The sequence below is a fragment of the Anastrepha ludens genome, chromosome 3 (genome assembly GCF_028408465.1).
Source record: "Anastrepha ludens isolate Willacy chromosome 3, idAnaLude1.1, whole genome shotgun sequence".
NCBI lineage: Eukaryota > Metazoa > Arthropoda > Insecta > Diptera > Tephritidae > Anastrepha > Anastrepha ludens.
The window spans coordinates 70,257,229-70,329,317 of NC_071499.1; positions in this window are offsets into that span (position 1 = coordinate 70,257,229).

Genomic DNA, 72,089 nt, shown 5'->3' on the forward strand with positions numbered 1-72,089 from the left:
GGGATAAAGATGATTTTGTGCATCATTTCATCACTATGAATGAGACTTAGGTCTATCACCATGATCACAAATCCAAACAAGAGGCTAAAGAGTAATGTAAACCTGGTGCTTCGGCTCCGAAACGAGTTCGTGCCCAGAAATCGGTCAAAAAGGTGTTAGCATCAATATTTTGGAGTGGGAAGGCAAGTTTCTTTGTGAATTACTTTCAAACTGGTAAAACAATAAATTTTAAATATTATTTTAACATTTAAGACCAGCTGAATGAAAAAATTCGTGCAAAAGGACTCAGTTTGGATAAGAAAAATATAATTTCCATCAATACAATGCACCGTATCCAGGAATTAAAGTTCAAATTCTTACAGCATCCACCGTATTCACTAGATTTGGCCACTAGCGGCTTCCATTTGTTTCCAGACCTAAAAAAGAATCATTCGTGGAAAGCGTTTTCCATCAAATGATGAGGTCATAACAGCTGTGGAAGTGTATTTTGCAGCCCTTCCAGATTCGCACTTCAGGGATGGAATTCATAAATTGGAATCTCGCTAAAACAAGTGTATTGATGTTCAGGGAGCCCGTACTGAATAATAAAGTGTATTTAAACCCATAAAACTGTGTTTTTTTTACTGAACCGCAAAACTTATTGAACAACCTAGTATTATCATTTTTTAACTGCTTGGTTGGTTGGTTGGTTGGTTAAAGTGGTGATTCTTCCAGAATCCAACTAGCGCTTTCGTGCCATTTTGTTGCCACATCCTCGTTGCCAACTTGTTTAACGGTTTTTTACAGCATAACTATATCCAGTCTGTGCGGTTAAGGAACCTTATTAGGTTGTTAACGTCTAAGCCAGATAGTTGTTCGAGATTCTCGAACAGCGGTTGGCCCAGGGTTAACAGTCTGTCCTTCCATAGGGCATGGCATTCACAGAGGAAATGGAAGATTGTCTCCTTTTTCTCCGGTTGTTTACAACTGTGACAGTATGTATTGTGAGGGATACCCATTTTGACTGCTTGTTCTCCGATAGACCAAAAGCCAGTTATGACTGCCGTTAGTCTCCAGGCATCCCGTCGTTTCATTCTTATTAATACCGACGATTGCTTGAGGTTGTAGGTGGGCCATAACGTTCTGCTAATATTGCATTTCGTCTGGACTTTCTACCTACAGTCAGCGATTCGGAGGTATTTTTGGGAAATTGTGCTCTTGACTGCACCTAATGGTGTGAGTACCGATTCTGCAAGAGCGTTATTCATGGCAGATCCCCCTCTTGCCAGTTCATCTGCTTTTTCGTTACCTTCAATGTTCCGATGTCCCGGGACCCAGATTAAGGTAACTTTATGGTTTTCACTCAAGATGGTGAGGCTATTCCTACTTTGTTCCACCACTTTGGAGGTTGTTGTGGGCGAACCCAGTGCCTGGATTGCAGCTTGGCTATCCGAGAGAATAGCGATATTACCCTTAAAAGAGAAATCTGCGATTAGTAGCATGCAAGCTTCCCCAATCGCCAGTACTTCCGCCTGGAAGACACTGCTGATATTAGGGAGACGCACAGATTTCTCAATTTTAAGTCTGTAAGAATATATACCAGCTCCAACACCGCAGCCCATTTTACTTCCATCCGTATAGACTGTAGTGTCGAAGTTGTTTAGAGAGAATCACTTATTCCATTCTTCCTTAGTTGGAAAGAGAGTGGCAAAATTCCTATTGAAAGTTACCGTCGGGCCGATGTAGTCAGTTCTCACCGAGATTAACTGAGTTTGTCGCAATAATAGACTAGCATGACCATAAGTTTTTTCTCTCCAGCGACCCGCTTCGTTTAACCTAAATGCACTCATGGTTGCCGCCTTCTTAATATGTAGGTCTATTGGAATAACGTGTGTCAGTACATTGAGAGCCTCTCTAGGACATGATCTGATTGCACCGACCGTTATTGCACATGCTGATCTTTGTATTCTGTCGAGTAGTTTGGTATTGTACTCTCTACCTAGAGCCTTCCACCAAACTACCGAACCATAGATAGAATAGGTCGTATAACCGTCTTATACAGCCATAATGTATGCTTAGGTTGAAGACCCCATCTTCTTCCAAGCATACGTTTACAGGCATATAAAGCAATTTCTGCCTTCCTTACCCGTTCTTCAACATTTAATTTCCAGCTTATTTTGGAGTCCAGAATTACCCCTAAGTACTTTGCGCTGGGTGATAGTGAGAGAGTTTGTCCGTTAATATTTGGTAAGGTAAAAGGTGGTACCTTATATCTGGTGGTGAAAAGCATAAGCTCTGTTTTACGTGGGTTTAAACCTAGGCCACAGCCTGTGGCCCAAGAGTTAAGCTCGCCTAATGCCCTTTGGATGATCCCACTGATCGTATTAGGACACAGTCCTGACGCCATTAACACCACATCATCAGCGTACGCCACCGCTTTTACCCCACCTCTATTAAGTTTTATTAAGATTTTGCTAATAACGCATAACCAGAGAAGTGGAGACAGTACTCCCCCCTGTGTGGTGCCTCTGTGGACCTTCCTGGATACTGATATTACCCATATTAGCTTTGATGATCCTGGTTTCTAGCATAGAGGTGACCCAATTACTGATGCAATTGTCCACCTCTAAGTCTATCAACGCCCGTTGGATCGCATCTGTACTAACATTGTTAAAGGCACCTTCTATATCCAAGAAGGCCGCCATGGTATAATGTTTGTGCTCTAGAGAGCCCTCTATTGTTCGGATTACCTCGTGAAGCGCTGTCTCCGTAGATTTGCCCTTACGGTACGCATGTTGTGCAGTAGATATACCAGAGCTCTCCAAAGAGCTTCTAAGATATATATCCAAAAGTCTTTCAAAGGTTTTTAACAGGAAAGACGAAAGACTGATTGGCCTATAGTCCTTCGCTGATTCATGTCCCCTCCTGCCTATTTTTGGAATGAAGACTACCTTGACTAGTTTCCAACTATCTGGAATATGACCTATGACTATCTGGAAAATTTCCTCTAGCCATGGTAGGATACAGTCCAAGGTTTCCTGTAACATCTTTGGGATGATCCCATCTGGCCCCGGAGATTTAAAAGGTGAAAAAGATTTAATTGCCCATGCAACTTTCTCCTTTGTAATTATTTCTTTTGCAAGGTGCTGTGGATTATATTGGCTACGCCTGATACTTCCCCTCCCACTTTCGTGGACGCTGCACCCCGGGAAATGCGTGTTTAGCAGAAGTTCTAGCGATTCCTCTGTCGTAGCTGTCCAAGTACCATCAGGTTTCTTGACCCAAGAAGCCATTGAATGGTCTTTGGACAGAACACGGCTAAGCCTGGCAGAATCCCTGGTGGATTCGAATGACGAACAGAATTCGCTCCAGCCCTCTTTCTTGGCGGCCCTAATTGCCTTCTTGTACTGTCTCCGACTCTCTTTGTACAATTGCCAATTTCCTGTCGAGTAGCTGAGGTTAAACGTTGATCTAGATGTTTCCCTTAGTTTTGAGAGCTCACTGCTCCACCAAGGGGGATGGGATTTTTTACTGAATTTTATGGGGCAGGACGTTTTGTAGGCCCTACTAAATGCCTTCTCCAGTGTTGTGACCCTTTCGGTGAGAGTGATTTTGTGGATGGGAATCTCTCCTATCCTTTTATTGACTATGTTTCTGAACCTTTTCCAGTTGGTTCTTAGTGGATTTCTATTCGGTAAGGGCGGATCAACATTAAGATCCAGATCGTACAGGATCCAGCTGTGATCCGAAAAAGACCTTCTATCAGAGACCCTCCAATTGTCTAACCTTACTGAGCTGTTTTCAGACATTAGGGTAACATCGAACACTTCCTCCCGTCCCCTGAAGTACTCCGTACTTGGAAAGGGGAAAGTGGGAGTGTTACCCCTGTTACATACCGACAAGTTAGTGTTAATTATGAAATCATAAAGAGACTCACCTCGGTCGTTTGTTTCAGGGGCTTCCCCATAGAGCATGCCTTGCATTGGCATCGCATCCGAGAAGCAGGGTTTTGTTCGGGTTTTCCTGCACGAGTTTACAAGCCTCCTTAGGCGGTGCTGGTCTTTCATGTGCCATGTATATAGAGGCAAGCGTAATTCTGATTCCGTCAGTGGCTTCCACCTCAACAGCCGTCACATCCTGTGAACTATACAATGCAATTAAAAATGTGTTTAAATGTTTTTTAGCTACAATACATGTTCTGGGATTACCTTCTATCCGTTTATAGTAGATATTGTAGGTTTTCCCAGTGAACCCTTTCACCTCGATTCCAGGGTCCCTGAATTAGTGCGATGTCCACGACCTCCTCCGCCAGGAGAACGGTTAGGTTGTCCGTTGCACACCGTGAGTGCTGCAGATTGATTTGGTCAACCTTTAAACCCATGTTTACTGGTTTCCTTTTTCGGACTCGGTGTCATCTAGCTGCATGCCAGTCAGCAGTTCGTTGGCACCATCGACCTCATCCTGCTCCTCTTCCGGGTTTGCAGGACGGAATATCTTCAGCTGGGTATTCCTGATCCCAAACTGAAGTTTGTTTCCCACTTTCTCCAGTGGTTCCAGACTCTCTTCTGTAATTAGAAGGAGGAATGATCCGCTGTGCCTTTGCAGAGCCTCCGCTTTGATGATGGACCAATCGGTCATCGGCACCGAGCGATTATGCGCCTGAAGGTAGGGGATTAGTTGATTGGCATCAAACTCCATGTTTGGTACCCAGATGCGAGCCCTCGGCCTTCGTGGAATCTCTCTAGCCGGAATTAGCTTGAGTTTCAAGCCTTCCCAGCTGTTCTGGATTTTACCAATCACATTTGTCAAGAAATGCAGTGAGAATTGGTCATCGCATTTAATGACACGGTAGCCGCGGACTACCTCCACCGAGTCGAAACCTGGTGTTTGGCCCTCCGGGTTCGCCATGACATGGTCAACGACTATGCGAGACAACCGTGCCTCAATCTCTGACCATTTGTCAAGCACTGGTTTTTCGCGGTTAGAGGTTTCGTCTACCAATGCCATTTGGAGATGGTCCCGTGCCACCTCACTAAATCGCTTGATAGGTTTGGAGGCAACTGCACCCTGATCCGATATCTTGTGCTTCTTTGTTACCTTCCCAGTTTCGTCATGCGAGCGGTTTCGTTTTTTGGCATCTGTCCTGTTGGCGGCTTGGAATGCCAAGTATTCATCAACCACCTTTTGGCACCTTGCCTTTACCTTCGGTCTCGTTTTTCCGAATCCTGCCAAGGATAGCGAGAGACCTCTGGTAAAGTTTATACCTCGAGGGACCTTTATTGCCACGCTTTTGCCCCATAGCTTCAGCGGATGTTGTTGGTTCATTTATAGTTGTTGGCGTACTGTAGCCTACAGCTTTGCCCTCAACTGTTTCTTGGCTGGAGGCCAAGAGCTCATCCTCTGAGGGTGACCCCGTCATCCTCAGTTCGTCCTTGCTCGTACGTCTTGTCCAAATGTCTGACTGTTTTTTGAGTGCATCCGTCACTTCCTCCTGTCTGTCTGTTTGCTTGTCCTGTAGGTCTGTCCGCATGTTTGGTTTTATATCAGTCCGTGCTGTCGATGCGCCAGTATGTTTTCCCGTCATTTTTTCTGTTTGTTCCGTGTTTGTTTTCCCGTCATCCGAATTTTTGAGTTTTTGTTTTTTCATTTCAACTGGTTCGTACGGGCACCTGCCCCGCCGAGGGAGCTGCGCATGTCGCCATGCGCGGTGACCAAAGAGGATAGTGGGGAAATATCCGGTCGACCATGGCAGCGCCCCATACCATGGCAAGGCCACCGTTATAACCTGAGGCGGCCTGATATCAGGAGGGCTCCGTACGAAGACAGCCTTATTTAGTCCCCCGGCTGCCAAACCCACCCAATAGGCACGGGTCGCATCACACCTTGGGTTGAGGGAGTTTTTTTAACGAAGTTTACGTCTTCGACCTGTGTGGTTCGCGGGAGACCTACTCTCCTACCTTCCATATCTGGGAGGCGTTCCCCTATCCACCACCTGGGGACGCGCCCTATAGGGATAACAGGTTCCCCCAAGGGTTAACTGATTGACTATTCTTATAATTTAAAAGCAACTGGCTGTTTCATACCAGGTTTTTCACGCGCACCATTATAATTTTTTTCTTGAACTTTTTCTTGAAAGCTGCATACGTAGCTTAAGCTAGAAATTTTTGACAAACTGTCTTATTAAAAATGTGGAATACTAAACATCTCACTCAGTGTATTTTACACTTTGCATTAGTCAGCTTCCGTAAGCAGGCATGTCATTCTTAAATTTATTTTTATTTTTCATAATGCGTACACAATTATCACCACGCATTACTTCAACAAAATTCCAGTATACGCATGTTTTCATCTCCAATCAAAAACGGAGTGTACTCATGTCAGTTGTTCTGCTAAATATATTCATGTGTGTGTCATACGTAAGTATGTTTAAGTACACTTACTCTTATTGCCAACACTGATGTCTGTATTTAACTTCATTTTGATTTCACTCTTTTTTCATGAACATAATGCGGTTTTTAGCGCAGTCATTTGCAGCTCATATTCTCCACGCTTAAGTGCTCATATAATATATAAACACATTTTTATCAAACACATATACTTGTATGTACGTTTGTATGTGCACACACATATTCATGGCCAAAGTCGAAGCGATAGCACATGCGAATGGGTATTATACGTAAATTTACTTGGATGTGAGTGTGTGTGTTTTCTGAGCCACACATGAGCAATTTGCGGCTAATATGCACTTTGGCCAATGGCCTCCATTCACTGCCGCACAAACGTGATTGGCATAAAGTGAAACCAAAACCAAATACCAACTCTCAACCTCGCAGTGCTTCAATGGCAACAACACACATTGATGCTACTTGATCATTCCCTGTCCGCCATTATGGGCCACTAAAGTTATTAAACACACACACACACACAAATATATAAGGCCTTCTTACTTTTTATATTGCGCCTATTAAGTGATACTTGCTTATGCATTAAGCCCATAAAATCACATCGCCGCTGTGTTGACCCAGTCGTCTTACTTTGCGAGCACCAGTGCGCTCGTGTATGTAGAATCATTAATGCCATTGATGCTTTGCTGGCACAACTAATTGAAAACTTTAAGCGAACTTAAGTGACATATCCTTTTCCTGTCTTCCGATTTGGCCTGTTGCTGCTAATCAGCTTGTATTCATGCATTTTTTTTCTTCTCATACACATAAATATCATAGAACGTACAGCATCATTTATTTTCGATTGGACGGAGTTGTTTTTTTTTTTTTGAAAAGACGAAGTAATTGAAAAAGTCATTAATACTTCTTGATATCAATAAATTGGCGACATGAAAGTTGGAAATGAGTTGAGCTACAATTTCACTCAAGCAGCTTAATACTAGGAGAGATTATTTCTAGCTGCCATCCCTTCGATAATAAAAATGTGGCAGAATATTAGTTGTAAGTAATTTAATTAAAATATTAATTTGGGAAAAAATAAACCCATCATTTTCTGGGTAGATGGAGGTAGTGTTCGATATCTCGTAAAGTATCGATTAAACAATTTAAAGTTTATACTCGTTGTTAAGGTGATTTCTTTTTCCCCAAACTAATAATAAAGGGTGTTTGTGGCGGAATTAGATTTTACATTTAATGCTTCTTCTTGACCGCTGAGCATATGTGCGGTTAGAAGACCTCGTAAGCTTCATTATTCGTGTGGATTATTAAGTCGCAGTGGATGGATGAATAAAGTGCATTCGCAATTGAAGCGATTTTCAAAATCAATGCGAACAATGTGCCATAGAGGACAACTGATACAACCTAACCTAATATATCCTTGTGGACAACCAAACAATTACTAGGGAGATCCTGGGGCCTCAGCCCTAGTATGGCCCTCTGGATATACACCCAAATGGTTAGACCAACCATACTGTATGGGGCACTAGATGGTGGAGCAAATCTATCCAACAAACAGCGATAACCAAACTGGAAAAAGTGCCAAGGCTTGCTTGCCTATGCATCACAGGGGCTATGAGAACTACCCCAACAGCTGGCATGGAAGCACTCCTTAATATCCCACCACTTCATATAGCAATCCAAGAGGAAGCAGCTACGCAAGCACTCATGCTACACATGAAAGACAATTTCAAATTAGGCAATCTCATCGGTCACCTAAGTATCCTAAATAAAATCAAAAACACCATAAGCATGGCTCAAGTCTCAGACCACATTGGCCCAACCCTCTGTTTCACAAAAGGATACACAGTTACCTTTCCTGAGAGGATCGAGTGGAAAACAAACCCAAAATGGATGAATGATGATTCACAAAAATGGAACACTGATGGATTAAAAACACCTTATGGTGTAGGAGCAGGAGTAGTGGGGCTCAGGATCCACAAATCATTCACTCTCACCTGGGACACCAACATCTTCCAAGCGGAATTATACACAATAATGGAAGCAGCAAACATCATGCAACGTACAAACCACAAGAGAGTAAAGATTAGAATACTCTCAGACAGCTAATCAGTTCTAAAAGCTTTAGATAGCTATACCTACAACTCAAAAACTCTCTTAGAATGCCACAAGGCACTCAATAACCTGGCATCCAAAAACAATGTCTCATTAATTTGGGTACCGGGACATGATGGATATGACGGCAACGAAAAGGCAGACTTTCAAGCCAGAAAAGGGGCAGATGTAAACTTCATCGGACCTAGTCCCACGTTCGGATTCAACAAAAACAGCCTAAAACAAAAAGTAAAATACTGGGCCAAAACTCTATTTAATCAGCATTGGAACAACGTAGAGGGTCTTAGACACTCCAAAAAGTTCCTAAGTTTCAACGCGAAAAGAGCTAACATCGCCCTCACGTTAAACAAAAAGAGCAGGCGCCCTCACGGGTCACTTCACCTGCAACAAACACTTACAGAAATTAGGCATAACTAACACCAGCACCCGCATATTCTGCTGCGAAGATGAGGAATCTATAGAACATCTCATCATCGAATGTCCGGGGTTGACGCATAGAAGGAAAAGGTTTTTAAACAAGTTCATGCTTACAGATGAAGACCTTCAATCACTCTCTCAGAAGGAGCTGGTACAATTCATAAGGATACCAGCATAGACAGCATAGGATGCACAATAGATCAATATGGTCGCAGTGCTAAAGGCCCATACCTTAACCCTTTACTACCATTAACCATTAACCAGCCTAATATAAACTTCTTGGACTTATCATCTTAACGGACGTGGTACGTGGTAAATAATAGAAACTTTTTTTTAATAGCGACAAGCAATGGTAAACTTCCTAGTGTATTTCTGTCATGAAAAGGCTTCTCATAAAATCCATCTATCCTTCTGAGACAGCATAAAACTGTAGATTCCACCCTCTCTTTGCGGAAACATCAAGACGGACACGACAAATAGGAGGAGGACCTCAGCCGAAACCCAACCACCCCGAGTAAGTGTGCCTTTAATAGTCAAAAAGGGTAATAATTTCACGTTTCCGCCCTTACCCGTTTTAGGAAATCTGTTTAAGAGGCACACACTTTCAATAACTCATTGTCAAACTTTTCGTACTGCTCTTGTTACTGCACCTGCATAATTCCACTATGGTTAATACCTAAAAGTAATCTATATATGTATAATATATCACTGTATACTTACATATCGTAGGTCTGCGTATTTTATTTATAGCATGTTGAAGTCTGAAACGCCTTAACTATAAAGGACGCATCGTATTGAATGACAATTTCAAAATTATGTGCCAATATTTTTGACACTTTCGGTGCTAAAGCAGATACTCGAATCGCGTGCACGACAAGCTGTTGGCTTGCAGTGAATATTTTAGAATGGCATACAGCTGAATAAAATATTGCTTGGTTTCATATAAATTGGTGTGCATAAGTATGTACACAGTTAGATGAAATTACCAAGCGGAAAAATTGGAGCAACTAGTGAAGGGATTTCAGCTTCAGCAGAAGTACTCTTTCACTACATATCTAAGAAATATTTAACTAATTTTGCAACAGAGACTTAGATGAGGGCTATCAAAATCATGTGTATTACACAGGTTTACAAATAATGATTTGTTTTCCACCCCAAAATTGGTCCATCCAATTTCTATGTAAAGTCAATCAATCGGTGAGTCCGAAAACCCAGATAACGAAGGTAAGCCAACGAAGGGAATGAATGAAAAACAAAACGTTTCTGAACCTTCCCAATTCCTAAAGAGCAACCCATATAGAATGGATCCCAGATAATGCTGCAATATACGAAATTTGATATAACAAGAGAAAAATGCAAAACCTTCAGCGTGAGAAATCTTTGATCTAGACTTGACAATCATAAGGTCTATATATTTTGAAAAAGATATTTTCGATACAAATATGAACCTAGGTCTTTCTTTTCATACCTTTTTTGGAACTTTGCGTCTACTGAAAGACAAGTGCTGGCATTTACCAGCATTAAGAGGTAAGAAATTATCATCACACCAAGTTTCCAATCTTATTAAATCCTCTTGAAGTCTCATGCACTCTGTTATGACCTCTTTACGACTGTAATATCTAGAGAATACGCTAATATTTGTGAATTGGTTTTTTAGAGCTTTACATACTTAGACTTGCCATAAATTCTGTGACAAATTGTACAATGCATAAGGCGAGAACAAATTCGCAGAAAAGAGATCGATTATTTTTGCCTTTGTTTGTATGCATTGTCTACTCATAAGTTATACTTAGCTTCGTGGCAAATTTCGCTTGTCCGGAATGCAGTGGAGAGCTAAGTAAACTCGCATTGTACTGTTTGCCTTACAAAAGTGTGATAAAAGTGTAAGTGAGACTTACGAATTGCTTAAAAAACTAAATATTTCGCGAATCTTCGTTTCCCGCACGATCAATCGTTTTTCCCAAACATCTGAAATAGCAGACAGAAAACAAAGTGGTCGTCCCCACGTGGTTCGAACCAGTGCAGCCACAAAAGCCGTTCGAGAAAGAGTTCGCAGAAGCCCCCTTAGAAGCAGAAAATCATCTCCAGGGAATTAAATGTATCGACCAGATCCTTGTCAAGACTAATAAGAGATGATTACCACATGAAAGCCTTCCGCCGCTCAACCGGTCAACTTTTGACAACCAGCTTGAAGAAAATTATACTCGACAGATGCAAGCAGCTTCTTCAGTGACACGCGGTCAACGGCCATGAAAATTTAATATTTATAGATGAGAAAATGTTCACTATTGAAGAAGTTTTTAATAAGCAAAACGGCCAAACCTGTGATAAAACTTCTAAAGACGCCAAAAATGTTGTTTTAAGGCTTCAGCGTGGCCACCATCCAGCCTCCGTAATGGTTTGATGGGGGGAGTCTGGTAAAGGCGTTATATCTCTTCGTTTCTGCGAAAAAGGGGTTAAGACCGGGACAAAAGTGTATCAGGAGAATGTTTTAGAAGGCGTGGTGAAGCAGTTGAGTAGTACTTTCTTCAATGGAAAGAAACTTTCCCTCTTTTGGACATGTTTTCCCTGCTTCCATTATGGCAAAGAGCTTCGCATAGAAAGTCGTGGTATCTGTACTTAGTGTTGGGGATTTGTGTGTTCTAGGCCCTACTACTCCTGCTCCTACTCCTTGGAGCGTTTTGGAACCATCTGTGTACCATTTTTGTTAGTCATCATTTAGCCATGTTGGGTTAGTGTTCCACTTTTCCCTTAACGGGAAAGTAGCCGTGCATCTCTTAACAAGATACCACCAAGAAAATGCTTAGGGGGAAGAGCTAGTGCTAAAGAAGGTTTGTTGGCAAAAATTGTGAGGCTACGCCAGGCGAAATCCTTACTGCGAGGATACAACCAAGAGAGATTTAAAAGACTTTTAACCCTCCCGAAGAATAAACTGATAATGATCACGGGAATTCTCACGGGCCAGTGCAGACTGCGGAGTCATCTGCACTTGATCGGGGTATGATCTACTGGCTTCCCAGGCGACTACAATGCACCTTCTTCTTGTATGCAGCGCTATAGCGCAGTTAAGGTTGAGATATCTCGGCTAACTGCAGCCAGAAGAAAGGCACATACGCTATGGGTCTGGATGAAGTACTGTGATGAGTAGAGCGCACAAAAGACTATGAGGTCGGAGTGCAAACCTCATACAAAATCTAATCTAATCTAAATCTTTTAAAATAATGAATCGTAAATTTTTGATTTACAATACTAAAAATGAAAGTGAATTTGTGTGCAAACTAAACAAAAGTTTCAAAAGTATTGGGTAGGGGAATAAATTTCCGCCCTCGTAAAAAAGGTATCATTTTCCACTATTACCTTTTAAAGAAAAGTGCAGCTGAAACGTGTCGTATATTCATCAATATTTACGATAATCACGCTCTATCAAATACAACTTTTAAAGATTCGGATTACCATCTCTTCCGATCAATGCCGTCAGCCCTTACAAGAGCATCGCAAACTGGCTCAATAAGTGGAGCAAGTCAAAAGAACTCGAATTTTTCGTCAGAGAAATCCGTATGCTGCCTGAAAGACGAAGTAAAGTTGTAGCTGCCAATGGCACATACTTTACATAATATCATGCATTGTTTAACCCTGCTACTATGTTAGAAAAAAAATACACATGTTATGTTCGTGTCTTATTTTGACCCCACATATTTTTATTGAGAAAATTCAAATGTATACAGGTCAAAAATATTTTTAAGGCTTGTGATCAATGCAATATGTCGTCTTTAGAGTGGTTGTGTGTCGGTGTGACGGACAAACAGGTTTTTTGCAAGTTATGCACTCAGTAAAGGTCTTTTTTTCCTTTTTCGACGGGCAAAATTTGCACCTTTTCCGTTCACTAGCGCATTTTCGTTTTGGAGAAGGCGAATTCGTAGATGGTGATGCACTGTCTTCTTCTCGAATTCTTCGTACCAACTTCTGCGCGAGGAAGCCGACTACGCCTCTTGATATGTTCTTGAGCTAAAACTTCGCCGAGTTGCTCTAAAAATAGGCGCCTTTTGTGCAATTTATATTTTTGCCATTCAGGATATATTTCGGTCCATATTATAAAAGCGTTTAGAGCGGAAATATCTAATAAATTAGAAAACAGGGCAAGTGGCCACCGATTGGCTTTCCTTTTGCACGAATATGTACGAACCATTTGGTCCAATGTGTCGACTCCACCTTTTGTCGAGTTGTAGTATTCAATTATTTCCGGATTTTTTTTTTGGATTATCTTCGAAAATGTTGCTATTATGGTGCAGGGTGCTAAGCAAATAAATCATTCTGTATTTTTTAGGCACATACAAAACTACAGTTTCTTTTTCATGACAAAAAAATTTACTTGAGTGTATTGGAAGCTTACGCAATTCTTGTGATGTTGCATGAACCGGCAGAAAACGTTTGTTGTTCCTTACTGTGCCAACAATAGTAATTTTCTGCTTTGGCAGTTCTAATGCAAGGTTATGACTCGTAAAAAAATTATCGGTAGTCACATTTCGTCCACGGTATGAAGACACTAAGTCTAGAACAACCCGTTCGCCTTGATTCCTTTCAGCATTGTCTCCTATTTGCCCAAGTATATTTGGAACTGTAAGCCAAATGCGGTGTCAGAATCCGCTGCTATCCACGCTTTCATGTCATATTTCCCAGGTTTACTTGGAATGTATACTTTGAAAGGACATCTACCTCGGAACGGAATAAACTGTTCGTCAATCGTTATGTTAGCACTTGGAACGTAAAGCAGCTGCAAGTTTTGAGTCCATTGCTCATAAAATGTGCGAATAAGAGCAAGTTTATCTCCTCTTTGTTCTGATCTTCTTCTTTGCCTATCGTCAAATGCTAGTACACGAGAAATATTGCTAAATCGCTCCAAAGACATGATTGCTCTCAAAAACGGACGTCCATGAAACTCGTCCCACAAGGAGTTAAGACTTTCACCGTATGACCGGTAGACTCCTAAAAGAATAATATGCCCGTTATACAATTATGATAGGAAAAATATACTGTAAATAAATACCAATAAGTATAAGAAGTCCCAGGTAAGCATCGAACTCAGTAGCATCTATAGCTTGAAAATTTTCGAAAACAGCACTTGCAAATTGCTGTAGTGAATTATATCCCTTCTCATAGCTTCTATAAGGCATACATCAAAAGTATCACGAATTTTTGAAATACGATGAATAACATAAGAAGTCACTCCAGGTTTTCCGTGAAGAATATTTTCACTTGCTGCACGACTTAGACATTGCAAAGAAGGTATTGTTGTCCACTTTATCATCCGACCTTTATCAAAAACTTCTGTGCTATTAGTTACGGTCAATGAAATGAAGGCTTCTGTGCCACTGGAAATGGATTGTTGTGAAGATAAACATTCGTCTTCCTCAAGTACAAAATTAGCATCACAATGATCACTTGCATCGTCTTCAAGGTCACTCAAGAATGCCCCAATGTCATGCTCAGTCATTTGTCCACGCTGACATTATGGCCAAGTAAATACAACAACGATTTTACCGAATTTAGAAAAAAAATGTAGATTATATATACTTACAGTATGTCTAGATTCCATGTTTTATCAAAATCTATTGTCTATAAACATAGATTTACAATAGCAACTGATCACTACAATATTTAGCACAGAACTGAAAGTATTTGGTTTCGTTGTTATTGAATGCAAAAATTATAACTGTAAACGCATTCCAGCATTCACGACAGAGAGGTGTTCCTGGCGATGACTCTGCAACAGGGGATATTACATTATATATTTACTATTTGTTTTACAAATTTGATAGGGGTCATAAAATGACCCGAACATGATATGCGTAAGCATTTGCAATAAACAATTTTCTAAGCCTAAAATGGTGATAAAACTAATTGAATTCAATATATTTCAACAATTGATGCACTGAGTAGTAAGAACTTTCAAATATACATATTCCACCAGTCAGAAATACAGTGATGTTATATGCAATTTGGGTCATAAAAAGACCCTAACGTAGTAGCAGGGTTAATTGTTTAAGTAATTCGTAACTTTTTCTAAGAAAGCACGGAAACCTATTCCCATGCCCAATACTTGAAATATTTGTAAAAGTCACCATTTCTGGCGAAAAAGGCAACTAGCCTCAACCACAAGATGGCGCAAACAGACAACGTAAAGATCAAAATAAAGAATTTTTTTCTGGTAGAAAAGTTATTCAAAAACAAAATTTAATGATTAATTTTGCGCCACCTTGTATTTCCTTGTAGAAAAGTATCTTAATTGTGAATACCGATTCAGGTCTGATGCACTTCCCTGCTGGGTATGTGTACATACGCACATACATAAGTACTTGAGCACACAAAAGTAAATTATAATCAGGCTCGGCAATGCTACAGCTGCTGAACTCTTGTTTAATGAATATTTATGAACTGTAAGTACTCGGTATTTGAATTTCTATATTTACCAGACATGCGAGCACAGAACTGCATGCGATTACCCATACTCGGGCGAAAGGGAATGTAGACACACATATTTTCATTTCGAATTGCCATAGATCTGTATGCCACATGAGCAGATACACCTATACTTTGTCACATATACATATGCACATATGTACAACCTTCATTTACAGTTAGAATATATTGAAGTTTAGCCTAAAATTTATTTGCATATACGAGTATTGGGTATGAGTATGATAGTTAAATGCATACGTAGGTATTTCTATTAGGAACTCCCACACATACATAAGCACAAATGTGAATGCATGGCTTTAAATTTCATAACGGTGTGACTTTTCGACTTACAGCGATAATAATCGCATTAAAATGTGTAAATTTATGAATAATGACTGTTTTTTTTTTTAATTTTACCTAATTTAGTTTTAATTTCAATTATTTTACCTGTGCTGCTGTGAGTAATGTGTTAAAGTGCACTCGTATAAATACGTGAGCAGAGGCATTCATACGCAATGCATTGCCGGATTGCGATATTTGTTTAGGGAAAGTTTGCACAAAAATTCAGATGTTGAATTTAAAATAGTATTTCGACATAAATTTCAATGAAACTTTTCAAGTATTCAACCAGTGGCCCGAATTGTATAAAACATTGCTATATTTTCACTTTCTGTCCCTGAAGAATTGCTCATACAATAAGATTATCAAATTTTGCTTTCATCACTCAAAAATAATGTATTACTGTTAGTAACATAAATAAGTATACAGGAGCGTGATTTATGGAATTGTTTGACGCTACCGCTTTCCTTAATATGTAATCAAAATATTTTACACATGGTAATTGTGTACTGGGAAAAGCTTTCATATGCGCCTTAATTTAGCTGTAAATTTTAGGTACCGTTATTCACGCTTTGCTTTGTCTTTGATGCCAGCGAAATTTATGTCACAAAAGTTAGTATATAGCAAACGATTGTTCAGTTAGCATAACATTTATTTTTATGTATAGATTAAAAAAGTTAAAGCTAGTAAAAGGAAATCATTAAAGTGAGTATAAAAATTTAGGGAAGAACGTTTTGTATTATATTACAATAATTTTTGCGACATTTTCAGTAATGGCACCAAGAGGAAAAGAGCTTTCTGATGATTTAAAAACACTGATTAAAATATATCACAAGGAACATAAACCATTGCGAGAAATCGGTCATTTGATAGATAGGAGATTTGCTATAGTTCAAAAGATTGTGAATAAATATAAAAGTGCGGGAAGCACCACTAATAAAGAGCGTTGTGGGCGCCCGCCGCTCTTAAGTCCCAGAGAAAAAAGCTGAGTCGTACGGAAAATCAGGACAAACCCCAAAATAATTACCCCCAAATTAAAATCTGCAGTTGAAAATTAAACTGGAAAACAATTTAGCACCCAAACTATTCGCCGTGTTTTGCATAGTCCTGGTTATCATGGGCGCAATGTTAGGAAAAAGCCCCTCGTGAGTAGTGTCAATCGGAGTAAACGGATTTCATTCGTAAAAGTTCATGAAAAATATGGCCAAACGTTTTGGAACCAAGTCATATTTTCTGATGAGTGTAAGTTGGATCTGATGGCCGTGAAAAAGTTTGGAGAAAGGTTAACGCGGAATTGAATCAAAACAATATGACCGACACTGTGAAGCATGGAGGGGGCTCTGTGATGGTTTGGGGATGTATGGCTGCGAACGGGCTTGGAAACTTGGTATTTACTTAAATATTTTGAAAAATATTTTAAAAGAAAGCGCTACAAAATTGGGCATTGCAGCAACGTTTTTCTTCTAGCAGGATAATGACCTCAAGCACACATCCAACATTGTACGAGAGAGGCTGTCATACAATGTGCGAAAACAACTGAAAGCACAGCCACAGTCCCCGGATACCAACCCAATCGAAACATTTATGGGAACATTTAAAGCGGAAAATACGTAAGCATTCGATTAGAAATAAGGAACAACTGAAAAACGTCCTTCAACAGGAATGGAATAAAATACCACCAGCTCTAACTGAAAACTTGGTGAAGTCAATGTATTCACGACTTAAAGCGATTGTAAAGTCTTATGGTTATCCTACCAAATACTAGGATTTGATTTTAATTATGTTTTTGATTTCACAAATTAATAATATGATGAACTGTATACTAACTTTTGAGTTTTGCATTTTTATAAAGTTTAATATAAAAAGCTATAATTTTGTTCCTTTTTAAAATTTTGTCATTATTTGGATTAAATATGATTTTTGTATTTCATTCGTGTAAGTAAAACACAATTTTGTTAGAACTTAGGTTGTTTGAAGGAATCGATTGGGGGAAAATTGAAAGCGTATCCGGTGTATACTTACTTCTGTTACTAACTGTATATTTAAACAGGAATACCTACCCATAAAACGCCAGAACTTTTATTGGAAAATGCATTACAGAGTTACCTAAAAGTAGTCCTAGTCACTTTAGGTTTAGGTAATTTCTGATTAATTCGGAATGTTCAAAACTTAACCATTTTTGAGATATTGGATTTTAGAGAATATTAAAAAAAATTTTTAGTTCTACGTCCATTTTGTGTTTAATGTTAGTGCAAGGATCCGATGCTGCTTTTATTTAAAGGGTATGTCCCGGCCGCTGCAGCCGGATGGTTTGATTAGTGACTACCTTTAAGGAGTGCCCGAGTTCGAGACACAGTATGGGCATTCAAAACCTAGTCATGGAAAATATTTTTCTAATAACGGTCACTCCTCTGCTACGGCAAACCTGCGAGTATATTTCTATCATTAAAAAGGCTTTTCATATAAACTAATTTGCCGTTCGGAGTCGGTTTAAAACTATACGCTCCTCCATTTGCGAAACCACGTCAAGATGCACACCACAAATAGGAGGAGAAGCACGGCCAAATACCCAATATAGGGCGTAAGGTGCAATTATACCATCCAATTCGGTTTTTTAATATTTTTTTTTTAATAAAAAAGATTATATTGATGGAAATCTTTATTTTCACCTCTACGCTCTTCATTTTTTATATGTATGTGCAGCTGTGTAGTTCGCAAGTGTCAAATATGATTAGCGTACGTCGCCATTTGCAAAAATGTTCAATCTTCCGATGGGGTGATTAATTTGATGCATCTTATATAAGATATAGCGGAGTTTTTTACGAATTTTATTATCAAAATGAATTTGCTCTTTGCTAAATGCAAAAATATGAGGCTATGAGGCAAAAATATATAAAGCAGTTGTCATATTTGCCGTATGGTAAAAGTAAAAAGTAGCCAATTTTTGTGCACTCCGACATGGCATATGGCACGTATGTGGCGCCTTCGGCTCAAATATATTACATATAATCCATTTTGCTGTCAGTTAAACTCGTTGCCACAACGAACGCAACGAATCCATTGTGACGGGCCTATAAGTTGTCAATAGACAACATGTAGCGATTTGACGTATTAGCTACTCTCAAATGCAACACTGACTGACTAAGTTAGTTCTCGGGCGAAGGCTTAACGCGACAACCAAAAAAAGCCCGAACCAGAATTGCAGTCGGGCTGCTGGTAGCGGACTGACACATCAATGTTTCGTCTTATAAATATGCCCGCACGAAATCCTGCATACTGTACGAAGTACATAAGACCCAAGATTTTATCGCAGGAAGAAAATAATTCCGCAAGCCAATGGTCAAGTATAAGCATAGCAAAATTAGATCTGATATTGTTGCTGATCATCACAACTTCATTAAGCATTGTCAGAACAAAAACATTCTCAGTTTTTATTAAAAATTTGACATTTCAGGAGTAATAGGCGCACCCATGACTGCACCCATGTCACCCTAATTCGCTCGGCGTCTTCAGCAGGAGTTATTTCTCATGAGTGCAGCAACATCAAATGATTCTATCCCGTGTTTTTTTAGCTGCCTGACAACTATAGATGTCAATAACTATGGTTTAATAGCTAAGAATGGCAAACTGTGTTGAGATTTCTATTCAGTAAGGTTTGGCAAGTCATCATGAATAGTATAACGCCAGAAAAAAGCATCCAAATTGAGGAAATTTACTTTTAACAAAAAGAAAAATTTCGGGAAGTTCATAGAGAACTGGCGGCATCATTCGTGCTTATTTCTTTCGATAGAGCGCTAGCGAAATTTCCAAAAATTGATCAGCTAAATATAAATAACATTTTATTTTAACGTACCGTCTTGTTATATAGCGCGCTTAATAATCGATTTATCACAATACTGAAGCCATACGGCCAGATTAATTGGAAAAATAAGTCAAAAATTGGACTGATCGAAAGGGCCATGTAACTCTTAGCCGAATATCAAATTCAAAAAATTTATTTCATGAAATTATCTATTAAACTACGATTTAATAAAACACATAATGCAATATTATTGTTTTAGGTTCTCAAAGTATTAAAAAAGTACCAGATATTTCTTAATAATCGATTCACATTAAACACTAATAAAACAAAAATATCATTTTTTTCAGTAATCGTATTCCTTACATAATGTTTTTATAATAACATTATTTCAAGAAATCGATTAATAGGTACATTTTCTTGCAGTCCTTATACTTATACTTAGTCCTGCCATAAGTTCTGTTACAAATTAAATTCCCTATACCTAGATATGAAATTATTATACTTTTTTAATGAAGTTGATATTATCTAATGATCGCCATTTCCTTTTACGCAAGCCTCCAAACGGTTAGGCTATTTAGGTATTGGATCACGCACGGTTTTCATGGATATTGACTATCTAAATTTCTGTGCGGTCTTCGACAGGCCATGTTCTTCAATTCTGACCACAAACTGTAGGCCAATGGATTCAGACGGCTAATCTTCTGCGGCCATGAACTCAGTAATATTATTTTTTAGCCACTGCTAGGTGGGTTTTGCCTTGTGGGCTGCAGCGAAATTTACCTGAAAGATGCCACGCTTTCCTATGAAGAAGTACTGCTCAACTGCTTCACCACGCCTCCCAAGCCGTCCTCCTTGTACACTTTTGCCCCGGTATTAACCCCTTTCTCGCAGAAATGAAGAGATGTAACGGATTTACCAGACTCGCCCCACCAAGCCATTACGGAGGCTGAATGGTGACCACGCTGAACCCTTGAAACAACATTTTTGGCGTCTTTTGAAGTTTTATCATAGTTTTCGTCGTTGTGCTAATTGAAAACTTCTTCAACAGTGAAAATTTTCTCATCTTTGAAAAGAATATTTTCATGGTCGTTGCATCTGTCGAGTATAATTTTCTTCAAGCTCGTTGTCGAAAGGTGACCGGTTGAGCCACGGAAGGCTTTCATTTGGAGATCATCTCTAATTAGTCTTGACATGAGACTGGTCGATACATTCGTTTCCCTGGAGATGATTTTCGGTCTTCTTAAGGGACTTCTGCGAACTGTTTCTCTAACGGCTTTTATGGCTGCACTGGTTCGAACCATGCGAGTAGGACGACTTCGTTTTCTGTCTGCTATTTCAGATGTTTGGGAAAATCGATTGATCATGCGGTAAACGAACATTCTCGAAATATTAAATTTTTTCAACAATTCACTATTGCAACCTTTACCACACTTTTGTAAGGCAAACAGTGCAATGGGATTTTACATAGCTCCCCAGTCCAAAGTCAACTGGCGACATTTGCCATGAAGCTTAGTATAATTTATGAGTAGACAATCCGTACGAGCAAAGGAAAAATAACTTTTTTCTGCGAATGTGTAAATTGTAAAAATTGTCACAGAATTTAAGGCAAAACTAAGTATATAGTACATCTTAACTGAAACACATTACCCATGGAGAAAATCGGGGCTCAACGAATTCGATAGAATCAGCTGATGGACTGGCGTCACTTGCGGTGTGTTTACAAAAAAACTGACATTGCGTTTACCAACGAAAAAAGAATCAACCAATGACACTTCGTTGCCGTCTGAACAACGACTGATTGGACGAGAGTGTGAATACTTGTGCAATGATCATGGAGAATTCAACCGAATCTCCCAAGTGGCATGGCAGCCAAAGTTCCCCTCACAATTTTGTTTTTCACCAGATTTTAAAGTAAACCTGGTGATATATCATCCTTGCACACTATCAGCTGCTGGTTTTCACAACCAAATTTGGATTATATTTTAAAACTGCAAGTTACTGAATACCCAAATCATCTCAAGTCACAAAAATAGTCTCTAACACAAATTGTAAGATTAACCCTCCGATGTTCATATGGGTCTGGCCAGACCCATTCGATCTTTAAATGTATGTATCTCTTTTATTTTTAATATCTGAGGCTTCTTAGTCCATGACTTCCTAAAATGTAGTGTGCTAAACACAATGAAGTAGCAAAATTAAGATTTTTGCTATATTTGTTGTAAAAATAATAATGTTAAACTAATTTCGTTAATTAAGCTCACATGGGTCTGTGCAGACCCATATAAGCTTCTCATGTAAATTGGTTAACCGTTAGGTGTAAACAACTAAACTGTTAGCGGAGGCAGCGGCAGAGATAATTTTCTAGTTGACATTTAAAAATTAAAGTGAACACGTGTTTTTTAATTAGTGGGAAGTGTTTTTTTAAATAAAATGGAACAAGTAAATATGGATGAAGTTGATGTGATTACGCGTTTGCTTCGTAAGCTAAGTGCAGCAAATGTGAGTCCGGAAGAACGTCAGCGACTTCAGGCACAAATTGAAGAAATTATGGGACAGGAGTCCGATCCATTTGAAACAAGTGGCGACGTAGAAGGTGATGAATATTTTCCAGATGAAGATGACTTCGGTGAAGCATCAGATATAGAACAGGAAATCGAGTTAGAGGCTGTTCTGGATGAAAACCATGATGATATTGAGGATTTGTATAGAGAAGCTATCGCCCTTCAGGCTTCAACCACAATGGAATCATGCAGCACATCTATTACCCAGGGCCTTATATACAGGTCGAAAGATGGTAAGATGTGGAATTCAAATCCTCCACCACCTGGAAGGCCTCGTTGTCACAATGTTACAACTTTTACTCGTAAAAGGCCACTACGAGGAGCGTCACCGAGTCATAAAGCTCTTTTCAAGCTATTGCTGTCTCCTGAAATCGTAAGTATCATTGTGCGGGAAACCAACAGAAAAGCTGTTGAAGCGTTTCGTCTATGGAATGAAAAGAATCCCAGTAATAAACAGCGTTCGTGGGAAAGGACTAACGAAGACGAAATGTATGCTTTTTTTGGGATGCTACTTATTACTGGTGTATTCCACTCGGATTCTCAGTCAGCGAAAGAATTGTGGGCCAGTTACAATATGCCAATTTATAAGGCCACTATGTCATTGAATCGGTTCAAGAGCTTAACTACTTTCATCCGTTTCGATAACAGTGGTACTCGTGCTGAGAGGTTGAAGCAAAGCAAATCTGCCCTGGACGATGTATGGCTCATGCTGATGACCAATTTAGAGAAAGCATACACTCCGGATTGTCATGTAACCGTCGATGAACAGTTATTTCCATATCGTGGGCGTACTCGATTCACCCAATATATTCCGAGTAAGCCGGGAAAATATGGCATGAAAGTGTGGTGGATTTGTGACTCTGTTTCAAACTACCCTTTGAAAGGTATAATTTATACCGGAAAACCCCCAGGTGGCCAGCGAGAAACGAATCAAGGTGAACGGGTCATCATGAAATTGATGGAAAATTATGTGGACAGCGGTAGGATTGTTTATGCTGACAATTTTTTTTCAACATACAACTTGGCAGAAATGTTGATGGATCGTAGAGTGGCTTTCGTCGGTACCGTAAGAAAAAATAAGACCTTCATTCCGCATGAATTGCTTAACCCGAAGCGTAATGTTAAAAGCACTTTATTTTGTTATCACAATAATAATATCGCTCTGCGCTCGTTATCCACTGCCCATTACCGTCAAAGCACCAATCCATTGAAAGGATTCAAGCCAGATCAAATTTTGGACTACAATAAATTTAAAGCGGGGGTAGATACAATGGATCAAATGTAGACTGGCTATTCGTGCAAGCGCTCGAAAAACCGTTGGCCACTGGCAATGTTTTATAATATGCTTGATATTGCCGGTTTGGCCTCATTCATCATCTATGACGAGCTGAAGCCGACAAAGCAGAATGATAAGAGGCGCTCATTTATCATTGAATTGGCACGGCAGCTAGTTATCCCACATATGACGAAACGGGCGACTAACCCATTAGTATGGAGGTTTGCTCATATAAGACAAGAAATGAATCTTTTCAATATCAGCATCAATCATACGCTCAAGCTGCTTCAACACGGTCATCGTGCTACCATTGTGCTGCTTCTTCTTCGAAAAAGCGACGCAAAACTCGTTATAACTGTAGCAAATGTAATCGTCCCATATATCTTAATGAACATTCCATGCAACTATATAGTTGTAAACCCAATTGCTCTTCGTAATTAATACTAATCCGTTCAAATAAATAAATAAAATTATTTTTAAAACCGTATTTCTTACATTATTTGTATGGGTCTGGGCAGACCCATATGATGCACTTACCGCATCATAAGGCACCGAACATCGGAGGGTTAAGTGATTTGAGACGGATAGAGATCAATGAATAAGTAAGCATAAAGCTTATCATAAAACTGCGAGTTTATAACTGCGAACAGTGACGTGTCTCCCACGTGAGATCTTGAGTATGTATGTTAGCAAGAGGGTGGTCCTTTATTTGGTCTTCCGGAATAGCTTTCCTAACCTTTCCCCCTACTTTTACTTTTTTTGGTTTTAATTATGGAAAATATATATAAGAATAATATATATCAAGAATTGAACGACAACCATAACATTATGAGTGTCATGATCTCTAGTTAAGCTACTAAGCCAAAGAAAGCTGTGCTGCCAGCGCACTTCTCACAGCGTAATGCAAGTTTTCAACCCCATTGAAAGACTAAATTAATCCTTCCGGATAAACCGAAAGCCTAGTTCAAAAAAAATACCATCATAATTATAAAATATATAAAACTATCATATTTTTACATGCAATTGCAATTAATAAAACAAAGACTTTTCTCTATAAATACACACAAATGAAATTTGTGTGAAAATTTTGTATAACCAGCTAAAGCCTGTTAAGGCCGTCTGGTAATTAAGCTCAATTATATATTTTTGAATTCCGCCACTAATGCAAAAGCCTTAATTTACCTTGTGGCCATTTATTTCTCTGGCTTTAATTCGCTCGCGTTGTTTTTATTGTTGAGTTATGATTTCAACTGTTCTTCGTTTATAATTAAATTCAACTAGCGCTTTTTGCCATCATTATTATTAATTTAAACTATTTTCAATTTCCGTTTATTACAATTTGCAGCTTTACGATTCCGCATTAAAAATCACATAAATTTTCACACTTACTCACACATACCCACATACCAATGCCACCATAATCCAACGCTACAAAAATTTCGTTAACAATTTGTGAAAATTAATATTGCCAACGGCAAAAATTTTATGAAATTGAAATTAGCTTAAAAATATTGGGTTGGCAACTAAATAATTGCGGATTTCACTCATAGATGTATTCAATTGAATTTTTAGGCTTGCAGGCGTAGTATAAATGTAAAACACATTTTGTTATTTGATAGTTGGCAATTCAGCTGACAATAATTAAAAAAAGGTTTTTGATCGGTTGCGTAGTTTTGGTTTGGCGGTCATTCAAAAATGGAAAGTCACAAGGAACATTTTCGTCATACCTATTTTGCTTTTTTATTTCCGCAAAGGGAAAACCGCATCGCAAGCTCATAAAAAGTTATGTGCTGCTTATGGTGACGAAGCCTTAATAGAACGGTAGTGTCGAAATTCGTTTGTCAAATTGCGTTCTGGTGATTTTTCACTCAAAGATGAAAAACGCTCTGGTCGTCCAGTTGGAGTTGATGACACCCTAATCAAAGTAATAATCGATTCGGCTCGGCACACTACAACACGTGAGATTGCATGGAAGCTTCATGCATCACATACATGCATTGAAAATCACTTCAAATAACTTGGCTATGTTCAAAAACTCGATACATGGGTTCCTCACGAACTGAAAGAAACGCATTTAACGCAACGCATTAACAGCGGCGATTTGTTAAAGAAACCTAATGAAAATTCTCCACTTTTAAAACGACTGATAACTGGCGATGAAAAACGGGTTGTTTACAAAAATATCAAACGGAAATAATCGTGGAGCAGGCCAGGTGAACCAACTCAAACAACATCAAAAACTGATATTCATCCAGAGAAGGTTTTGTAATCAGTTTGGTATGATTACAAAGGAATTGCCTACTTTGAACTCTTACCATTCAACCAAACGATCAATTCTGGTGTCTACATTGAACAGCTAACACAATTAAGGGGGTAGTATGGTTAATTCGGTGTAAAACAAGCATATTTTTCGAAATTTTTTTTGTCGACACAGTTGATTTATTCAAAATTTTAAAATTACTTCATTATAAAGTCATATTTAAAGAATATTGTGTGAAATTTTCATTGATTTTTATGAAGAAATGAGTTGGTGGCAGCGAATCTTCGCGGACGTCTCATAAAAAAGTTTTATTGCGGTGTCCCTCAGAACTCATTACTGGATCAACTAAAATCAAAAAACCAAATTGATTTCATCAGCTAATAAAGTTTCGCAGGTAACAACTTGGATTTTTTTTTTTTTTTTTAATTTTTTAAAGCGCTTTGAAATCAAAACACCGATTTTTCATAAAAAAACTTGAAAACTTTGTTGTTTTAAAATATGACAAAATTAAAAAAAAAAAAAACTCGACGTCATTACCTCGTGAATAAAGTAAAGAAACAAAAAAACCAAATTTAAAAAGAGTCGGTGCAGTAGATATGAATCTACAGTGGACCCCGACCGTAAAAAAGGCAAGTGTGAGAAAAACGCGTTTAAAGATTTTCGGCAGCGTGAAATCCGGTTGGAGAGGTAGATACTTAATCCTTTGTGTCTTTGTCAATTTTACTCTAATGCACTTCAAACTTTCACACGATAATCTTAAGATGTTATAGAATAATTTAAAAAAAAAAAAAAAAAAAAAAATGAAAAAAAAAAAAATACCATACTACCCCCTTAAGCAATGCAGTTGAAGAAAAGCAGCCCGAATTGACAAATCGAAAAAGTATTGTATTCCATCATGACAATGCAAGGTCACACACATCTTTGGCTACTCGGCAAACATTATTGGAGCTTGGTTGCGATGTTCTGCCACATTAACTAACATATATAGTCCTGACCTTGCGACATCTGATTACTTTTTGTTTCGATCTTTACAAACTCATTGAATGGTAAAAATTTCAAAAATGTTGTTGATGTCAAATCGTACCTGATTCAGTTTTTTGCTAATGAAAACCAGAAGTTTTACGAACATGAGATTATAATGCTGCCTGAAAGATGAAAAAGGTTATTGCTCAAAATGGGCAATACATTACAGAATAAAATTATTTGGTTCCATGAAAAAATTGTCTTTGATTTTCTCTAAAAAAATTTGCAATTACTTAGTTGCCAACCCAATAGTAATCGGAATAAAAATACGAGTATAATACAATACATTTAGCAGAGCTGCACACAAATAATTGTGCACTTTCCATAGATATAACAAATATACACATATGGGCATTAAAATAGGTACGCCCCCCATTCATACGGAAAATTCAAGTTTTTAAAGATAATAACAAATATTCAATTGTTTGTGATTTTGATTTCATAGATTAAAATAACAAATACAAATAATATTTTAAGGATATCTTAAAACTTTGACTAGTGACAATAGAAACAAAAAGGAAACAGTCGTGTGGTCATTAAAAAAGGTACGAAATAAAAATAGATACCACAAAAAACAGTTCAGTGATTTTATTAAAAATGCTGTTTAAATTATCGAAGTTCATTCAATGATTGCATTCTGCAGGCTTTTGTGGGGGTAGAACACCACAGTTCTTCAATTTTTTGCCAAAAACCCTAGTTATTTTTTAATGTTTTCTTCCAATTCGCTTATTTAAATCTCCCAAAAAGTGTTCAATGGGGCTAAGGTTGAATGACTTGCTTGGCAAATCCATAACTTTGACATTGTTTTGTAGAAACCATTCACGTACTAATATTGAGGAGTGTTTTGGATCATTATCTTGGATAAAAACCATAGAAGTGGTCTATTCTCTTGAGCAAATGGTAGCGTCACTACTTGAATATGTTCTTCGAAATAAATTTGTCTATTTTATTGGTTATGATTTGAATAGGTAACTCCACAGCAAGAGAGGTGTTCCCAAATCATTATGTTGCCACCATCGTGCTTGACTGTTCCTTTTTGTGAACCCCAGCATCATTTCCAAATACATTTATTTTGGTTTCATCGCCCCAAAATATGTTACACCATTTTTCCATACCTTGACTTGTGCACGAGAGTACAATTTTTCCTCTTCCTTAAATTTGCTTGTCTCAACAGAGGAACCTTACGAGCTATTCAGACTGGAAGATTCATGTTGTACAATCGACGTCGTACAGTTCTCGCTGATACTACGTTGTTGATTTTAGCTGCATAATACATGGACTGAAAAGTCCCGGATCTAGCACATAGATGGCACAAGTTTTATTGCATTCACTCCTTTTTCAGTTAGTACCCACCTTAAAAAGACAGCTGTTAAAGTTTCATGATGATATATTCATTAGTTCGTGAGTTATTATGCTGATTAAAAAGAACTTCGTGTTTTAATTTTACACTGCTTGTTGATGGGAAAAAATACCGTTCAAGTGACTTCGCTCCATCAGAAACGACAATTAAACGATTGTTTGCTGACTTCAAACGTGGTGGTCGTAGAGACACCGATGATACACAACACAGTGGACGTCCGAAGGAGGCGATAACACCAGAAAATTAAAAAAAAATCTACAAAATCGTTTTGAAAGATTGAAAAGTGAAGTTGCGTGAGTTAGCTGACATCGTAAAGATATCAAAAGAACGTCTTGGCTTTACATTGCATGAGCATTTGACTATGAGAATGCTCTGTTCAAAGTGGGTGCAGCATTTGCTCACTATTTTGTTTCATCAAGGCAACGCACCATGTCACAAGTCGATCAAAACAATGCCAAAACTACGTGAAATCAACTTTGAATTGCTCTCACATCCAATGTATCCGCCAGATTTGGCTCTTAGTCACAAAAAATTTCGCTCCAACGAAGAGGTTATCGCTGAAACAGAGGCATATTTTGAGGCAAAATATAAATCGTTCTACAAAAGTGGTATTGAAATATTAGAGCGGCGCTGGAATGATGGCGTAAGGTAGGTAAGTAGGTATAGTGGATGCCAATTGACACACCTAAAACTGCTGTAGCCCCATTGTGATACCACCAGGCCCATTGTGATACCAGCCCATGTTCCATTCTGGCCACGTCATCCTACTTGTTGCCCTGACCTGGACTGAGTTCATAGCACATTGGTAGCTTTGATGGTGTATTTGCCTATTAATAGCTTACAAGTTGCTAGAGGTTTATCTAGGTGGATCGGTAATGTGGTACCCAATCTCGCTAGTTCATCTGCTTTGCAATTACTTTCTATATTGCCGTGACCCGGCACCCAGAGCAGGTTTATTGCAAAGTACTGTCACGTTGATAATTCCTTTTACTGTCTTCGAATTAGTATTAGGTCATTATAATGATTTCAGGGCCGATTGGCTGTCTGAATATATTATGTATTTATATGTCTTGTGGTGAGAACACTTTTCTTTAAGACCAACTGGTTTTCCCAGGAAAGAAATGTTGGCACTAATTTCCTCAGAGTGAAGGCTTCTGCCTTCGTGTTCATTGAGCTTGGAAACATCAGTATAGATACTGACTCCACATCTATCGTATATTACCCCATTTTCCCAATCTTCTCTCGTTGGGAAAGTTGTGGTAAAGGATGTACTATTTAAGTGCAGCTCTACTCAGTTACAAAAAACTGTTGTTCGATGTAATAAGGGGTATTTGTCTAGTACTTTTGTGTGACCCTTCCTATTAGTGGCTAAGTAAGAAGATTCTCTTAACCTAACCGCCGATTTCGCCGCTAGTTGTTTGCTGTAGGCCTCAATCGGTAATAGATGCAGCATCACATTCATCGCTGCCGTGGGCGTAGTCTTTACTGCCCTGTTAATGCAGAGACCAGCACCCCTTTGAATACTTCCTAAACGTTTTACCATAGTTTTTTCGCAAGTGTTGGCCACCAAACTAAGACATCATATGTCATGGTAGGTCTTACCACTGCTGTATATGGGTTGGGCGGACTTGGTTAGGATTTTTCTCAGTCGAGATGCTTCTCTATCTCCCCACAAAAAGTTCTCCATGAATACTTTTTCGCTTTTCTTATTTCTTTTTAATATATTTTTAATTTGTCTCTTGTATTTTTTTCAGTTCGGTTGACCACCAGGGTAGCTTATTCTTCTCTCTATGCTTAGCTGCTGGGCAAACCTTGTGCAATGCTTGGTTACAGTAATTAGGGAGTCCATTTACCATGTTATCTAATGTCTCTATACTAATAGGGTTGATTTCGTTGTTCTCTGTGCAAATCACGTTTATTAATAAAGCTAATTTTGAACAAAAAAGAAGTGATTTCTTTGTTAGGCCCGGGACTTTTCAGTCCATATTTTAAGCGGATATGTATGCATTTGTGAAGTTTCAACAAATTAATTAGTATTTTTAAGCTTCCCTTTGCTATATAATAAATAAATAAAATCCAAACTGAAGTTAAAAAATTAATTTTCGGTTTATGGAATGTATGAGCGTACGCTTATGTCGTAGTTCAGTATGATGACATTCGGTAATAAGAGGCAGAACGTACTACTTCGTTCGATTTGTCATACGAACTCCAAAAAACGAACAAATAGGACAAATTTTAACAAAACTTTTAAAATCCAAAATCAGCTTTTAACTTTAGATATTTGATCCCTTTCCATAAACCACACATTGCAACTTTAAGAAAACGCATATTTTATGAACTCGAGACATAACTTTTTCCCCGTTTTTAGGCAGCATGGAATGCCAATTTCTGTGCAGCATTCTGTCATATAATAATCAGTGCCAATGCTGTATACTGATATTAACGACTATTCACTATCCTCAGCAGCAAAAATCAAATTTCTTTTTGGTCACGCAAAATCATTTCAGGAATCAGCAATAAAAACTTTCCACATCGGCTTGTTTAATGAACGTCAGTGGGTTACTTCGATCCAATACCTGACTCTATATTTCCAGCACTTTCACTTACACTGATTTTTTTTTTTAATTTTGCTTATTATGCGTTTATTTTTCCAGATGATGCTCCAAGTCAACCGAATTGAGTTTTGTTCTTTCTTTTTTGCTAGGTTGTTTCATCTGTGAATAACTTTCCTACCAAAATTCTATCGCCATTACTTTATATTTCTAAAAGTTACGCCGTCTGCACATGTTTTCTAATTTTTACAGCTTTAAAAATAGGCCAAAACCTCATAAATGTTGAGAAACTGTAATGATACTCCAAAGAAAAAACTGCTTATGAGTGGCAGGAACGCTTCAAAAGGAATCGAGGATGGCAGACCGTCCACATTGAAATTGGTGAAAACATGAATAAAGTGAAAGAAAAGTCAATAACCGCAAATTAACCATCAGAGAGATGTCAGAGGACTTGAACAATGCTTATGAATCCGTTTAGCGCATTGCAGATAATGGTTTGGGACCTGAATTTCATGCAAAATAGAAGCCGCTTCAATGTCTCCACAAAACTTAATCCTATCCAACATTCATCAAACGCATCATTAATGGAGACAAGACGCGAGTTTACGAGTACGACATGAAGTCCAGACATCAGGCAAGTGTGTGAAGACCTCCAAATGTACCAAGCCCAAAAAACCTACGTCGTTTTGTGATGCTCACGGTTCTTATGGAGCACAACGGTATTGCACACCACGAATTTTTGTCAGAAGGTCAGACAGTTAATCATGACTATTACGAGGTGTGTTCAAAAAGTAGCGCAAATTTTGAATTTTCGCAGGTTACGTATATTCGAATTTCTATTTTTTTGTGGCAATATGTTGGTAATTATGTCTTTCACTCATGCCGACGAGTTCGGCCCTTTTGAATGTTCAGTTAATTGTTGACAGCTGCTTTGCTCGTACGTGTTTCGGCTCGTCTTCGATTTTTACCCATTGAAAAAGATGGATCAAAGAACCTGTATCAAATTTTGTGTGAAAAACGAAATTAAGTGCGCGGATGCATTCCGAATATTGACTGTGTCATACGGAGAAGCTACTTTGGACCAAAGCAACGTTTATCGGTGGTACAAAATGTTCTCAGAAGGCCGTGAAGATGTGAACGGCGAAAAGTGTGCTGGCGTGCCAGGCTCCCGAGCACTTCAACAACAGACGAAAAAACTGATGAAGTGAAGAAAATGGTATTGGCCAATCGGCGAATCACCGTTAGAAAAATTGCTGAGGACTTAGACATATCGATTGGCTCATGCCATTCGATTTTTTTGTTTTTTTTAATGACTTGGGCATGAGACGGGTCGCCGCAAAATTCATACCAAAACTGCTCAATTTCGACCAAAAGCAGCATCCCATGAACATTACTAATAAGATGTTGGACTCTGTCTGCGACGTCCCAAATTTGCTCCAGAGGGTCATAACTGGTGACGAATCGTGGGTTTATGGTTCTGACGTGGAAACCAAAGAGCGATTATCTCAATGGAAGCTGCCGCTCGAATCAAAACCGAAAAAAGAGCGCCAAGTTCGGTCGTACATTCGTACATTTGCTTACCGTTTTCTTCAATTGCAGGGGCGTTGTGCATCATGAGTTCTTGCGACAGGGTAAAACGGTCAATAAGGAATATTACCTGCAAGTTATACGCAATCCCCCAAAAACGCCCGGATTTGTGGAAGAACAAAAATTGGCTCCTGCATCACGATAACGCCCCTGCTCATACATCGTTGCTTGTGCGCGACTTTTTTTTTTTTGCTAAAAACAACACAATAATGATGCCACAGCCACCGTTATTCAAGATCTGGTCCCCTGTAACTTTTTCTTGTTCCCGAAAGTGAAGAGACTTATGAAAGGACGACGCTACGCTACGATTGACGAGATCAAAGCAGCATCGAAGAAGAAGCTGAAAAAGGAGAAGCTAAAAAAATTATTTTTTGAAGTGCTTCGAGGATTGGAAAAAACTTTGTGCAAACAACTGCATAATTTCTCATGGGGATTACTTTGAAGGGGACAAAAGAGATATTAATGAATAAATAACTAATTTTTGAAAAAACACAAAATTCGCAATACCTTTTGAACACACCTCGTATTTGGGTGTTATGAAACGTTTAAATGAAGCGATTCGCCAAAAAAACCGGTCGGAATAAAGTAACGCATGGCACAGTGCCATTATTATTCGTGAATTTTTGACCAAGAACGAAACGAATGCCATCCAACGACCAGGGAACTCACCTGATATGGTGCCCTGTGTCTTTTTTCTGTTTGATCGATGCAAAAACTCTCTACGGGGAATACAGCTGAAAGGAAGTAATAGAAAATTCGACGACGGCTCTGATGGCAATGGTTCCAGAAATGTTTCGAGAGCTGGAGTGCGTTGCAGCTGATGGTCAATATATTGAAGGTGATATTATTACTTTTGAGAAATAAACTTGTATTTGGAATTTTAAGAATATATACCGGAAACTTTTTGATCAAGGTGATATGAAGTATGAAGCAGATTTTAGCTTAACTTGCTTGTGAATGAAGTTTTTGAACTGAATCCCCTGCGACAAATGTAACAGCTTTGTTAAGCACATATTTAAATTTATTTTCCGAAAATTGCTTTTATCATACAAATGACCTACTGCAATTAATATATGGGACCTTTACGGGAGGCAAAAGCTGAGTTACGTTATAAGTGTTGAAATTGCACCAATTGAAAAGCCGCGTCGAAGAAACAATAACTTCAGTAGTCCGCTGGGTGCAAATTTCAAATGACCAAAAATAAATTCATTATTTTTCAATAAACGAACAAGTCTCGTTAGCCAACTGTGAAATGTTTTGTAATTGTTTATACATTACTGAGCTACTCCATTGCGTCACGCAGCTGCTATTTAACCAGCTTTCGAATGCTGTGCGCACAGATAATGAATACAAAATTTGGGGCGTAAGAAATGTGCCAAAGGAATGAAGCCTTTGAGAGCAACATAAATATGAGCGGCTGTGCTTGGCATAGTCGAGTCGTGTGTACAAAAGTATAAACACATACTAACGTACCTAAGCAACATATGCGTGTAAGCAAGCATTCATTGGCGGATATGCAACGCACTTTGGTTAGCCGTAAACAAGCTGGACTATCAATACATTAATGCAATGCAATGCAGCCAATACAATGGCCGTCGATACGAAATACTCGCATCAAGCGAATCCACCTGCTTATACCCACGCAGCGCATAGCGGGCACTCACACATACAAACCTTGCAACATATGCTACTACTTTGTATTGTTGTTTCATGCATTCATAATCAAGTAGTACCTGCGTAATTAGTGCTCGCTTTAAAGCGCTGGACTACTCACTACCCATTCGCCTCGTGATCAAATCTATTTACGCACATTCGCATTGCTGCAACAACAAAAGCAGATGAGTTAGCGCTAATGGTAGTTGCTGCTAGTAGGTAAAGGGTTCGATAATAGAGATAGCTTGGTGTTGGCAGACTGTAGTGTTTGTCAAATCTATCGTTCATGATTAAGTCATTGAACGCAATCCACCACGACAAGCGGCAGATGATACAAGTTTTTTATGAAAAAGGTCTCAGAGTAAAGGTTTTTTCATCCCTTTGCTCTGGTTCCGCACCGGCATTTAATTTCGCTCTTAGCTCCACTCCCGCTCCAAATAAAAAAATAATAATTTTTTCAATTTAATCTTTTATATAATTTTTTTTAAATAAATCATGGTTTTACATACGTATATAGGTACATAAGATTTCTATTTATTTTGTCTGATAAAAACATGGCAGATACTAAATGATCTTTCAGATACGGTCTTAAATACCTAGCAAGGATAATCTTTTAAGGATAAAAATCTAGGTTGGACGCTCCGACAGCTTTTAATGAACACATTGAGACGATTATCTCTCGCGAAGGTGACGTGAATGGGATACGATTTGACTCGGCATGATTTCTTTGGGAGATTTTCTGCAAACACAGGACTCCTCTCTCCGTTCCGAGAGCCTGTTATGAACACTTGTAAATTTACCACACCATTTAAATTTAATATATATATCATTATGGCAGGTTAAAGTAGCGTTGATTTTGGTTATTTTTTATAACGAGTACCCGATATTTTTTTATATGGAAAAAAATGCACAACACCGCTGGGCAAAAACATTTGTCAAACATTTTTTTTTATTTCGATTTTTGAGCTGCTCTAACTTGCAATTTGCTGTACTAAAACTCAATGATCTATAAAATTGCATACTAGACATTTGTCTAAAAATTCTAAATAAAAATCCTGAATTTTTTATGAAAATCTGTTGGCATTTCTAAAATTTTGTGTAAAGTTAGAGACTTAAAGATAAAAAAAGATTAAATAAATATCAATTATCATTAATCAATAGTCAAAACATTGCAATGTGTCGATTGTGAAAACAGGTGTACCTGAGGTTTAAAAGAAAAGGACTTCCTTAGTACCCATTATTGTGCACACTGGTGTGCCTTCGTCTTTTAAATAAAAATAATAATAATTTCCTTAATACCTTACGCACCACTTTTTCCAATCCACTTCCATACGCCCATATGGTAAAACCCTCTAGAACAACCGCTAAGCACTGAATCTTTTGCCTTGCTTCTCTCACATAATCATGCGCGAACATGCACAAGTAATTAAGTCAAAGTCGTAGCATATTTCTAGGCGATTACGCACCATTGATTCTCCAGAGCCAAGCACACATGCAACAGACTGTGCATACATTAAAAGCAGTCGAGCAAACATTATGTACAAGCGGAATGCGCAAGCGGAAAACGGTGAAGCAGTGAAGTGATAAAGGAACATCGCACAAGTCCATGTGCACTCTCAAATAATTAATAGCATGCGAATGCTTCCAGTATGTATCCTCGAAATATACATGCACCAAGAACTTACTTTGAGATTTAAAGCCCCCCTTTTGGACATATCTACCAGAAGTGCACATATCCGTGGAGCTGAACTTAACTTAACATAAATAAATTTTTGAAATGCAACACGAGTGTGCAAGTTGATCTCTGCTAACAGCATCTGGTTTACTAAGATTAAGACTTAACTGCGAAAAACCATTTTTTCCTATCCTTATTGTATGGAATTTTGTGCACTCAAACTCAACATGCTGACAGCTTCTTTATTTACGAGTTTTTCATCTGGTTTGAGCTTAGTTTACCAGTAATAACTATTTGTGCAATGAAGAATCCCCAAAAAATGTACGCGCATGGTAATGATGACTCTGCGCAAAACTATATCGAGAGCATAACACAGAATATCCGAGGCGTTTATAACTCAGGCCGGAGTTAACCATTTTTAATATTTTACTCTGCTTCGCAATAGACGAAGTAGCTGATGCAAAAATAACTCGCCATATACTATATACACATGGTAGAAAAAGTCTGCGTTCACCCACTGTTATAAAGTATTAAAATAATTTAACGTGTTTATCTTAAAACTCTCAGTTATTTCTTTTCACTTATTTCAAAGAAAATTATTCATAGAGGTTATGAACAAAATTTTTTGGAGTTTGAGCTGCGTCGTGTTCAGATAACGGGATTGTAGTACAGTTACTTAAATAGGCTAAGCAGAAAAAGTGTGCGTTCATTTCGAATAGTGACGATTATTTGCATGGCAATTACGTTAAATTAAATTTTAAATCATTCATGTAGTTGACGCGGTTAAGAACAAATCTAAAGAGGGAAAAATTGATATTAGAAATACATTTTTTGTTACTATGGACCAAAGGCGAAAAGAAATAGATATTGGTGAAAGGAAAATCATTGTAAGCTTGTGGCAAAATAGTATGAGCTATCGGGAAATCGCGAAAATTGCTGGAAGGCAATACTCCTCGGTCCAAAGAGTGATAAACAACTTCAAGCAAACGAATTGTTTGGAGTCTAAGCCTCGTTCTGGGCGTCCAAAACAACTGACGGAAAGAGAAGAACGCAACATAACTATTCTTGTGAATTCTAATCCACGACTAACAGCAAGCCGAATTTCAAAAGACATAGAAGTAAAATACCAAAAGAAAGTACATCCAGATACAGTAAAAAAAATTCGAAAAAGAATCGGATTTCACGGCAGAGTGGCCCGAAAAAAACCCTTCATATCGCGAGTAAATCGACTTAAGCGGATGGCTTTCGCCAAGGAATACGTAAACAAGCCACCTGAGTTTTGGAATAGTGTGATTTTTTCAGATGAGAGCAAGTTTTGCATTTTCGGGATAAAAGGTCGTAAAATTATTTGGAGGAAAAACGGAACGGCACGTGGAAAGCAAAATCTGGTACCTACGGTAAAGCATGGGGGAGGAGGTGCCATGATATGGGGGTGTATGGCTAGTTCGGGCGTTGGAAATGTACAGTTTATTGAGTCGATAATGAACAGACATGATTATCTCGATATTTTAAAAACGAATTTGAGAGAAAGTGCAATCAAACTGGGACTCGGTGAAAGATTTGTTTTCCAACAGGACAACGACCCGAAACACACAGCAGAGATTGTTAGGTTGTGGTTGTTGTACAATGTTCCAAAACAACTTTGCACACCCCCACAATCACCTGACCTTAACCCCATTGAGCACTTATGGGACGTTCTAGAAAAAAAAATACGAGAGCGTACAATAACTAGCAAGGAAATGCTCAAGAACGCGCTTAAAGAGGAATGGGAAGCCATAAGTCCAGAAATAACAGCCAAACTAGTTAGATCAATGAAAAGACGCCTTCTAGAAGTCATAAAAAGGCGTGGATATCCAACTAGCTATTAATTTTAAAACATTTCTATGATCTTAAGCCTTTTATTTTATTATTATTGAAGTGAACGCAAACTTTTTCCGTTTGGTTTGAATGGCCTTTTTAATTTTATGTGATCTCATTTTAAATTTGATTTTGTTATTGGTAGCGAAATATGTGTGATAGTTACGTTTAAGTGAACTTAATAAAACTCATTAAAAAAAATTTCTGAAATATTTATTGTTTTGAACTTTTTCTAATGCAAAGAATATTTGCATAGGTGAACGCAGACTTTTTCTACTATGTGTATATGTATTTAACAGCACAACACAAGCATACGCGTACGCGGATGATATTGCGATAATCAGCAAAAACGACAGTACACTACCAAATACTTTTGGTGATATTGAAAAGGCAATAGATAAAATTCGAGGAAATATATTATATTATCAAAAAATATATGTTGATGTCCAGCAAAAATGAGGTGGCACCTTGCACAAACAAAATTTTGTCATATGAATTTTCACGTATTTGTGGTTCAAACTAATCCTCAACAATACAACGAGCATCTCATTGGAGGAGAGAATTCAAGGAGCATATAAAGCATGCAACTCACTTAAGAAAATGTTTAAATCAAAGCTGTTGAACAGACTTTGCAAAATTACACTGTATAAAGTGTAGTCCGATCAGTTCTTTGCAACGGAACGGAGTTGTGGTCAATAACTGAAATAGACAAAAACAAACTCCAAGTATTTAAGAGAAAAAATTTGAGGTAAATCTTCCGTGTAGTCAAAGACAACGAGGAATGGCGTATTGCATGCGGTGAAGGTCATCCAAAATCGGTTCTTATGAAAATGCTATTCATAAGCTGATATTGCAAAATCGTCACCATGAGATTGGGGATAATGCTTAGGCATTAGATTCGCCCGCATACATTCACTATGGAATGAATATTTGGCAGTCAAAGAAAATTGTTCACGTAGAATACCGCATAAATTGGCAATCACCCAAAAAATGGGTTATGCCCAGTAGTAAAAAGTAAATTAATTTTTGAGCATTCAAAGCATCGAATAGAGAGGTAATCTCACGTACAGTCCTGATTTAGCGTCCAATGATTTCTTTTTGTTTTCAATTTTTCGATTCATGACAAAGCTGCTGATGCAAATAACGTCTTTTGGAATTAACTCAATGGTAGTGGACAAAATGCTTACAAAATTCGTTCAAGCATAAGCCGCCGTAGTGGAATGAGTTGTTGCGTAACTACCGCTCAGTAGTATCTGGGTTCAAATTTCGGTACATAAAACCGCTAAATGATAGGAAACATTTTTTGTAATAGCGGTCACCCCTCGATAGGCAAAGACAAGCCTCCGAGTTTTAAATTCGTTTTGAAAAAGCTCTTCATAAAAAACCCTTTGCCGATCGGAGTCGGCTTCATACTGTAGGACGATTGCGGAACAAGGTCAAGACGTACCTCACAAATAGGAGGAGGAGCTCGGCCGAACACCCAAGAAGGCTGATTCAAGGAATTTGGTCGCCATGCTTGATATTTGACTCCTGCTAGCATTATGAGATTTCCATCAATTCAAGCTGACAACAACATAAATAAGTAATTTTTCAATTCCTTCAAAACAGAAAATTTAAACGAAACGTAAACAAAAAAAGGTTAACAAAATTTGATATTTTACAGTAAAATATTGATAAAAAGGGCAATTCAAGGACCATTTCGAATGAGAAAAAAATCAAAATCACAATCCTGCTGCTGCTACCTAGTCAGTGTGCCTTGCTAAGAATCATTAAAAATATTAGAAACTACCTTCCATAAATAGAATAATTTATATTTGATAACTACCAATGTGACAGGGGCACTTGTAATTTGCAGTATTTTACAAAACACTGAATCCATATATACATACATTTTTATAAATAAATATACATTTTTACTTGCCTACCTCAAACATGAACATATGCGGCCGCCGTAGCCGAATGGGTTGGTGCGTGACTACCATTCGCAATTCACAGAGAGAACGTCGGCTCGGATCTCGAATGGCAAACCTCCGAGAGCATTTCTACCATGTAAAAGCTCCTCATAAAACTATCTGCCGTTCGGAGTCGGCTTGAAACTGTAGGTCCCTCCATTTGTGGAACAACATCAATACGCACACCACAAATAGGAGGAGGAGCTCGGCCAAACACCCAAAAAGGGTATACGCGCCAATTATATATACATATACATATATATATATATTACAAACATGAAAGTTGCTATCTACCCTCATAACGTATTAAAAATCCGAAATTATTTTTTAATTCTTTTCGGTTTTTGAATTTTTTTTTCTATTTAACAAACACAATTTTTACTAAACTTGAATATCACCCAACCAATGTTTCATTATTCTTAACTAAAAAACAAAACTCAGTCTGCAAAATCTATCTCCTTGCCAAGCACACGGAGCTCATACAACTCCAGCAGCCCACAAAGTTGCCTCTCTCAAAAGTTAATACTTTACTAGTTGTTTGAACCAGAGCTAACTACCAACGCTAACTTATCCTGGCAACGGAGAATATGTTCGATGTCTCCAGTATGCCGGTGGCACACCACTTAGAGTTAAAAGAACACCCACTGAAAGTACAATAAATTTCAACAACAATCTATATTAGATAAAATTTACAACTACGAATATCCTTGCAGTTGATAATAGAAGTTGTTAGCCACTATGGCTTCCGCCGCCGCCGCCGCAGCCTTCCTTCAAGGATACGGAAAAGTGTTTTAGTTTGGTGTATTGTTTTAATTTAATGCAATTTAAAGTGACGCCAAGGCAGTTTGCTAAAGTTTAAATAACAATAACAAAAGCAATGAAAGCCAGTCGCTCACAACAAGAGACACAAACAAACGAAAAAACTCCACTTGTTAGCCTCAATGGAAGGCCCGAAGTGGGTGTATATATATAGAAAATTTTTTTTATTTTGTTGTTCTGTATTTTACGCTATCGAAAATGCTTAACTTTTAAGTGCATTGAAGTGAATTCTGAACTGGTACAAAAATAAATATAGACCAAACAGGGGTGAGTTCAATTTAAAAACCTGATTGTAGCTTATCGATTGAGGTTATCGAGAACTTGTGAACAAATTCTGGTAATTTTTAAATTTAATTTTAATAATTTTTTTTTAATAAAAATATATGTAGTTCATTATCATACAAAAGCTATATAAACTAGAGTGCAGATCAGTGCGAGTAGCTCAATGCTCGATTCATTATTAGATTGCTCAAGTGTTTGTTCGACATTTTTGAACAATTTGAGCTGCTAAATAAAAATAAAAAATTATATCAGATTTCCTTTAGTTTTTCAACGACTTTAGCACTGTGATTTGTAAAACTTATAAAAAAGTGCTATAAAAAAGTCAAAATAATCAAAAATATTGCTCAATTTACACGATGTACTCGAGTTCATGATCGATTTTCAAGTAGTGTGCGTCGAACAGCTGTGTCAGTACTCGTTGACCAATTGCCCGGGCTATTCGAAATGTGCGAACAAAAGCAGATTGGAAGTACTTTTGCCAATGGCGTTCTTTTGACAGATCACACGTGATTACTGTCTAATTAAATAAATACTTTTCTTCAGTATGTATTCATTGACAATTCATCATGGAAAGACTTACGCCAAAATAACATTTACAAATCGTACATTTTTATAACGAAAATCGACGCTCTGTGAAAAGTGTTCATCGCACACTCAGGCCAACTTATGGTGTACATAAGCGTCCTACGCAAAGCATTATTCGGCAAAACTGAGAATAATTTTACATTATTAAATGATACTCGACAGCCTAAAGTGAAGAGAATATTGCGGGTGTAAATGAGAGCTTTGCCGAAGACCCGGAAGAATCGATTCGGCGCCGATCTCAACAACTTGGCTTATCTTATGGCACTACTAGGACGATTTTACGCAAAGGTATTGGTTCAAAAGCGTATAAAATACAGCTATTCTAAGTTTTTAAGCCGCTCGATCTTCCTAAGCATTATAATATCAGTCGTTGGGCTCTTCAATAACGCGCCGAAGATCCGTATTTTGGAACCCAGCGATGAGGCCCATTTTTGGCTTAACGCCCAAGTCAATAAGCAAAATTGTCGTATTTGGGATGAAAAGCAACCCGAAGATATTCAATAATAGCCATTAAAAACAATCGCTGGGGGAATCATCGGCCCATATTTCTTCATAGGCGAGGCTGGCGCCACTATAACAGTGAATGGTGAACGCTATCGCACCATGAAACTGAAGTCCGTGATCTCATTTGGTTACAACAAGACAACGTTCTGGAAAATTCGAGTTTTCTGTTTGTGAAAGGCACTTATACTGTGTGATCTGTATTAAGGGGTCCCGATGGTCTAGAGCTCGAAAGTGTAGGGTATTTTCAGGAATTATTCTTTCACAATAAAAAAATGAGAAGCGATATTTAATTTTGTTTGGGTTTTTTATTTAACTTCTTTTACATACAAAAATGGAAAAAATGTATTGTATTTGAATAATATTAAAAATGGCGCTCAAATTGAAAAATACAAAATAATTGAAATAATAATATGATTCTACAGGGTGGCTGATGAAAGCCGCTACCAAAAAAAAATTGAATAACTTTTTTTCTTTTTAAGTTATCTGTTCCATTTTTGTTTTAATTTGCAGATTGATCTTTAAAATTTATTAAAATGGATAACTGGGACACGCAAACAAGAATTTGGATAGTCCGCCGCAATCACGCACTGGAGTCCGTAGTTTTGGTACAGAGAGAGTACAGGCGGATGTTTGGCGGCGATCCCCCGAGCAGATGGACCATAATGAGACTGGTGAATAATTTTGCTGAGCAAGGAACAGTCGCAAGAAGGCCTTATCATCGAAACCCACCAGTTCGGACGGAGGAAACGATCGCTGCTGTAGCTGCAGCTATACAAAGCAATCCAAGGGTTTCAACAAGAAGCTTATCTGCTCAACTTGGTGTCAGCCGACAGTCTTTGCAAACAATAATGCACAAAGATTTAGACTTATTTCCCTACAAAATTCAAATGGTTAACAAACTGAATGCAGCAGACTTGCCGATTCGCTTGGAATTTTGCCAGAAGATCTTGCAAATGGTGGAAGAAGACCAAAACATGTTAAACTGCCTTTTCATGTCTGATGAGGCCCATTTCGATTTAAACGGCAATGTGAACAAACAAAATTGCCGAATATGGAGTACTTCTAACACACAGATACTCCACGAGACGGAATTGCATCCTCTTCGCGTGACAGTGTGGTGTGCGGTTTCTTCACGCTGTATTGTCGGGCCTTATTTTTTTGAAGAAAATGGTCACACCGTTACGGTTACTGGAGAACGTTATTTGAAAATGCTGAAAGAATTTTTCTATCCAGAACTACGCCGAAAGAGAATTCCTTTCAACTCTGTGTGGTTTCAACAAGATGGGGCAACGTCTCACATAGCCCAGACTATTATGACAGAGTTGCGACGAAAATTTCCCAATAAACTGATTTCAAGAAACTCCGAATTTCGTTGGCCCAGCAGGTCGCCTGACCTTACTGCACCTGACTTTTTCTTGTGGGGTTTATGTAAACAAGAAGTTTATAAAACAAAGCCAACAAATTTGGATGAACTAAAACAATCCATTCGGGCAACAATTGCGGCTATTCCTGTCGCAACTCTCAAAGCAGCAATGAACAACTTTTTACTAAGATGCCGCACTTGTGTCAACGAGCATGGGGGGCATTTAAATTCAATTATTTTTAAAACTAGTTAAGCTACATTTAATAAAATTTAATGACCTTCAACTCGAAAAAAAAAAAAAAATGAATTCCCTACACTAAAAAAAAAGTTATTTGAGTTTCTTAATGTAGCAAAATTCATCAGCCACCCTGTAGTACAGGCGATAGCCATTAATGTTGCAAACCACATATTAATATTTCAGACGATTCGGTTTAATAGTTTCTTTTTTTTTGTTTTGACAACACCAGGCCGAATAATGTAGTTTTGAGATAATTTAATTTAAAGTTTTGAGAGTGGATATTTTTCATTGATGGCGCCGCGTCACGAATCTGGCTCTACTTGTTAAAACGGCTGTAGAATCGAAAATACTGGGAATATCTCTCCAAAAACTTGACTGTATATTCCTTTACTTTCGGAATATCAAAAAAAAATCTGTTTTTTTTTTAATTCTATACCACCGGGACCCTTAATTTGAATTCCTCATTTATTTTACATTGGTAGATTTCTTGATTTCCTCTTAAAGGTTTTTTCTTCCAACTAGTAGCGCGTTATCATTAACAAATGTCGCAATGTTTGGATTCGTTGTAAAGCTGCAGTGGAGTTATTAAATTCTCCTTTTCATAAATCAAGTTTTTATTTTTTTAATTGCTATTTTATTTTATTTGACGATTTGAGATTTGAAAAACTTATTTTTTACTTTCCTGTTCAGATACAACCCAGAAAATAACCCAAAAAAACAAACCCAAAAATGTTGCTTTAATAAAAAAGTACCGTCCAAGTTAATCGCTTATTTGAAGTTTTGAATTTTGTTAAATAAAATTTTAACTTTCCGACAATATATGAATTTTATTGAACGCATTGAAACATTGAGCAGCGGAAAAATAGAGAAAATAAACATTCCTCATACATACATACATATGTGTATATCAGTGTTTGCACTAACCATTTCTTAGCAGTACTAGAAAGACTCACATTGCCCTGCTCTTCCTACTGCTCTGAAATTGAACAGATTAATAGTGGAGCAACTTTTTTAATTTTTATATATTGTATATTGAAGAAGTTGCATGCGTAAGCGGAATACGACAAGGCGATTCGCTTAGTCCAATGCTTTTTATCACAGGAATGGACCAAATAATAAGGGCTATCAAAACATTAGATGGATGCTTGATAACGTGAGCATAAAAATTGTATGTTAAGCAGATGCTGCCGTTTTGATGGAGAAATCTGAAGCCAGTCTCCAAAATATTAAATTTAAATGTATGGGAGTAGAGATATCGAGTGATCGCGATACTATTAAAGAGGTTCGAGAAAGATTCTGTGTTGCGGGATGCTTTAGAGATGTAATATGGAGGAATAAATATATGAGAAATGAAAGCAAATCGCATATATATAAAATTATAATCAGGCCTATACTGATTTTTGGAGCTGAGGCACGAGCAGAAGACTCAGAAACAAAACAACTGGTGCGTACTCCTGAAATGCAAGAACTCCGATCAATAGTTGGATAAACACGATTAGATTGCATTAGAAACGATATAATTCGAACCGAAACTGGAATAAATAATATCGTTAAGTTTACCAGAACAAGACGCCGAGCTTTGAACGTCCATGTGGCGATCGCTGGAAGCGGCAAGATTATTAGAGCCGCGAAAGATTTTATATCATCTGGCACACGCAGGCCGGGCCCTCCACCAATGAGATGGCGTGAAAGCTAAGTTTCAACAGCAACAAAAGTGCAATAATAAAATTATTTTGTAACGTTCATAATGTTATATGTACATACAGGGTCCGGCACTCGAAGTGTAACCAATTAAAAAGGCCTTAAATTTAGTTTGGAAAATTACTTTTATTCAATTCAAAGTAAAAAATTTCTAGAAACAATACACAATTAAGAATCAAATTACTTTTGCTCGATATGACCACCTTTAACCTTGACTACGCCTTGAGACGGTCCAAAAACGAATCGCAAGATGCACGAATGTGACTTGCAGGTATTTTGGCCCACTCGCGAACAATGGATTTTTTCAGCGCCTCGAGACTGGTGAATATTTTAACTCGGACCTTGTTCTCTAAAATGGCCTGAATAATCCATCGGACTCGCGCCTGGTGAATTTGAGAGCCCAATGAACCATTTTTCCAAGAATTGTAAATTGAATATTGTAAATATTGTCAAGTAATCATAATTTTGCTGTAAACAAAATTATTTAACAGCATCTAACCATCTCTCTCTTCCTCCAATCGGTGTTAACATAAAATCTTTCCTAGCATTTCTCTCCTTCAACCTGCGCAGTACCTGTCCCATCCATTGGGTCTTGATAAAACGTAAAATACACAGTTTGTCTTTGAAGGATTTCCTCGATTTCACTGTTGTACCGAATGCGGTAGGTGACATCCATTGTTTTTATTGGACCATGCATTTTCCTTATGACACGCCTTTCGAAGCACATCAACTGATGAATATCATTTGTTTTCAGCGTCCACATTTCTGCGCCATATAGCTATAAGGAAGGGTAGTATCAGAGTTTTGTTTTATTTTCTGTGCTCTGGACAAATCTTTTGATTTAAATAGTTTTATGTTAATATAATAGACCTTATTTGCAGCTTGGATTCTGTCGTTAATAGCTCCCGCCGAGGCTTTATCTGCTGATAGTGAATGTGTATGTGTGATTCTATTGTTTTCGTATACTCTTCCCCTGGAAAAACAATTAACGTCCCTCTCTTTTCGTTGCATATTCGCGGAGCCTGCGAATTCAGAAAGCCCAACCTCTTGTTCTATCGTCCTTGAAGCGAATGTATATAAGCAGAGGTGCACCCGCACAAAGTATTCAGTCTTGAGTTAAGTGAGTGAATGTGTGGACTTAAAGTAAAGCGATTATTTTATTCTTGAAAAGGTAACAATTTCGAAAAAATATTTCGCTGAAAATATAAAGAATAAAGTGTAATTAAAAGAATTGCGCAAGGTTTTTTTGAATATTAATATTGGGACCGAAACGCTTCAATTGGGATCCACACCAAATAAACTAGATAATTACCACATTCTGTAATAAACTTTATTCTTGCAAATTACAAATATGCCAAAAGTACGTAGAAGTCTCAAGCTACCACCGGACGGATGGGAATTGATTGAACCAACGCTTGAAGAATTGGAACAAAAAATGCGTCAAGGTACAATATAATATATTTTATACTCCGCTAGCACGCGATAGTTGAAACTATGGTATTTATTGAAGTTTTCTCTAATTTCAGCTGAAACTGAGCCACATGAAGGCAAACGTATCACCGAGTCACTTTGGCCAATTTTCAAAATACACCACCAGAAGTCTCGCTACATTTACGATTTGTTCTATCGGCGCAAAGCTATTAGCCGTGAATTGTACGACTATTGTCTAAAAGAGAAAATTGCCAATGCGAATTTGATTGCAAAATGGAAAAAATCTGATTATGAAAATTTGTGTTGTTTGCGTTGTATTCAAACACGAGATACAAACTTTGGCACGAATTGTATTTGCCGCGTACCAAAATCCAAACTGGAAGAAGGACGTATTGTGGAGTGCGTGCATTGTGGTTGCCGTGGTTGTTCGGGCTAGTGTAGGAATAATTAACGTTAAACGTCTGGCGATTTCAAGATTTTTAGTAAATAGTGCATCTCTAGTAATACAATTGTATACTTAATTTATATACTTATGTATATATATTTATTCTACAATATAATAATTGGACCGAACAGATGACTTATTTTTAATAAATATTGTAAAAAATGTTTTGCCTAAAAAATTGTGTTATTTTTATTGGCCTGCATATGTATGCAATTACCAATATAACCTGCTTGTTAAAGGGTTTCTGGTATTAATTTCTAGTTATTTCCTAGCTCATTGTATGCCGTCCATTATCTCTTCCCAAGTACTTTCTTCTTAAAGGGTTTGTTTCATAATTGCGATGACGAGCAACTAAAGCACTATTTACCTTCAGAAAGTTAGTTAGATGCCAGTGCAAAATTAACAAATATTTCTCCACTATGTGTTACAGTCCTTTTGGGCAAAAAATTTCTAAATATTTTTTTTTAAATAGAAATAATAATAGTGTTGATCTTTGACAGATTTCCGAACTTCTGCTGTAACGTAAGGTGCGTGACTCGCTGTTGTCCTACTGCCGATTCCGAACGGCTGATGATTTTTACTACACTCCTTTACTTGATACAAACAACCAGATTCCACATGTCTTGCGTATACAGCCCTCACTAATGGTTAAATATTAGTTTGGGACGGATTCGTATTTTACATTCAGAGTTAAAATATATCTTTATACGCACAGCCGGTCTAACAAAAGCGTGCCGTCATGGCTTGGAAACTAATTGACAAATTCTGCGCACTTTGTGGAAGTAATCGGCTCGAAATCAGCCGAATTTGCGTTTCAAACTGTTTGGGCTGGGCGCTCATATTTGTTTTCCTTTAAGTTTTGCTTAAACCCTTTCAAAAGGATTGGCATTAGGCGATTGTGAAGGCTAATCCAACATATCCATTCCATTTTGCTGTTTCCATCCCTTCGATACTTAGGATCGTATCCTCTTGTATAATCCAAGGTTAGCTAATTATTTCAAATATCTTGGCAGTTGGTGACAATGGGGCTTTTTTTTGAAAATTTTATTCCTCAGAGCAGCATTCGAACTGACAGTAAATGCAAATTAACGGCCAAATACTTTTTCAGAAAAACAGCCCCAAATATGAGCCTTAGATGAAAGCGTAACAGTTCGTTGAAATCGTATGCAACTCTTCGCCCAAAAGGAAGACTCATCAGTGAACTTTACCCAATTCCGTTATGCATTTGTCTTAGTCCATGTCTTTTTTCCTTACGTGATAATGAGAGCAGCGGTGTTTTCAATCAATCCAGAATTTGAGGTATTCTGCACGTAAGTGTCTTCAAATCCTGTATTTGTATACATTAACACCTTTTTTTCTCAGAACTGGTTCAGCGATAAGGTCGGATTTGTCGCAAACAAATCAATGATCTTCCGATCTTGTTTTGTACAGCATTTTTTTTTTTTTGGGCCCTGCCCGGGAAAGACGTCAACATTTTTAAATTAGGTATACCCATTTACTTATGAACGTCTTCCACTTCTTCAAATATTTTGCTGCCGATGCAAGAGTCACTTTTGGACCTATAGGATGTGTACATAGGAACACTGCGTCATTTTGTAAGAACAACGTACGCTTTCTACATTTTTTACAAAACTCACAAGTCGCACAACTTGTATTGGAAAAAGTAAGTAGGAATAAGTAAGTAAAAGTATGTAATTTTATAAAATAAATTGTAAACAGCTTCGTAAAGTTGGTGTTAAGATGTAAGAAAATTGAGGTACTGATTTTCTACACAGAAATGTTTGGATTAGTTGTAAATTTCCATTGGTCTTCTTATTAAATTCTCTTTTTTTCCGTAAATTATGTTTTTTTTATGTGATAAGTTTTTACAAATAATGAGGTAATTAAGCTGTTGTTACCTGCCCCAAAATCTTAATTTTACTTTTGAGATCTCGCTCGCCGATAATTCAATGGTTTTGAACCTTTTCGGTTTTTATATACATATTTGGGGCTGGTAACAGCTACACTAATGACCTCATCATTTGTAAAAACCCCTTGTTTTTCCAGTTTTTCGCTAGCCTGTATTTTCAAGTGCGTCAATCCTTTATTGTTGTCGCATTAGCATTCGCCTACCTGATAAAATTCGTGAAAATGGAAAAGGGTTCAAAACGTTTGAATTATCGGCGAGCGAAACCTTAACAAATGTAGATTTCTGTTGTCTCTCTGTACTTTAATGTTTTCAAAGAGAGCCTTTGTCTCCAATAAATATTAATTAGTTAATGCTTTCCTGGAAATATTCAGCTTGTTTGCATTTACACACTGTTGCTGCTTGCTCCATATTTATTAAGCCATAATCAAAATTAAAAATTAAAAATATTCAAATAAAACCCCGAAGTAGAAATATTCTTTGTTAGTTTGCGTATAACAGAATATAACGTGGAATATGATGCAGCGCCATATTCAAAGGTAAACGAAATACATATTAAGGATGATCAGGTTCGAGCAACTTTTTCCAATGGGGTTTTTTTAACAGACCACTCGTGACTACTCTCAAACTAAATACATGCTTTTTTCAGTATTCTCTGTCAATTCATGGTGGAAAGACTTACATCTCAAAAAAGTTTACAAATCGTACAATTGTATTCCGAAAATCGACGCTCTGTGAAAGGTGTTAAAGCATTAAGCGCTTAGGACTCGAATATTGTTCAGCCATGAAGCCCATTTTTGACTAAATTGCCGTATTTTAGCTGAAGAACACCGCGAAGTCATTTATTCAGCCAATACATTCATTGAAAACAATCGTTTGGGGCGGCCTATGGGCTGGAGGAATCGTCGGCGCATATTTATTCAAAGACGACGTTGGCGCCAAGGTAACAGTGAATAGTGAACGCTATCGTGCCATGTTAAACGACTTTTTGATGCCGGAAGTTGAAGCCTGTGATATCCATAACCAATGGTTCCAATCGCTGTGACGCTACTTGTCATACAGCTCGTGAAACAATGGATTTACTGCGTTGCCGTTTCGGTGCGCAATTTATTTATCGTCTCAGACCAGAGGATTGCCGACCAAGATCGTGGGATATCACACCATTGCACTTTTATTTATGGGTTTATGTAAGGTCTAAATGGTTTTGATTGCGGCTTTAGAAGCCAACATTATGGTACTAAAATTATTCAAGAGATACCGACCGAAGTCCTCCCGCGAGTCATTCAAATTGTTTACTGATGGCCGAATTACGACGCAGTTTCAGACAACATTTGAAAAGGATTATCTTTAAAAAATAAGTGTCATGAATGGTTCTACACAAAAATAATAAAGATTATCTAATCAATTTCAATGTTCGTTGTTTTATTTTAATTTAAAATATAATACCCCTAAATTCATCACCCTTTATGGATCTTTAGTAAGAAATTTCGACTAAGCGGTTTTATAGCCAATTAAATTTTGGAATAATAATTTTATTTTTGTATTTATTCACAAGTTTCAAGTGGCCAAGAAAAGCATGGATTTTTGATTTTTTCTTCTTTGTTGATTGTGTTGAGAGTTTCCTTCAATATTAAAAAAGTCATTCGTTATATGGAGAAAACGCACGCAATCGATAGGAAAATCAAATTTCCGAAAATTAACACGACTTTTGAGCCACTTCCAAATTGCACTTGGATTTACATAGGTGGCTTTAGCAGGAGAATGAACTATATTTTCTTAGAAAAATTAATTGAATTAAATAAGGGATAAATAAATTGTCAATACTTTTCAATAAGTCCTAGTGCTATAATTGCTTAAACCAGTGTAGGCTTAAGGATAGAAAGCAGTCAATAAGTTTTGCTGATGCTGAACAATCACTGTTTCACAGTAGACACTCTTTGGAAGTTTTATATGTATGTATCAACTCGGAATTGAAAGGTGTTATCTGTCTTCTGAGTTCTAGGCATTGAATCACACCAATCCATCATTGTAATGTTTTGCACTGATTCCTGCTTATTTGTGTGAAATATCAACTTGCCGAGCAAAGACAACTTCTCAATGGATCGATATGCTATACACTTCGCACATGGTTGCATTTGTCAGCAGCGGGAAATTCTTTGTTCTCCACAATTTTTGGTTGGAAAATCTGATTCCCAAAACTTCAATTCATCGATAATAGACTGTCTGGTATTTCTAATCAATCAGGGAGGTGAACCTACTATGCTTTCTTCCATGTGTTGCATGCCCGATCAATTTTTATGAATTTTTCCATTCAACCCTTTAACGGCTCTGAGACATATACACCTGCGGTTACATTTAAATTTAATGGGCTATAAACTGCATTCCAAATTACTGATCAAAATTTTGATGAAAATGCTTTCCAGATTGTTAAATTTTCTACAGAGCTTAAAACTTTGATTTATAAGTTTTTTGTTATACAATGGACAATATTTTGATTCAAAATTAAGACAAAAAAAATGACTAGCATGAAATATATTGCGAATATTGAAAAAAAAAATTACAAAATTATGCGAGCAGAAGTATTAGTTTCACTTACAAAAATAATCATAATTTGATCAAATCAAGGTGTATTACTTTCTATCTTAGTTCATATCTTGTAGATAAATTCCTACTCCAATTTGTTTTTCCATAAATGGAGGGACCTACAATTTTTCACCGCTGCCCAAGTTTTTTTGAGGAGCTTTTTGATAGTAAAAATACAATCAGAGGTTTGCCATTGCCTGCCGCGGGGCGATCGCTATTAAAAAACATGTTCACTCATACATTCATGTGGGCAAAAAGTAAGGTGAATTTGGTTGTAAAATGAAAAATCTTTATTTATTCTTGTAAATAAATATCATCCCCTTCAAAATAGTCCCCTATCGATGAAATACACGTATGCCAACGATTTTTCCAATCCCCGAAACATGCCAAATAGTCCATTTCCGGTATAGCCATCAGCACCTTCTTCGATTCAGCTTTTATCTCCTCAATCGACTCGAAACGCGTTCCCCGGAGTGGTCTCTTGAGTTTTGGAAATAGCCAGAAGTCACACGGAGCCAAATCAGGCGTATACGACGGTTGCGGAACGATATGCGTGGAATTTTTGGCGAAATGGTCACGAAGAACGAGTGCAGTGTGAGACGGTGCATTATCGTGATGCAAAAACCAAGAGTTGTTGGCCCATAATTCTGGTCTCTTTAGACGAATTGCTTCACGTAAACGACGGTTAACGCTCAAATAATATTCCCTATTAACAGTTTGGCCAGGTGGAAGGAATTCATAGGGCACCACACCACGAAAATCGAAAAAAAACTGTCATCATGACCTTTATTTTTGAACGACTTTGACGTGCTCTTTTCGGTCTGGCCTCGCCTTTAACACGATATTCGCTTGATTGATCGGTTGTTTCGGGGTCGTAAGCATAAATCCAAGTCTCATCTCCCGTAATGATGCATTTGAGCTTGTCCTGATAGTCTGAAAGCATTGTTTCACACACATCAACGCGACGACTTTTTTCCAAGAAATTGAGAGTTTTCGGTACCAAATGAGATTTGACTTTTCGTAGGCCCAAAGGGTCTTTCAAAATGGTTTTCACAGATCCTTCTGATATTCCGATCATATCAGTAAGGTCTTTAACAGTCAACCGACGATTTTTGAGCACTAACTCCTTCACTTTATTGACGTGTTGGTCATCTGTTGACGTCGATGGTCGTCCGGAGCGCTCCAAGTCATCAACACGTTCTCGACCCTCTTTGAAGTATTTGTACCACTTATAAACATTTTTCTGCGACATGGTCGAATCACCAAATGCCTTCTGCAACATGCTAAACGTTTCCGCAGCCGAAATTTCATTCCGCAAACAAAATTTGATGGCACTTCTTTGCTCAATCAAATCAGACATTGTAAAAATCGAAAAATGCACTCTTGGTCGTTTGGTAAACACAAGCGTAAATATATTACTGATAATGACATTCACATGAAAGTTGGCCAGATGTTATTAACAGTGCTGCCAACTCATAAAAAAAAACTAGACCGAAATTTTAATCCCGCGAAGTTTGACAAATAAATTCACCTTACTTTTTGCCCACAGTAGTAGTATTTGATGTTTCTGGCCCGGAGATTCGAGCCTGTGCAATTTCGAATGGTATTCGATAATACTTAGATAATACTTGGGTATAACGTTTTGAACATAATTTTTTTAATCGTTGAAAACAAGAAAAAATTTGGCTTATCAGACTTATGTAATTTGTAATGTAATGATTCTGAATCCATTGCACAGAATATTTGGTCAAAATTTTCAATATAACTTCTTATTCGCAAATAGTGGCCCCAAAACCATCTTAATGATTATTTCAAATTAAAACTCCGATTAATTTTAAAAATTCTTTTTCCATTTTGGATTTTTTGAAGCGGAATTTAGATTCACAATCGGCAGCCTCGAAAAACCTAAACTGTATTTTTCGCCAAAAAATAATAATTGAAAACAAGATCTCACATTAAATCCGCTATTTTGGATTTGTTAACCCTCACCACAGATTTGAATGCAGCACATTAACAGGCCTCAATAAATATTTTACATTTTGTCTAATCTTTTTTAGAGCTGCTTTGTGGTTAATTTGATTCGATTTATGGCAGTTGCACTCACTCGCATTTACTTGTACTTTAATGATATACTCCATATATATGAACGGAGCCATATATTAGGTGTCCCATTAAGAGTGATTACTATGAATTTAGCGTATATTCTCCCTCACTTCCTTTATTACTCCTTGATATGTAATATATATTTCTGGTAAGAGATTCGCATAAAAATAATATTCAAGGATAACAACTTTAAAAAACATATTTGAGGTGATTTACCATAGAAAAATCTCAAAAAAATCAATCTTGTATAGGATACGCATTAGGCCGTGTCGATTTGTGGGGAGGCAAAAAAATCGCCCATTGCTCTGTGAAAATCATATTCTAGGGATCAAAATAAGGAACTTTTCCGAAGGAACCATATCTCTAAAACGAATTCTGATGTCCCCCAATTTGGGACGAACTTTTTAGTTTCTTTTTCTCATGTAAAGGCCAAAAATGGTGATATTTTGAAATGATTGTATGGGGAACCCCCCAGGGGAGTTCCAGGGGGTGTGCCACTGGCATGGGTGAATCGGCCGTTAGTGGGGGTCGGTCATACATTTGGACTCGATTGGAGCACTCTAAATGGGTGAAAGTGGGATTTCTCGTTCGACCCAAATTGGGGGACATCAGAATTCGTTTTAGAGGTATGGTTCCTTCGGCAAAGTTTCTTATTTTGGTCCCTAGAATACGATTTTCACAGAGCAATGAGCGATTTTTAAATCGACCCGCCCTAATACGCATATTTCTGTACCTTATGATCTCATTCCTCAAGCCAGTTTCTGTTTTGATTTTTTTCCCTGGATAATACATATGTATGTATATGTATACTTTTAGATGACACTTTTAAGAACAACTATAGAAAGGTGTTCTACATATATTATCGCGCATTATCAGGCAGTACAAGGTCCCGACGTGGAACCTTCCGAAGCTAGGCAACAGCGAACAACTTCTCAAAGATCATGCGAGGTACCTCGGAATAATACTAGACAGTAAATTGCTGTGGAAGCTCAATGTTGAGGAAAGGATGAAAAAGGCCAGTAAAAGAATGCTGGCATGTAAAAGAAAGCTGGGCGTAACTTGGGGTCTATCACCCTCTCTGATGCATTGGTGCTACACGGCAGTAGTATAGCGATATTGCTATATGGGGACCTAGTAGGGTGTACTGCGACAAGAAAATTAACATACATAATGCCACTGGAAAGAATTCAGCGACTTGCTGCTCTATGCATGACAGGAGCGATGAAAACCACTCCAACGCTGGCGCTGGAAGTGATACTCAGCATGCCACCTATTGATCTTATGGCGGAAAACCTGGCAGCGAAACCCACGAGGAGATTAGTGGCTGCGGGAGTATTCACCTGTAGAATCTTCGGGCACAGCTCAGTAGGAAAGTGGAGTTCAGGTTGCACAGACTACATTACTCCGTACTTTAATTGGATGAGAAGGTTTCGTACAACAATTGAAGAGGAGGGATGGCACAAAGGCATGAAGCCTGGCCATAGGGCTTTTCACATCTATACAGACGGATCTAAAACTTTAAACGAAACGGGGGCGGGCATTTACTGCTCAAAGCTAGGGATTAGGCAGCCTATTATAGATGTGCTAACAGGTCATAATCTATTGAAAAGATAGGGATTGCTAACACGGACAAATGCATGAAACATAGAGAGGAGGTTAAGAAAACATTAGAACACATTCTGTGCGTCTGTCCGGCATTATTAAAAACGCGTTTAGAATGCCTGGGAGCCCCATTGTTTGAGGGTCTGGAGGACGTCTTAAAAGCGGATCTCCCTGCTCTGCTTAGATTCGCCAAAAACGCCGACATCCTACATGATGCATACTTTCAGTATTCATAAAGGTCGGTCTCCATCTGGTATCGCTAGAGACCTAAAGGTCTATGCGTGGCTTATTGCCAACCCGGCTAACCTAACCTAACCTATGGTGCTTTTATAACAATGCAATGACTTATAAACTTCCTCTCGGCTTTTTTTAAGGTTTCAGTTATTAGGTAGACTGCCTTTTTTCAGATTTCAAGTCGAACGGTCGTAAAGAGATACCCTTAAAAATGAGAATGCATATAATGAAATAGTGAGTGTGGCACAGTTTTGAACTAACTGACAAACTAGCAACCACAACCAAATTCGCGCTGACATTAGCGTTGCATTCGCGGTCTCGTTTGCAGCACATTTTTATGCCTGCACCGGCAGCGGTGTCTAAAATAGTTTTCGAGGCCATAAAACTGTCGTGTTTTCCAGAATTCGTATTCGTATTCATTTGTTGGCGCTTACCATTTCAAATTTATAAAACTGACAACGGGTAAACTGAATATTTTTATGTGACCAAACAACAACAATGGCAAACTTTGCTCTATAGGCATTAATGGACACCAACAATTGTGTTTATGTGCACGTGTCGAATTTTTGCGAAGTAGGCGTATCCGCCTGTGTGCAATCTGCAGTGTGCACTGATAACTGGTCACTATTAAATCTATCTATATTTACAATCTCTTCCCCCTAGGTAGGCCCCATGGAATTCGCCTAGTGCACATGTATTCATTTACTACAATACATTTATGTGCACTAGCATTTGTATTCAGTGATTTGTATTTGTGTGTGTGTGTGTGTGTGTGTGTGTGTGTTATTGTGTGGTTTAACCACAGCATCCCATCCGGCTTTGCAGTGCGCGTTTGAACAGCCCAAGTGTCAGTTTTCCATGCAGCGCACTTCCTAAACAAAGACATACACACACCCACGCGTCGGGTAACAGTTGGAAGTTAGTGGATTTGTGCGTTAGATAAAGCTTTTCACGTTTGTGCTGGTGGCTTTTAACATATTGTGAATTTATATTTGTATGTCCTTGGGATTTTGCGCAAGTGAAAAAGTTCGAAAGTTTGCGTTTTTTATATTTTTGTGCAATTTCAGTTAAAAGGCATTTAACATGCGGCAACCTTTCCAATTCCACATATTAAATTTATTTATTGACTAAAGCGCATTTTGTTCAAAATATTTTTCTGAGTGCAAAACGATGATTGATTGAATTGGAATAAAATTCTGCTTCACCCAGCTTCTGACCATCGCAATGCCCACCAAAGCGAAGGGAAGTTGTCAATTCAGATCATTAAGTATATATAGGGTGCGTCACAAATTTTACAATTCCGTCAAAATACAGTCAACAAACATATTGGAATAGCTAAATCGGCTACTCTCACCAATTTTGTTACTTTTATGTGCAAATCCATCGGTTATAAATACGACTGTTCTTCGCAACACCATAATTTTTTCAAAAGTATCTCCTGCACAATTTTTCGAAACAAAAAAAAATTTAAACTAACTTTTTTTTCAAGTGGCCTGCCTCTGTCCCGCATTTTACTCAATATTTTAAGATTTTCGACGACAGCCCTATGCTTATCAAAATATAAGCAGTTATCGATAATACCCAATAAAGAGTTTGGTCATACGAAGCAAAAGTGTAAGAGTAAATTTAGCTGCCTCGTATTGGGAAATTGGCAGCGGAAGTTTGTTTTACTCATTTCAAACGTATTCAAGCGCTTGTCCAATTAGTCGACAACGAAGTAAATGAGTTAAAGTTGCGTTAATTTTTTTCACCAACATAATCTCAGCTTTTTCGTAAGCAAGCCACTGTCATAACCCCAGTTACGTTAGCGCATAAGCTGATTCCTTCAAAATCGCTAAGAGCCGATTAACGGTCAGATGGTGACCATAGTCAATGTTAAGCACCTTAACCGCTTTGCATTTAGGGCGACCACACGTGCATACACATAACCACGAATTGAGAAACCAGCTGGGAGTTTTTGTTCTCTTCTGAGCAGCATTGCAAAACGCATTAGCTCACGATTGTTTTTTGTTAGGCACTCGTATCGTCTAATTTCCCTTGTGATTTCAGTCCAGCATCGCAGAGTTATAGTGGCCGCTTTTTGGCTTCGTAATAGTTAGCCACTTATTTAAATACTCTTAAGGGTGATCAGATTCGAGGAACTTTTACCACAGATCACGCGTGACTACTCTCAAACTAAATATTATACATTATTTTTTTCAGTATTCACTGGCATTTCATGGTCGAAAGACTTACGCCTCAACAAAGTTTACAAATTGTACAATTGTATTACGAAAAGCGACGCTTTGTGAAAGGTGTTAAAGAATTTAGAATTTTATTTATGTAAGATCTAAATGGTTTTGATTGCGACTTTAGAAGCCAACATTACTAAAATTATTCAGGAGATACCAACCGAAGTCCTCCCGCGAGTCATTCAAAATGTTTACGTATGGTTGAATTACGACGCAGTTGCAGACAAGATTTGAAAGGGATAATCTTTAAAAAATAAGTGTCATGAATGGTTCTACAGAAAAAAGATTGCAGAACCGATTTGAACTTTCGTTGTTTTATTTTAAATTCTCTCTAAAAATTCCTCTAAATTCATCACCCTAGTTTTTAATGTTATGCAAATTTCAAAAAAATTCAACACACTTTGATCAAAATTGCATAACCTTTAGTAAGAATAGAAAAATGTCAAGTAAACAGTTTTATAGCCAATTGAATTTTGGGAGAATAATTTAATTTTTGTCATCATCGGCCTTAACAACCGCGCTGTTAGTTCTGCCTTCTTCAAACTGGTTAAAGAGGCAAAGCGAATGGGTTTGGTGGTGAACGAGGACAAAACGAAGTATCTCCTGTTTTCAAACAAACAGTCGGCGCACTCACGTATCGGCACCCACGTCACTGCTGACAGTTATAATTTTGAGGTTGTAAAAGACTTCGTTTATCTAGGAACCAGCATTAACACCGATAACAATGTCAGCCTTGAAATCCAACGTAGAATCTCTCTTGCCAACAAGTGCTACTTTGGACTAAGTAGGCAATTGAGCAGTAAAGTCCTCTCTCGACGAACAAAACTAACACTCTACAAGACTCTCATCATGCCCGTCCTAACGTATGGCGCAGAAGCTTGGACGATGACAACATCCTATGAAGCGACGCTTGGAGTGTTCGAGAGAAAGATTATGCGTAAGATTTTTGGACCTTTGCACGTTGGCAACGGCGAATATCGCAGACGATGGAACGATGAGCTGTATGAGCTTTACGACGACATAGACATAGCGCAGCGAATAAAGATCCAGCGGCTTCGTTGGCTGGGTCATGTCGTCCGAATGGATACAAACGCTCCGGCCTTGAAAGTATTCGATGCGGTACCAGCTGGTGGTAGCAGAGGAAGAGGAAGGCCTCCTCTGCGTTGGAAAGATCAGGTGGAGAAGGACTTGGCTTCACTTGGTGTGTCCAATTGGCGCCGGTTAGCACGAGAAAGAAACGACTGGCGTGCTTTGTTAATCTCGGCCAAAATCGCGTAAGCGGTTATCGCGCCAATTAAGAAGAAGAATTTAATTTTTGTATTTATTTGCATGTTTGACCAAAAAAAGCATTGACTTTTGTAAATTTTTTTGCTTTTGCTGATGGTGTTGGGAGTTTCATTCAATATAAAAAAAGTCATTCGTTATATGGAGAAAATGCACATAACCACACAAATATCAGTTAATGTCCAATGAAATAACGTATAGCTGTATATGTATGTGTATTATGTAAGCTTCTAAAAAATTTGCCAGTCAAGTTTCTTTTAAAGCCTCAAAGGAGAACATCTTTCTTGAAAAATTGTGTGGCTTTGCTAATAACCCAAGCATAGAGCAGGGTTCAAACTGTGTTTAGATTTGTATGTGTGAACACCACCTAAAAATATTGGCAACATCATAGAAAAGTAACAGCGCGAAGAAAAAACAAAAACAACCTCCAAAAAGGATGAAAAATGTTACCATTTTAAAATATACGAAGGTACATTGGTTTGAATGTATGTATGTATGTGTATGCCTATTTATCCTGCCTTTTCGCGTGATTAAAGAGGTCAACAACGGCGGTTGCTAGGCTCATTGATTTTGTTTTTCCAAGTTAAAATTACTGACCTTCGGAAGTCACCACCTGTTTCTTGTTTTGTTTGCGGAGTCTGTACATGGAAACATTTTTTTTAAATATATTCCCGAAATTTTTATTGCAACTTACGGCTTTTCAAGCTCGCTACAAATAAAATTGAGTTGGTTTTATACCCTATGTTCAAAAAGTACCGGGAATGTTTAACTTAAGCGAACCACGCACGTGGGAACCGGTCCATTTTTTTTTTTTTTCTTATGTTTGTAAGACTCTAAGACACACATCTGTCACTTTTTAGCGCCATCGGATCACTAGTGTCTGCCTGGCCGGCCGGAAATGTGCACAAACAATTCTTGGATTTTGCATGATGATAACGCGCCATCGCACCGAGCCCAAATTGTGCTGGATTATTTGACCAAACACCAAGTCAATACCATCGTGTAAGCGCCGTATTCACATGATATGACCCCGTGCGACTTCTTTTTGTTTCCCAAGTTGAAGTTACCACTTCGTGGAAGGAGATTTAAGTCGATAGAGGAGATCAAAGATAATGCGACGAAGGAGCTAAAGGCCATCCCAGGGCCGCACGGAGGACTGGGTTATACATTGGCACCTGTGTGTTGCTTCAGACGGGTCATATTTTGAAGGAGATAAAATAAATTTGCCAGAAATCTAACTCAGTATTGTTTTAATTACACATTGCCGCTACTTTCTGATCATATGGTACTTGTTCAAGGTGGCGCAAAATTAATCATCTCATCGAAAGATTTATAATATCCTCAATGGGCATCATACGTCAATCATATTTGACACTTGTTAACTAGACAGCTACAGTATAAAAACCGACGGACAAGCAATCGACAGCGTAAAGTTCAAAATAAAGTTTTTCATCAATCAAAATCATTGCCTTTTTATTTAGTAAACAAATTATTCACAAAAATAAAATGTTGCTCAAAATTTTCGTAAATTTTTGATGAATTACTTCCGTGACGATGTCTCGCATTTTCTCCGTATAAAATAAAACGTCGTACATTCGTTATACTGGCCTGGTGTTTTGATAATAGTTTTAAGCCTGAAATAAAGCAAAACAGCGCCTAATACTTTTTACTTGATCACGATTTCAAAAGCTTCATCCTTATTAGTGAAAAACTTCATCGAAGTATGTATATATGTATATGTAACTGAAATTTTTCTGAATTCAATTACAAAAATAGTAGAAACGAAAAAACAAAACCACTACAAATAATAACAAAAATAAGTAATGAAATTCCTCATTTCCTTAATTCAATTAAACCTAATTATAAGGCAGTGTAGTAATTCTTCACTTCAAATATTATATGTACTTATACATATATCTGAATTTGAATTTGAAAAGGTCGAGTCAAGGAGCACCAGGAGATTTGGTGGCTCCTAAAACACTCAGGCTAAAGAGCCTATTGTATTTAAAGCTTTAGAAAGGGGGTAGATAGTCAAGGAGGGAAGGAGAAAAGTATCAGGGAAAGAGATAGGAAAGAACAGAGACAGAAATAGAGATAGTTAGTCCTGTGAGAATTTTCCAGATTCTTTGGCAAATCTGTAAATATTCTCCAGTTTTAGAGAACGAATATTACTCATTCTCATGACATCGGAACCCAAAACTCGTGGCCGTACTGTAGCAAAGGCAGGACACTCACAGAGAAAGTGCTCAGTGCTATCCGCCTCCTCCAAGCATGACAGGCATACCGGGTCCTCGATGATTCCAATGGTGGTCATATGCTGACCCCATGGGTTGTATCCTGTAATGATGCCTACCATCAACCGAATATCTTTCCTTCTAAGTTTTAGTAGAAAGTTTGACAGTTTTCTGTTCGGACTTGTCACAAAACACTTTTCAGTTCTGCAGCGTTCTAAACCGGACCATCGGTCTTTATGTAGATTGCCTACATAATCGCTGATCCAATTCTTGATTCCTGCTGGACTGATTCCGATTATTGGCTCTGGCCCCTGTGGGGGCACCGCTGATCCACGGTTGGCCAATTCGTCGGCAATTTCGTTTCCTTGAATACCAGAGTGTCCCGGAACCCATATAAGTACAAGCCTGTTTTGTCTTGCGACAGAATTAAGCTTCTTCTTACATTCTTGAACAATCTTTGAGGCTTGCTTCGCGTTTTCCAGGGCCTTCAATGCAGCCTGACTGTCACTGAAGACTCCAATCTGTTTCCCGCTCCATCTCCTCTCGATTATCCATTCGGCTACTTTTAGGATGGCAAAAACTTCTGTTTGGAAAACAGTTGCCATTCCCCCCATAGCATAGTGATACTTATTACTATCGTTTAAGTACCATCCGGCTCCAGACCCTATTTGGTTCTTGGACCCATGGGTAAAGAAAATATCCGTCAAACCTCCCTGAATGCATTCTGGATTGCTCCATTGCTCACGCAATGGAAATCTAACATCAAATTTCCTTCCCAATGAAACTGTGGGTATCAGGTCATCTTTAGGTGCCAAAAACAGTGGATACTGCTCCGACGGCAACTTAAAGATTTCTCTGTGTCCCGAAGTTCCATCTTCGTGGGAGAAACCATATTTATGGAGTCTACACATTGCTTTTATTGCTTCCTGTTGTATCTTAAGATCCAGGGGGAGCAAATCAAGCATAGCATTTAGGGCATCACCAGAGGTTGTACTCATGGCACCCGTGATGCATAAACATACACTTCTTTGTAGCCTGCATAGTTCCCGGATTGTGGAATGATGATTGGTCTTATAAGTGCTGTGTATATCCATAGGACCACAGCAGGTTTCAGACCCCAGGTTTTGCCAAAGGCTCTACGGCATTGCTGAAAAATCTTCAATGCACGATTCACCTTCAGTGAAACGTGTGTCTCCCAAGTCAGCTTCCTATCCAAGATTACTCCTAGATATTTAACTTCGTTGGAGAGACCAAGAGTCACACCTTTCAGTGTTGGAAAACTGAGTCCATCCAATTTCCGTTTACTCGTAAACAAGACTATGGTTGTTTTGTTCGGATTAACGGAAAGGCCTTGTCTCATGCACCAGTCATCGATTTTGTCAAGAATCCTCTGCACTTTCGTGCAAAGCCTCCTTAAGGATTTATCCGCATATGCTTGGACGTGAAAGCCAAGTTCCTGCATCTCCACTAATAGAGAGTCTACGACGAATCACCACAGCAGCGGAGAAAGAACACCCCCTTGGGGACATCCTTGCTTGGCCCTGACTGTGATTTGTTCGTCACTGCTCCCACCAGCGGTTAACAGCCTCTCAGAGAGCATGGAATATATCCATTTTATAATGGCTTGATTAACTCCGTGTCGTTCGGCAGAAGAACATATCGAGCTGAAAGTGGCACTGTCAAAAGCCCCCTCAATATCCACGTACACGCCCATTGTGTCTTCGTCAGCTTCCAGCCCAGCTTCAATCTTGCTAACAAGATCGTGTAAGGCTGATTCACATGATTTTCCACTCTGGTAAGCGTGTTGATTTCTACTAAGTGGACATCTCGGCAATACCCCCACTCGAATATGTTTCTCCACCACTCGTTCCAGACTTTTCAACATGAACGATGGCAAACTGATTGGTCTAAAACTTTTTGCTAGGGAATAGTCGTCTTTTCCTGGTTTCGGAATAAATACTACTCTTACGCGTCACCATTGGGATGGTATAAAACCAAATGCGAGACAGGCTGTGAAGATCCTTTTCAGGGCCTCAATCAGCCTGTCTCCTCCTTTTTTAAGCATTGCTGGATATATTCCGTCAGGTCCCGGGGACTCAAAGTTCTCAAAGGAAGATAAGGAAAACCTTATCAATTCCCTTGTCACTATCCGACTAGCAATATACCAGCTGTACCTAGTGGTTCCACCGTTGCTACCGTTATTGTTCATGCCACTCTCAACTTCAGAGAGAGTTCTACTACCCGGAAAATGGGTTTCGAGTAGAGCATTAAACGTTTCCGATTTGGAAATGGTGTATGAACCATCAGGTTTTCGAATGGAATCCAGCCTTACTGTGCGGTCTAAATGAAGGACGTTACAAAGTCTCGCTGTTTCCCTCATTTCTTCGACGTTACTGCAGAAATTTCTATAAGATTCAAGTTTGGCTTGCCGTACTTTTTTCTTATATTCTCTCTGTGTAAGTTGATGATTAGCCCAGTTCTCTTCTGTTTTGGTCTTCAAGGCCTTATTAAGAAGTTTCCTGGACCGTACACGAAGCTTCGACAGTTCAGGGTTCCACCAAGGAACCGCTTTCCCCTGTCTGCTTTGCCTGAGTGGACACAGTTCATCAAAGCAATTGATTAAAGTACCTTCTAATTTCTTAGTAGCATCTTCAATCATTTCTGCTGATACATATATCACTTTTTGAGGTAATCGACCATCAACTTTAAAATACAGACTTTCTCCGTTTCCCGCCAATAATTTTATCAGTTGTTCGTAAAACTTGCAAATTATTATTGGTTTTTTCTTAATATTTTTCTTTTTGAGAGCGAATTCTCGGAAATTGAGCTACTGGATAATTTTTGCACTTAATATTGAAACCTGCTTATGAAGAAAATATAATTTCAAATAAATGAGGTGTTATTGACTAAAAATTAAAAACTCTTGCAAGAATGCATCATCCTCTATTTTTATATACCAGCTTACTTTGCAAACTATTCGCATTTCGCATTGCCAAAGAAGCTAAAAATTTAGTAAGAAAAGAAACATTTTTTATTGATTGAGTACAATGTCTGCAACACAATTTGAATAAAGGAAAGTGAGTAACAATAAAAATACCATAACAAGTAGATAAAAAACAAAAGCAAAAACATAGAATGGAAGGGTGTAAGGTGGAAAATAAAAGCGGAATAGTAGGTAAGTAATAAATGTATTCGCCTTAAAAACTTTGTAAAACCAAACACAAATCAAACCCCGGCAAAAACAAGTACGAAAACGGTGCTCAAAAAAAACGAAGGATAATCAAACTAAAGTTCAGCAACAGTCGCAAAATACCAGCGGACAGAAGTTGATAGAGAAATGAATAGAGAAAAGTTGACAAAAACGAATGATCAGTGGTGAGGTAAAAAATTAGGGCAATAAATAACTTTTAACTCGCATTCGATAGCAGCCAAAACAATTTAAGGTAGGGGAGGGGGAGTAGGGGAAGGACAATTGATTGAAGAGTTTACGATTTATTGTCACTCGCATGCGAAAAACAGTATTTGTTTTCAGAATTTACATAAATAATTGCTATCTTCAGAAAGGGTGCCGAAAACCAGCATTTGCATGCATATAAATATATTCTACGTATCTCATATATTTACATACATAGTTACGTATATAAGTTAAATTGTATGAACGCCAATTTAAAACTAATGGCAACGACCGCGCTTTTTCGTATCGTTTGTATTTTAAAAGGGTGTTCTAAAAAAAGCAAGCCAGAGGTCTAATAATACAGTGTGACCAGATTCTAAGGTATTTGATGCAATCAAAAGTAAGAAAATCCCAATAATATTTTAAGCCTATAGAAATAATTGTTTTATATGTGTTTAAAATTGGTGGTTCCTAAATAACCTTTATATGAAAAAATGTTGCCAAATTCGATGAAATTATATATTTTGTCAGGGTTTCTTCCGAAAATTTATTCAGACTTGCTGTTTTTGATGGCGGAGATTTAATTCATGAAGTTTAGTTTTGGCTAAAACTTACACTGGCATCCACTGTTACGTTATTGTTTTGGGCTTTTTTTTTTTAAATTGTATTTTCCCTGTTTTTATGCCAGAGGAATCCATTATTTCATGTCTATTTCATTGTAACTTTAGTTTTTTCTTTAAGATACACATTTTTTAATAAAGTAAACGTATTTTGTAATAAAAAAAAAATTTTTAAATAACAAGTAATTTTTTCTTTCTCATTAAAAATGTAGCATAAGCCTTTTTTTTCACGATAATGCAAGTTGCCTGAAAAAGGAAATATATAATACCATACAGCAAAATTGTTCTTGCTTAAAAAAAAAAAGCTTCGCCAAACATTATGAGCGATTCGATGTCAATTGATCTAAATATTTCACGCGTTGTCGTTAATTCTTCTAACAATTTATTTATTTGTAGGCTGGCATATATATTAGTATGAAGGGAAAATAAGATTTTTTTTAATATAATAATTTTGAAATTTATTAAATGCATAAAATTTCGGAATGGAGATTTTTTAATATCTACGGTTCTTTTAAACCTTTTTTTTTTATTTTTACAATTTTATTTGTTTAGTTTGCTATATAAAATGTGTTTAAACTAATTTTTAAAAATCTACTTTAATCTGTTTAATCAATTTGCAATCAATAAATTTTGGCTCCTTATGAAATCTACATAAGAAATGCCTAAAATTGATTTACCAACAATTTTTTTTAAACTATATATAATATTAATATATTTGGAAAATAGATATATATACATACATATGTATATGTATACCTATATACACCCTTTCCCACAAATGGAGCAACTTACAGTATTATGCCGTTTCGAAACTGCAGATAGTTTTCTATGAGACGCCTGTTCATGGCAGAAATATGTACACTCAGAAATTTGTCATTGGCTGCCGAGGGGCGACCGATTTAGAAAAAAATTTTCGAATGGTAGTCACGCATGAAACCGTTCGGCTACGGCGACCGAAACTTTGCATTAAATTAAAAATTTATGTGTCAAAAACTTTTCCTCAATTAAAGTGCTTTCATGTACTTTTAATTAAAAAATAATATTCTTTTCTTCTTTCACGAATATTTATGTTGTAAAAAAGTCAACTAACAACTACAAATATCGATGGTATTTAATTAGTTATTAATTGTTAATATATCCATTAATACTTAAGTGGCATCCTTGGCATACAGGTGACTTTACTCGAAAACAACAACGCAAACAACACGAACATCGCCTCGCGCCATAAATTAGCTTTGCCAGAGGCGCAAACTGTTCAAGCAAAATAACCGTTTCAGTAACAATAGACACAAACAAATTCTGATACAAGTAGTTACAGGTGAAAGAAAAATAGCATCAGCTCAAAGTTGAACAGAGGAATATAAATTTTGATAGTCTGCACACTGTTTGCATTTACATAAAATAAAAAATGGGTAAATTCAACGGATTCTGCACTTTACATCCAATCCAGCGAAAGGGTGCCTATGATGATGCTATGGCATATCAAAATTTCGGCTCACGAGAAAAGCAAGAAACAACTAAACAACAAATGGATCAATTTTTCGGAGAACAAATGAAGTTGGTTCAGGGCAACATATCCGAGGAGGAGTCGAAGTATGTGGAGAAAAGACTCACCAAGAATTTTGAGCCAGCCAATGGTTCATCGGGCAATAGTAGTGATGAGGATGTTGACACGGCCGCTGACGTACCCAAATGGAACGAAACATCTCCTGAGTTGAATCAACTACTAGCTGCCATCAGTTACAGAAGGCACTTCAGGAAAGAGTTAAACAGAAAGAGAAAACAATTTTATCGTCGGCAAATTGTCAAATCGAAGAGAGCATTCTCCCAAGTAGCTCAAATAATGAAACAAGAGGTCAAAGCGGCAATTGGCGCAGTTTCGTACTATTTGAGGTGTTGAGAACAATGTTTGCAATAAAATGTTAAACGAGTGGATGGGGAAATGTATGTAGTGCTTGACAAATATAATTTGCTATTACGTACGTATGTATCTCTCAAGACTTTGGTATTTTCTATAACCTATATTTGTAAAAAGCAAATCAATTTATAACTTTGAAATTTGAGAAAGGAGCCCAAGAACCGAGTTGTTGTAAAATATGTGTTGATGTAAAACTAAATAATAATTTATATATCATATTTGTATAAGAGTCAAGATTCAGCAATCGATTGAGCAACGTTCAAAATGTTTTAGATTAAATCCTGTGATGACAAGGAAAATGTTTTGAAATAAAATGCAATTTCGCCACAAGTTATTAAAATAATTTCATTAAAGATTTAAAATCTATACAAAATGTTTGTAAAATATTTATACAATACATACATAAGTGGCGTTAAACACAAGGTGCCCGGTGGCAGAACTATGCTTGAAATTTAAAGTTTCCCCCTAACCGCTGAGCGCATCAGCTTCGTTATGGTGCTCACCCTCACCGACGTAAACGTACGCCCATACGCCCATATGAGCTGATACAATGAAACAACGATCTACGATACTACGGAACGGAGCGGTGGTGAGAATTTATTTACAGGGGTTCTCTTTAGTTTCATCGTGTCAGCTGATACGGGCCTACGTTTACATTGGTGTGTGTGAGTACCATTATTTGTGCGGGTTATTTAGTCACGATGTCGTACTAAACGGGTGAATAACGTGCGTTCACACCCGAAGCGTATTTCTACGCCAGTATTTCGTGTGCAATATTCGACGTTTACGTGCGGGACAAGGTTGGGGCCATTTCTTACAGTAAACACTATATTTCTTTCCTTTTTAATGGAAATTTGTTTCCCTTTAATGGAAATATTTATAACTAAGCCAAATGGCCGTAGTTGGTTACGTAAAGAACAGGAGCCACTATTAAATCATCAACAGCCACAAAGTCCCAAAGAGACGGTTTGGTGTAGATTGTGAACCAGTGAAATATTTGGCCAATATTTCTGTGGACGAAATCTCTTATAGGCGCATGCTGAACGATTATTCTCTATCAATATCCTACCTTAAGTAGACGCACATGGTTTCAAAAAGACGGTGCCACGCCGGACAAGTCCACTGAGACCATAGCGATACTGCGTGGTTTCTGCTTTAACAAACTGATTATCCCGTTCGGTGACTTATCCTGACCACCCGAACGACATCTAAAGGAAAACATCGTTCGCTTGTACGATGACAACATTCGATGAGGCGTCCCTTGGAGTGTTTGAGAGAAAGATTCTGCGGCGCAAAAACAATAGCAAAGAACCGTGTACGATGGAAATGTCTTGTCGATACTATATACCATAAAAATCCTACAAACTCGGGCACACATTCATGATATTATGATTATAAAATTCCTTGCAAATATTGATGCTGAATTTTATATGTTTTTTCGTAAGTATAAAATATCATTTTAAATTATGGTGTATGTGTGTTTATGTAAAAGAAATTTCCACGTTCTCCATAAAAATTTGCTCACGCAACGTGCGCTAAAAATTGCAAAGTTGCGAATTTCAATATTCAGTGTCATATCAATTTCAAATACCGAACTTACCTTGAAGCGCCAACGCAGCTATCGCAATATTATATCATTCGTTGCACGTCACAATGTTGCATGCAGCATGCAACAAAAAGTTGTGGACACTTTCTGGCACTTTGTTGAGTGCAATCGCTAAATTTGTAGCCTTTCCGCTTCAAAAAAAGTTCTTCAAAACTTTATTTAATGTGAAAGCAAAACAAATGACGACAAAGTACAGCACACGCTGCGGCTTTGACTGCAACATGCCACAACTGTGAAATGAAATTACGGAAATTTTCATTTGTTATGCAGCGGAGCACTAGCAAGATTACCGAATTTCGAAATTCCTGAAACTTTCAATAGTTATGCACTAAAATGCCGCACTGTACCCGAAGAAATTGCACCACCTACGTGCATGTACGTATCATACATACATATATTGAAATTGTTATTGTTATTGAAGCACGTAAAATATTTTTGAGTGTATTCGTATCCCAGTAATGAAAAATCAAACTATTCAGAACATAATCTAGTTCATAAAACTGGTACGAGTATTTGACGGACTAGTTGCAGAGTGACCAGAATTGTACCAGTTGCTACCGTGAGTTATTGGATCGCTTTCAAAAAAAAATGGAATGAAACCCGGCCGCATTTGGCAAAAAAGAAGAAGCTGTTTCACTACGATAACGCACCAGCACATTCACCCTGTGACTTTTTCTTGTTCTGTAACACGAAGAAATGGCTCGTGGAAAAACATGTAGTTCAAACGAGGAAGTCATTGCCGAGACAGAGGTGTATTTTGGAGAGTTTGACAAATACTATTTTTTGGAAGGGTAAAAAAATTGACCAGGCATTGGGAGAAGTGCATTTCTCTAAAAGGAGACTATGCTGAAAAATAAAAAGAAATTTTGAAAAAATGGTGTCTTCATTTCTAACACGAGAACTTATTGAACCTCCCTCGTGTATATGCATTAGGGTGGCCGTTATTAATGAAATTATTGATATCTTTCGGGACATCCTCTACAAATGTTAAAACACTTAAAAAAACTACCAAATATTAAATTCCAAGCCAATCTGAGTTGATTTAGAGGTTCCGACTTGAGCCTAAACTTAAGAAAATTGTCGATTTTCAAAAAGTACGATCATATAATGTAAAAAGTTAGTTATATTTTATTTTTCATTTCAATCATCATTGCAATCATTCGATTAGATTTAAGTGTTTTTACACTCTACTGATGATCAGAATCGCTTGAAAATAATTATTTGATCACATTATTGTGAAGGTTAAATTTAAAAAAATTAATCAAAGAGGAGCTAAACTTTAATTCTCTAAAAGTCAGTATCTTCCATTAAAAAAATATGTAAGTGTAAACACTTCGGCCGCCGTAACCCATTCGGCTACGTGCGTGATTACCATTCGGAATTCTCAGAGAGGTCGTTGGTTCGAATCTCGGTGAAAGCAAAAATTAATACAATAAAAACATTTTTCTAATAGCGGTCGCCCCTCGGCAGGCAATGGCAAACCTCCGAGTGTATTTCTGTCATGAAAAATCTCCTCATAAAAATATCTGCCGTTCGGAGTCGGCTTGAAAGTGTAGGTCCCTCCATTTGTGGAACAACATCAAGACGAGCACCACAAATAGGAGGAGGAGCTCGGTCAAACACCTAACAGAAGTGTACGCGCCAATTATTTATTTATTTTTTTGTTTTTTTAAACACTTCAGTAAGTGCTCATATAACTTCTTGCATGCTTTAGTTTTCTGATATTGTTTGGCTATAACTAGGTTTTCCATTTATAATTTTTTTTTGTAAAGTGCACGAGCGCACTCCCAAAAGAATCTTATTGTTGTGATTGTTCTTAAAAAATTAAGTTCAAAACAAATTGTTATTTGTTTTTGCAACTCTCTTAGTATTTAGTGTTGTACTTTCTTTCTATTGCTGTTCGCTGGTTACATTGATATCACTAAGCTGGATAGCTGGATGGTTGTGAAATTCGATAACACTAGTCTACAAGGAAAAGTATCGGAAATAATTTAAACTATATTAATATCTGCTTCTCTGTCCATGCAAAATTCGGATTGATAACTAAAATTAATTTATTAGTTTGAGTTTTCGAGATATCCTAACCTAAAAGTGCAAAAAACCCCATTTTTGCCCATATTTGAGGTTATGTAGCCTTGCAGATGTTTTCTTTCACCAAAATTAAAGGATGGCATCTTTAAATACAATCCTTCTTTTTTCAAATGGCGTTTTGTTTCCTCAAATATCATTTTTTTTCGCAGAGATATCGCATTTTGAAATTTTCATGTTTCGAAATTTTCCTACACCTGAAAATCGATTAAGATAACATAGACATGATATAGTCGCTTACTAATTTTCTTGGGTTTGAGGGCCTGAAATATATGGATTAATAGTATGTAAATTTGGAGTTTGTGGGAAAGCCTGCTTGCGGTTATGTGGGTTAGCCTGCTCGCGGTATGATAGGGGTGGTTTCTAGGGGTTAGGGCTGTGTGTGACTCGGTACCCAAAGGTTAGATAGTGTAGGGATGTGGTGAGTCAGCACACTTATGGTGTGAGACAAAATTTTAAGAAAATAAGACTCAATTCAAGAAAATTAGTAATCGAATATATCATGTCTATGTTATCTTAATCGATTTTCAGGTGTAGGAAACATGAAAATTTCAAAATGCGATATCTCTGCGAAAAAAAATGATATTTGAGCAAACAAAACGCCATTTGAAAAAAGAAGGATTGTATTTAAAGATGCCATCCTTTAATTTTGGTGAAAGAAAACATCTGCAAGGCTACATAACCTCAAATATGGGGAAAAATGGGGTTTTTTGCACTTTTAGGTTAGGATATCTCGAAAACTCAAACTAACAGAGCAATTCTGAGGCCAGATTTGGATTCAGCGCATCATAAACCTTCGGAAATATATAGTCTGGTTTCTGGGTCTGAATGTTGGTTAAATTTTGTCGGCCTGTGTAATTGGTCGGGTACTTAATCGTTTCATTTTATTTTAAGTTATCAGGTAAGTCCATAAGTTCGTGCGTTTTTTAAAGGTGGTTTTAAAATTAATAAAAAACATGTTTGATGTATTTAATAATCAATAATATATTTTTCTTCATTATTTACAATGTCTTCCAACGTTTAGGCAAATTTTTAATTTCCTGCTCAAAACATTGTTTGTCCCTGGAGCCAAAATATGCTTCGATATCCCTTTTTATAGCTTCTTTTGAGGAGTAGTTCTTGCTACTCATATGGGATTGAAGTCCACGGAAAAGGTGATAATCACAAGGTGCAATATCCGGAGAGTATGGTGGATGCGGCATTAGCTCGTTCACCTTGCCTAACGTTTGTCTTGCGGTATGAGGTCTTGCGTTAGCGTGGAGAAGCAAAACTTTGCCTTTATTCACTAAAGACGGTCGATTTTTTTTAAGTGCCTTATTCAGGTTTGATAGCTGATGGAAATAATAATCAGCAGTTATCGTCTAGTTTGGTTCCAGAAGTTCATAAACAATACCGGCCATATCCCACCAAATAGACAGGAGAATCTTCTTGGGGTGAAGGCCATCTTTAGGGGTCGGTTCTGGTGTTTCATCTTTATCTAACAGGAACAGGATTATTGTAAAGGACCAATTTTTCATCACCAGTAACGATACGGTTCAAAAAACTTTAATTTTCAAACCGTTGCAGCAGCTGAGAACACACATTCACTCTCTGCTGAAGGTTGGCGATGGAAAGTCTATGCGGAACCCTTTGAAACCTTTCCCAACTGAATCA